This window comes from Lactuca sativa, chromosome 7, assembly GCF_002870075.4.
Source record: "Lactuca sativa cultivar Salinas chromosome 7, Lsat_Salinas_v11, whole genome shotgun sequence".
Taxonomy (NCBI): domain Eukaryota; kingdom Viridiplantae; phylum Streptophyta; class Magnoliopsida; order Asterales; family Asteraceae; genus Lactuca; species Lactuca sativa.
The window spans coordinates 109,006,865-109,078,953 of NC_056629.2; the positions used below are offsets into that span (position 1 = coordinate 109,006,865).

General features: G+C 39.9%; 2 protein-coding genes, 1 non-coding gene and 1 pseudogene across 3 annotated transcripts; 1 reads left to right on the plus strand and 3 right to left on the minus strand.

Moving 5' to 3' along the window:
• Positions 1–22,981: 22,981 nt before the first annotated feature.
• Positions 22,982–23,088, minus strand: LOC111893945 (small nucleolar RNA R71). The gene has a single exon (XR_002851048.1). It is a non-coding gene; the product is annotated as a small nucleolar RNA R71 (small nucleolar RNA).
• Positions 23,089–34,495: 11,407 nt separating this feature from the next.
• Positions 34,496–36,562, minus strand: LOC128127305 (protein kinase domain-containing protein ppk9-like). Its single transcript, XM_052765764.1, has 5 exons — positions 36,344–36,562; positions 35,406–35,489; positions 34,980–35,153; positions 34,719–34,896; positions 34,496–34,614 (listed from the first exon to the last, which is right to left on the minus strand). The coding sequence occupies exons 1-5, from the start codon at positions 36,560–36,562 to the stop codon at positions 34,496–34,498; spliced, it is 774 nt and encodes a 257-aa protein (XP_052621724.1).
• Positions 36,563–50,162: 13,600 nt separating this feature from the next.
• LOC111893941 (probable aspartic proteinase GIP2) lies at positions 50,163–51,638 on the plus strand. The gene has a single exon (XM_023890018.2). The coding sequence runs from the start codon at positions 50,205–50,207 to the stop codon at positions 51,528–51,530; it is 1,326 nt and encodes a 441-aa protein (XP_023745786.1). The 5' UTR covers positions 50,163–50,204; the 3' UTR covers positions 51,531–51,638.
• Positions 51,639–66,565: 14,927 nt separating this feature from the next.
• LOC111893944 (U2 spliceosomal RNA) lies at positions 66,566–66,670 on the minus strand (annotated as a pseudogene).
• Between the last annotated feature and the right edge of the window lie 5,419 nt (positions 66,671–72,089).

Sequence of the window (72,089 nt, forward strand, 5' to 3'; positions counted from 1 at the left end):
TATTGTGTAGAAGCTTCGCGGTTCTTGACGTTGACTTGGGGAATACAAGATTTTAATGAAGAAATTGTCGAGTTGGTGTCCAAACTCATCGACTTGACGCTAAAAACTATAAATAGAGTCGTAAATTAGCTATAAAGTGAGATCTTACACCCTAGCTTGATTCATGCGATTATAAACCCCCCAATAAGTCGTTTTGAGGGTCTATAAGCCGGATGAAAGGTCGTTCAGCTGACATCAATGAAGATCTGACTGATTGGAGAGCGGATTCATGCCATATATCATTTGGTTCGTTATTCTTACCACGATTAACATTCCAATGTGGTTTTTTATGCATTTACTTTCTGATTTGGGTGTTAAAACCCTTTGCTTTGTGTTTATGATTAGATGAACCCTTGATTTTGTGGATTAACTGATATTTGGATTGTTTTATTTGTGTTTAATTAATCTTGTTAAGATTGTTAAAAGCTTCTAATGACAATTATTTTCTATTGGTGACTGAGTATATTGAGTTGTATGAACATCTGCTTGATTACTTGAACCTTATAGTTTTGTGAAAACACGATTGTAAGCCTAGTGTTGTGAACATAACCTAGAGTTAACTAGAAAATAAGTAAATTAATGTGTGAGCATGTGTGATGACCAACCACATATGAGTTAATTGAACAAACCAATTTGATTAACAATTATTACAAGTATTTCTTGATTTGAACTAAACACTAGGAAACCTGTTAGTTTAATCAACTGACAACTGCTTGAATTGACTTGTTTGCTAAAGGATTAGTACTAGTTGTGACATCCCAAAAATCACGGCCAGAAAAGACCGAATTCATTTATGTTTTTTAAAATAATTTCAGAGTAAATCCTTTTGATTTAAAAGTGTTGCAGAATTTGTTCCCAAAACAAAACATGATAAAATAATATTTATCAGAGCATTTCATCAAGAGATGCATTTTCATTATATAGTCAAAACTCGGGATGTCATGTTCCGATACAAACCATAAAGCATAAACGATAACATTACAAGTCATTCAACAAATATATATATATATATACAGACTTGTAAACAAAACAACTCGATGATTCATCCATCTTACGCCCTTGCGCCACTTCCTGTAATACAAATAAAACTGAGTGGGTCAGGCTTGGGAGCCTGGTGAGCATATAGGGTTTTCAACCCACAATAAATAAATTATATTTAATTTCACCAACCAATCACTATCCCGATTACCCATTCCCGTTATCCTCACTTTACGTCCCTAAAATAACATCTATCTCAAGGGACCTAATCTACGATTTTCATCGGGATGGACATTACTGTTAAGGGGTTTCCTCAACAATAGATATCCTAAAGACAACCATGAGGGGGATAGAGTACACCGGTGAACACATCGTTCACAACACCTACAGGTTATGAACCTGCTAGTGTTCCACTGTACTGTCTAGAAAGAGTCCGTGGTCGTTATCCATACTCCGCTGAATAACTAGATCAACAACAACAACAACATCGAGGCCTCTCATCTGTTTATTACACACCAACTATCTACCCATGTTCTACCCAACATATTAGTAGATAAAATATATATTTTCATACATAGTTTAAAACCTGTATATCATTTTCATTCAATATATATTCCACATAACAGATGAGGCGCACCCACATAACACGTATTTCATAGAAAGTAAACCAGATCTATGAGATGTAAATCAGATCTATGAGATAGAAGAGAATGAATATACATTCACACTTATAACAACAAAATTATACACATAAACAACAATATACTTAATACACTCAAACCATACTTGTATTATTATCTTGTTTATGAAAGGTAGTATACACTCACTTGATCAGAAGACGATCAGACAGCACTACGGCTTGTAGAAGTAGTATCTCTCCGCAGATCTGGAAGATCTTCACAAAAATCGAACTTCTCGCGGGCAGAGCTTCGGCTCGGGAATCACACTCTTCGGGATTCTCGGGGCTACGGATCTTGCTTCGGGACTCAGGAATGATACCGAGGCTTCGGGGTACTTCTGGCACGCAAATCGATGCAAAACGGGAGAGAGAAGAGAGAAAAATAGCAAAGGAGTCGGCTGCTCTCGCATCCTATTTATAGGAGGCTGGAGCCTCGGAGTACACGGGGCGTACTGCCTCAGAATCGTCATTGCTTACGTATCCGAAGAACTCGAGTGCGAGGTGTGTCATGCTTTGCTGTACGCGGGGCGTACGCTAGTACGCTAGGCGTACTTCGGATGAGTCCGATGACTCCTCTTCGGATAATGTCGGATTTAATAATTAAATTTAATTATTAATTATTTAATAAACTTCGAAAATTCATATCTTCTTCATACGAACTTCGTTTTCGACGTTCTTTATATCCACGCGTAGGTGAGACTACGCTCTACAACTTTCATTTAGACTCCGTCGGCTAATTTTGACTTTATTTTTATTATTTATTTTTAATAAGTCGGGACAGAAAAACTTCGTTATAAATTCATAACTTCTTCGTTTGACGTTCGTTCTCACCTAACTTTTCATCGCTTCGATACCAACAACGAGATCTTCGATTCTCATTTAGATTGTTTCGGCTAAAAACCGCTCGATCTCAAATCGAGTATTTCAGGCTGCATACCGCTAAGTCGAAACTTCAGAAAATCGTAACTTCCTCATACGAAGTCAGATTTGGGCGTTCTTTATATATTCGGAAACCTCGTTTCAACTACTACAACATTATCCAAAGATATCAAGTTTATTTTACACTTAAATTTTGACGCTTATTTTTATTCTTAATTAATCCAACCACATAATTAAGCAATTAAGCACAAAACACATAATACTCAAATAATACACTTCTATTATTTCAAAACGGGTTACAAAGGTTAACCTAGACTATTATATCAACATTAATGACAGGCCCAGAAACACAGGCATTACAATTGTCTCCACCTTAGATTGATTACGTCTCCGGAATCACACATCAACAAACAACTGTGGATAGCGACCCATCATGTCACTCTCCGTCTCCCAGGTGAGATTCGGCCCATTCGTGTGTTTCCATTGGACAAGCACTAACTCGACCATCTTGCGTCGCAACTTCTTAGTCTTTCGGTCAACGATTGCCTCTGGTTCTTCAATCAACCTTTTTTTCTCATCGATTCTCAACTCCAAAAGTGGAATCATGTCGGGAACTTCCCCCGTGAACTTCCTCAAATAACACACATGAAAAGTGTTATGAATTCCATTCAATTCTTCTGGTAGTTCGAGCATGTAAGCTTGGTTCCCAATCCTCTGAAGAACTTTAAACGGTCCAATAAACCTTGGACTCAACCTTCCCCTTTTACCAAATCTTATAAGTCCCTTCCACGGCGAGACTTTAAGCAAAACCGAATCTCCAATTTCAAAAGTCATCGGTCTTCGCTTTTTGTCAGCATAGCTCTTTTGACGATCCTGAGCTGCTAACATTCTTTCCCTAATTATTTTCAACTTTTCAGCAGTTTGATGAACCATCTCCGGTCCCATAAACTGCTTTTCCCCAGCCTCAAGCCAACAAGACGGCGTACGACATTTCTGTCCATACAAAGCTTGGTAAGGTGCCATCTTAATGCTCGAGTGAAAACTATTATTATAGGAAAATTCTACCAAAGGTAAATGTTCATCCCAGTTACCTAGGAATTCCAAGGTACATGCTCTCAGCATATCTTCAAGCGTTTGTATCGTCCGTTCGCTTTGACCATCAGTCTGCGGATGGTAAGCTGTACTTAAACAAAACTTGGTACCCAATTCCTCTTGTAGACTTTTCCAAAATCGCGAGGTGAAACGGCTATCACGATCGGACACAATCGTTAACGGAACACCGTGAAGCCTCACAATTTCCTTCACATAAGAATTTTCAAGCTTCTCCATAGACCATTCCTCCTTGGCTGCTATGAAATGCGCACTCTTAGTGAATCGATCAACGACCACCCAAATCATGTCGTGACCATTCATTGTTCTGGGCAGTTTAGTGACAAAATCCATAGCAATGTCTTCCCACTTACCCATAGGCACAGATAATGGTTCTAAACTCCCGTATAGTTTCTGATGTTGTGTCTTTACTCTCACACAAGTCACACACTCAGCCACATACTTTGCAACATCAAGCTTCATCGTCGGCCACCAGTAGTAGGGTTTCAGGTCCCTATACATTTTAGTGCTACCGGGATGAATCGAGTACATGGTCTTGTGAGCTTCTTCCATCAGAAGATCTCTGACTCCTCCTATCTTATGTATCCAAATCCGATCTTGGAACACCTTCAGTCCATGACTGTTTACACTGAATACCAACGTTTTGCCCAAACGTTCCTCCTTTCGGTCATTCTTTTCAGAAGCTTCCTCTTGAGCTTTCTTTATACTTTCCACAATGGTCGAGACAACTTAAATTCTCAATGCTCTTGGCCTTTTCCTTCCAAGATTGACTTTCCGACTGAGAGGATCAGCAACAACATTAGCCTTACCGGGGTGGTAAAGTATCTCGCAGTCGTAGTCCTTGAGCAATTCTAGCCAGCGTCGTTGCCTCATATTCAATTCTTTCTGATTAAATAGATATTGGAGACTCTTATGATCAGTAAAAAGTTTGCACTTCGTGCCATAGAGGTAATGCCTCCATATCTTCAGAGCGAAAACTACTGCTGCCAACTCCAAATCATGAGTCGGGTAGTTCTTTTCATGCTCCTTCAGCTGTCGAGACGCATATGCTATCACCTTTTCTCTTTGGGTCAAAAAACAACCCAATCCAACCCCAGACGCATCGCTATAAACAGCGAAGTCTTCAACCCCATAGGGTAGAGAAAGTATCGGTGCCTCGCAGAGCTTCTTCTTTAGCTTCTCGAATGCTTCTTTATGCTTATCACTCCAAGCATAAGTAGCTCCTTTGTGGGTCAAAGCTGTTAATGGAGTAGCGATCGAAGAAAAGTCTTGGATAAACCTTCGGTAATATCCGGCTAATCCCAAAAAGCTTCGGATCTCCGTGGGACTTTTCGGTTGTTCCCATTTCATCACAGCTTCGATCTTCGCTGGATCAACCATTATCCCTTCTTGGTTGACCACATGACCCAAGAATTGGACTTCACGAATCCAAAAATCACATTTGGAGAACTTTGCATACAGCTTCTCCTTCTTCAAGACTTCTAACACTTCTCGCATGTGTCTGCTATGCTCCTCTTGGCTTTTCGAATAAATCAGAATGTCATCTATGAATACTATCACAGATTTATCTAGGAACAGATTACAAACTCTGTTCATTAAATCCATGAATGTTGTTGGAGCATTGGTTAGTCCAAACGACATAACCAAAACCTCGTAGTGTCCATATCGGGTTCTGAATGCAGTCTTCTCTATATCCTGCTCTCTTACTTTAAGCTGATGATATCCTGACCTTAGGTCGATCATCGAGAAATAGCTCAAACCTTGCAATTGATCAAATAGGTCATCAATCCTTGGCAACGGATACCTATTCTTTATTGTTGCCTTATTCAGCTCTCGGTAATCAATGCACATTCTCATACTTCCATCTTTCTTCTTCACAAATAACACCGGAGCTCCCCAGGGCGATGAACTAGGTCTAATGAAACCTTTGTCCAATAACTCCTGAAGTTGCATCATCAGCTCCTTCATCTCCGTCGGTGCTAATCGATAAGGTGCTTTTGCTATTGGCGTTGTCCCTGGCAACAAGTTTATTCTAGACTCCACTTGTCTATCAGGCGGTAATCCAGGAAGATCTTCGGGAAATACTTCCGGATAATCACACACAACAGAAATATTCTGCATCACCTTCTTTTCCTTCTTAGCATCGATCACGAATGCTAAATATGATGTACATCCCTTGGTCAAACATTTTTTGGCTTTCATTAGGGAAATGATTCCAGAATTCACTCTGCGTTTGTCCCCATACACCATAAACGAATCTTTCCCAGGCGGGTTTACTTTAACTATCTTCTTCTTGCATAAAATTTCGGCATCATTGGCGCTAAGCCAATCCATTCCAAGCACGATGTCGAAACCATTAAGTTCGATATGCAATAATTCCTCGTGGAACTTATTCCCATTCAGATCAATTAAGATGTTTTTCATACGATGGCTAACAAGTACAAACTTGCCACTAGCAACTTCGACTAATAAGGCATTATCTAGTCTATCAACAGACAAAGCTAGTTTTCTACCAAATTCATGCGATATAAAGGAGTAGTTGGCTCCAGAATCAAATAAAATTTGGGCAGGCAATTCGTTAATGAGAAAGGTACCTGAAGCGACATCAGCTTCATCTTTCGCAGCTTCCAGTGTCATCTGGAATGCTCTCGCCTTCGGCTTTGGCGGAATGTTGGGTCTTGCTGCTTCTTTCTTCTTAGGGCAGTCCCTCGACATGTGACCCTCCTCACCACAACCATAGCAAACTTTCTTGGTAAGTGTGCATTCGTTGGCATAGTGCCCTGGCTTTCCACATTTGTAGCATGTGCCCACCACTTCACACTTCCCATGATGCTTCTTCTTACATTTGTCGCACCATTTCGCTTCGCCTCCACTTCCCCTCGAACCAGACTTCGAGAACTTGTTTTTCTTGTTGGACCCTGAAGTTCCATCGAACTTCCTCTTTTCACCAACATCTATCCTTTCCAGACGCTTTTCCTTCTGCTGGGTGCACGAACAGCCGTTTTCAGAGTAGTTGCCATCTTGACTGTCAGACCAAAGTCGGCAGGCAGTCCATTAGCAAACCTCTCAATCTTGGAGAGTTCCGTTGGCACCAGGTACGGAAATAACTTCATTTTCTCAGTAAATGCAGTAGCATAGTCTTCTATGCTCATCCTCCCCTTCTTCAAGTTTTGGAACTCATTGTTCAGATCAATCAGATCTATCTCTAAACAATACTGCACCCTTAGTTGTTCCAAGAACTCCTCCCATGACATTTTCAGGGCTTATCCTCGTGGCATAGTATCTGCCAACAACTTCCACCAACTCAATACTCCAGTCTTCAGTTGTCTAACTGCAAATACGGTCTTCTATTTGTTGCTACAGTCACAACTTTCAAATACCATCTCCATTTCGGAGATCCAATCCATTATCTCAACAGTCTTTGGGCTTCCAGAAAGACTTGGCGGCTTGGCGCCCAAGAAGTTCTTGTACATTCGCCCATCCTTGTTGTTTCTCCTTTTCGGATCGTTCCTTCGTTCTCCTTGAGTCCCAACTTGACTCAAAATGCGACTATTGTTCCCTTCCTCCGATTGCTCGGGAATTAATTCGGGTTCCTCAATAGGTATGATAGGTTCGTCCCTATTATCATGCAACATCTGTCGCATCTCATCCCTTTGTTCGGCTAGCATAGCCCGAATCATGGCTTGCACCCCAGCCATTGTTATTGGTTCTGGTGCTGCTGCTACAACATGTATTTGCTCAATCACTGGCGGTTGATTCCTATTTTCATCTGCGTTTCCAACGTCACTCCTTGTTCTCACCATTTTTGATCTACACACCGAATAATGTCAAATTAGATCCTCATTCACGATAGATATTCAAATCATCCTTATTACTCCGAAACGTTTACATGCTAGTTCTAATAACGTAGGCATACGCTTAGAATCCTACACACATAAGGTTTCCAGATCCGGTCGGCAACAGACCGTAGATCCGAACAATTAATATCATATATGGCAACATATAACATTTAGCACACAAAAGCATTTTAGACAACTTTCCTAAAATAAACTAGTGCTCGTGTCCATAATATATCAGACACACTTCTCACAATCTCCACTTAGCATTCTAAGTTTAAGTCTAGAAATCCTACAAATTCCTAGTTCGCTTAAACTAATGCTCTAATACCAACTGTGACATCCCCATAATCACGGCCAGAAAAGACCGATTTCATTTATGCTTTTTAAAATAATTTCAGAGTAAATCCTTTTGATTTAAAAGTGTTGCAGAATTTGTTCCCAAAACAAAACATGATAAAATAATATTTATCAGAGCATTTCATCAAGAGATGCATTTTCATTATATAGTCAAAACTCGGGATGTCATGTTCCGATACAAACCATAAAGCATAAACGATAACATTACAAGTCATTCAACAAATATATATATATATACAGACTTGTAAACAAAACAACTCGATGATTCATCCATCTTACGCCCTTGCGCCACTTCCTGTAATACAAATAAAACTGAGTGGGTCAGGCTTGGGAGCCTGGTGAGCATATAGGGTTTTCAACCCACAATAAATAAATTATATTTAATTTCACCAACCAATCACTATCCCGATTACCCATTCCCGTTATCCTCACTTTACGTCCCTAAAATAACATCTATCTCAAGGGACCTAATCTACGATTTTCATCGGGATGGACATTACTGTTAAGGGGTTTCCTCAACAATAGATATCCTAAAGACAACCATGAGGGGGATAGAGTACACCGGTGAACACATCGTTCACAACACCTACAGGTTATGAACCTGCTAGTGTTCCACTGTACTGTCTAGAAAGAGTCCGTGGTCGTTATCCATACTCCGCTGAATAACTAGATCAACAACAACAACAACATCGAGGCCTCTCATCTGTTTATTACACACCAACTATCTACCCATGTTCTACCCAACATATTAGTAGATAAAATATATATTTTCATACATAGTTTAAAACCTGTATATCATTTTCATTCAATATATATTCCACATAACAGATGAGGCGCACCCACATAACACGTATTTCATAGAAAGTAAACCAGATCTATGAGATGTAAATCAGATCTATGAGATAGAAGAGAATGAATATACATTCACACTTATAACAACAAAATTATACACATAAACAACAATATACTTAATACACTCAAACCATACTTGTATTATTATCTTGTTTATGAAAGGTAGTATACACTCACTTGATCAGAAGACGATCAGACAGCACTACGGCTTGTAGAAGTAGTATCTCTCCGCAGATCTGGAAGATCTTCACAAAAATCGAACTTCTCGCGGGCAGAGCTTCGGCTCGGGAATCACACTCTTCGGGATTCTCGGGGCTACGGATCTTGCTTCGGGACTCAGGAATGATACCGAGGCTTCGGGGTACTTCTGGCACGCAAATCGATGCAAAACGGGAGAGAGAAGAGAGAAAAATAGCAAAGGAGTCGGCTGCTCTCGCATCCTATTTATAGGAGGCTGGAGCCTCGGAGTACACGGGGCGTACTGCCTCAGAATCGTCATTGCTTACGTATCCGAAGAACTCGAGTGCGAGGTGTGTCATGCTTTGCTGTACGCGGGGCGTACGCTAGTACGCTAGGCGTACTTCGGATGAGTCCGATGACTCCTCTTCGGATAATGTCGGATTTAATAATTAAATTTAATTATTAATTATTTAATAAACTTCGAAAATTCATATCTTCTTCATACGAACTTCGTTTTCGACGTTCTTTATATCCACGCGTAGGTGAGACTACGCTCTACAACTTTCATTTAGACTCCGTCGGCTAATTTTGACTTTATTTTTATTATTTATTTTTAATAAGTCGGGACAGAAAAACTTCGTTATAAATTCATAACTTCTTAGTTTGACGTTCGTTCTCACCTAACTTTTCATCGCTTCGATACCAACAACGAGATCTTCGATTCTCATTTAGATTGTTTCGGCTAAAAACTGCTCGATCTCAAATCGAGTATTTCAGGCTGCATACCGCTAAGTCGAAACTTCAGAAAATCGTAACTTCCTCATACGAAGTCAGATTTGGGCGTTCTTTATATATTCGGAAACCGCGTTTCAACTACTACAACATTATCCAAAGATATCAAGTTTATTTTACACTTAAATTTTGACGCTTATTTTTATTCTTAATTAATCCAACCACATAATTAAGCAATTAAGCACAAAACACATAATACTCAAATAATACACTTCTATTATTTCAAAACGGGTTACAAAGGTTAACCTAGACTATTATATCAACATTAATGACAGGCCCAGAAACACAGGCGTTACACTAGTGAACATGAACCTAATCATTTAAGAAATCGGTGAACATGAATACATAAATCTGTGTGTGCAATTATCTATGATTTTAAGATGTAATTTGTCTAAACCAAAGTACCTGTAGATATTTGTCTTCAGTCAGTTTATCGAGATTTATTGTTTAATTAATTGTTTGAGATGTAATTCCATAAAATATTTCTTTACTACTTTTGTGTGTTTTGTGTAACCTATAATCAAACATTCTAAATTAATTCACTACCATTCCCCTTGTGTTCGACACCCTTGCTTATCAAAGCTACACTATACTCGATCGGGTTCACTACCTATAAGGTGTGGTTTATATGTGATAAACTAGGAATTATAAATAAAAAACTAGTGCATTAAATATTCACATCAGTATATGAGACAATCAGTTTAGAAAGGATCTTTATGGAAAGAGCTACATAAGATGTTAATTTCCAAACAGATATAAATAATTATGAATCATAATTGGATTTTGACATCATTATGGAATGAATGGTAAGTTTTATTGGAATAAGGTCTAAGCAAAACATAATGACACAATCTACTATAAGATAAGAATACACTACTTTAGAAGTTGAATTCAAATATGAGTAGATGAATGGGATCATTGAAAAACTATGTTGATTTCTGCCATTCAAGGATTACATAAAAATCTTTGTGACTTCGAGAGTATACTTAATCTAGCTAAGAGACTCTATATAGACGATAGTATTCACATAATTCACACAAATTAAATTTTGCCAGATCCATTGATAAAGTCATTCTTTTCAGCTAAGTATGAGTGGTCACAGTTCAGCTACAAGACCTTATTATTCTAGAAACGGGTTTTTGATTTGGATTTAGTATTTTGATATTGGAACATTATAACAACAACTATTAGATAATGTTATGATATATTGGGATATAGTCATCACATTAATACTTGTGTTTTATAGTAACATGTTTAATCCATGAATAATGTTATTATTCTAAAAGTTCATAGTTGGTTATGATTGTGGGAGCAATTATAATGTAAGACTAATATGAATTGGATTGGTTGACTCTCACTAGATGAAAGTAGACAAGTGGTTGTAACCATGTTTTATAGGTACTTGTTATAGAACTAGTATTGAACTGACCCGCATCAAGATCATCTTATGGATCGCTATCATCAATGATACTTGATTAAAAGGTACTATCTTTATATCCTTAACACCTGAGATATATAGTGGGACTTGAGTGTAAGGAGTACTATGCTTTGATATGGTCAAATGTTGTTTCTTAACCGGGCAGTTAAAAAAGCCATTTATAGGTATGGTGTGAACTATGCAAGAGGCTTATGTAGTCAAGATGGGATTTGTTCCTTTTATGTGTTGAGAGTAAGACATATAAGGCGCCTTACCAAAAGTTGAACAACTAATGAGATTGATCGCGATTTGTATCTCATATTCAACATGATATCTGTAGCAAAGGGATAACTGATAAACTTACCTTACACACCAATTGTAGCTTTGAGCTTTTTGGAATTGGGCGTTGATAGAATGGCACAAAGTCGTATGTTGTTGGGGGTAGTGAAATGTTGCTAGACGTTCACCACTATCTATATTCGTCTAATATGAGTCTTGCGCAAGTGGGATATTGAAAGCTTTATTATGCTCAAGAATCATATTAAAGTGATATTGCTAATTAACATATGATACTAATGGGTCACACTAACAACAACTTGCTACAATGGATTATTTATTAGAAATTGATTTTAATAAATATTCAATAAACTCTTATAATTAAATTAATATTACATAATTCATATTGTATGAATTAACAAGTCATGCACAACTTTTTGGACTAGTTGAAACCCTTTTGTCTTTTACTCTGAAACTAAAGTTTACATTTTATAAACCTTGAGTTTATAAAATTTAAACTAACTTTCCTCTTTTTTATATAATTTTAGGAAATTGATGAAAATAAAGAAATGTATGGGGTTTCCAATAATTTATTCAAAAGAAATGAAGTATGGGAGACATGTTTATGACATGGGGACATATGTGCTTAAAGTGTTAAGACCTAATGGTTAATACTTTCACATTATGCATACAAATAAGGCACTTGCACTTGGCTAATTGATTCATTCTTTTGTTTGATGCAAATGGACGAATCCTCCTTCTCTTCTCCCTTTCTCTCTAGTTTTGGTTAGAAAACTTGCATATTCATGCCCTCTTTAAGTGAATATTGGTTATGAACTTAAAGCTTAAGGGTTTAAGAGTTTTTGACTAGCATCTACATCAATTTGAGTTATTGTTGGTGTCTCAACCTTCCACATTCTTCATCAACTTCGAAGCCTCCCAAGAGGACCCAAAGAACTATAAAGGTTGTTATTTCTTCACCTCTTCTTTGGTTGGTATTTTAATCTTTCTATAACTTGCAAGAAGATCCTTGGTGGGTAGAAATGTTTATGTTATTTCAAAAATTAAAGTCTTCTATTGTTATATTTTTCTAGTTTATGCATTAGTTTTAAAAATAAAACCCAACAAGAATGCTAGGAGAGATACCTTTATATGCCTATTGTATGAGTGTGTAGACTTCCATGTTAGTACTAGTTCAGTCAATGCAAGGATGGCTTGTTTAGGTAATGATTTGATTTAGATTACTCATTTCTCGAACACTGCTTGCTTTGTGCTTTTAGGATTTCCCATTAACATCAGCTAACTAGTAAGCGAATATGCTAAGTTAAATATCACTGAGATTAGATAATTTTAAAAGTTTCGGTTTAACCCTATTGGACAGCTCTTGTTTGATTCCAATTGTTGTAGGGTGAGACCCTTCATTCAAATAATTATCTAGTGTCAGTGATATGTAATTGTGTTCGTAAGCTAGTTAGAGGGTGTTAGAGGAATTTTCTTTTCCAGCTGATGGTTGGGAGTAGTGTGCTGGTAGCCCTAGGAAAACCTATAAGGTGATATAGTGCCGAGAGCTTTGCTTTTCTGGAGGATGTTTGGATTGATAGGGAGGTAAGTTGGGGGATTCAAGGCAATCTATGAGGAAAGTACAAATATATTTGGAAGGTAGTATGGGCCCGTACTACTTGAAGCAGAGGATCTGTACTCGAGTCAAGGAAAGTCACGATGATACCAGGAATCTTGTAGAATGTGGGATTCTTCAAGTATATATTATGATGGTTTAAATGGTTTATTTTAAGTATGGTGGTCACTCGAGGAGGTTTTGGTAGTGGTTCTGTTGCTGATGATGGTTCGGGTTCAGGCTCTGGGGCTAGGTTTATGGATAATCAGATGCGGGAGTTCATTTCATCTGAGATTACCCGCAACTCCTGTAATCTTTGATACAATCAAAGAGTGTATTATGGAGATTCTGGATGAGCATTTGGGCGCTTTTCTTTCTGAGATGGTGGCGATGATGGGAGCCCGCTCTTTGAATTTTTGAGAGTCTCGGGCATGCGGGGGCTCCGGAGTTCTTCGGGAAGAAGGACACGATTGCGAGCAATTGTTGGTTAGCGGATGTAACAAATACCTTCCATACCAGCTGTTGCCCTAAGGGGGCAAAGGGCAGACTAACATCCTGTCTTCTGAAAGATAGAGTTCAACATTGGTGGGAGGAGGTTGGACACGCCTTGGGAGGCGAGGTGGTTGAGTCGATGATTTAGTAGGATTTCATGATGAGGTTTCGGGCTGAGTTTTCACCTGTGATTGATGTACAGTAGTTGGCGAGGGAGTTTCATGACCTTCTCAAGACTATTGAAATGGTGGTGGAGATCATCGCTATGTTCCGTGAGAGTCCGATATTGGTTCTGCAGTATGTAACGGACGAGGAGATGAAGAAGGTAAGATACCATGACATATTGAGGAGCGATATTAGGTAGTTTGTGATTAGATCCAGTTGCAAGGCATTGGATAATATTATGGCACAAGCTAGACAGGGATATTGATCTAGAGATGGAGAAGAAGAGGAAGTCGTCTCAAGTTCCGGGCTTTGAGGGTTCAGGAAAGAAGCCCAAGGTTTTTTATTCGAGATCGAGAGGCCAACATGGTAGGGTCCGTTGTGGCAAGTGCAACAAGATGCATGATGGAGCTTGCATGGGGGTGGTTCAGGCTGCTACAAGTGCGGAAAGACTTGGCACTTTAGACGGGATTACACATCCACCACCCAAGGGTCGAGTCTGATTTGCTTTCATTGCAATCATAGGAGCCATAAAAAGGCCGATTGTACAAGTTTAGTAGTGGCATGAACAGTTGTAGCACCCGCTCCGGCGAGCTTTCAGATCATAGATCGTTGTCAGGGAAAGGTGGAGGTGCTTGTTATGAGGAGCAGGGAATTCAGATGACAGCCGAGGAGGCTCGTGCAACACCAGATATGGTGATGAGTATGTATCTTCGCCTTATCTCTTTATTTATGTTGATTTTACTTCTTATATCTGTGTTTTTCTTTTAGGGTTGTTCCTCGTGAACGTTATCTGTGCTTTGGTTTTGTTTGATTCGGGGGCCACCCAATGCTTTGTATTTATCGCGCTCAGCAAGAGGTTTCTCGATGCTCCGGGGGAGCTGGATTATGCATTAGAGGTTAAGAGTGCTAATGATCGTCCTGTGCGGGTATCAAGGGTTCATCGAGGATGTATATTGGAGTTGTTTAGTGAGCGGTACCCAACTGATTTGGTTCCTATTCCTCTGTATGAGAGCAAAGCTATTATGGGGATGGATTCGTTTAGCCCCAATGGGGCAATCATTGATTGTGAGCATCAGATGGTACGTATTTGGACCCCTAGTGGGGGAAAGTTAGTGACTCAATGAGAGGAAGTTTAGCGTGGGTCGGTTCTCTGTTCAACAGCTAGGGTTAGGCGTTATCCTTATGTAACACCTGTTATGATAAGGTTCATTTCTAACCCCTAACTCTTTAAGTTTTTCACTCATGTTTCGTATGTCATGCGTATTCGAGGTGTACACATGGCACACTCATGCATGAAGAACGTAGGTTTGCGACCGTATGCCGGACGTACTCAGCATGTACGCGAGGCGTACGCTATTCAGACCAAAACCCTAGTTTTGAGGGTTTACACCCTATATAACCCCTTTATGGCCCCAAGACCTTCGCCTTCATCAGCCTCCATCTAAAAATCGTCCCTCTAGCTAACCCTAATCGTGGAGAATGCACCTTGGGCTCATTTGTGTGTTTTAGGTGGTATTCTTGAAGAAGAAGAAAAAGAAGGTGGTGGAAGGACTTTGGAGCTTGGAAGAAGTTTGGATATGGGATTCTCACCTTGCTAGCAACCTTCAAGAGGAAAAAAGTTCCTAGCTTGATCATCTTTTCTTATATAACTAGTTATTCCTTCATTTAGGGCATTTTTGGTCCCAACCTTGGTGATTCTTGAGCATGGCATGCTCTTAACCAAATAAGCTATCCTTTCAGACCCATTGAGGGGTCTTGAGTCATAAACATTAGATCTTGATTCTTAGTTCTTCCCATGCATGATTTAGAATGTCTTTAGGGATTAAGAAGTTACGATTGTTGGTATTAAGCACTTAATGGGCATGGAAAGTCATAAAGTTGGAACCTTTATGACTCTCAGCGGTATGTGGAGAGGTGCTTGACTTGCAAGAAAGTCAATCCTGAGCATCTTTGGACCACAAACCGAAGGCGGTAAACTCCTTGGCGGTAAACCTTGGTCTTATCCACTCAGTCTGTGAACCAATGAAGGTGTCCCATCTGTTTTGACCTTATATGGGGTCTGGACTGTAAACCCTCATCACTTCTTCACTTCTGGCTGCAAACACTACTTTCACGCTCAAGAACATCCAACCGAAAACACCTATTTGCTCTCAACTATCATCGAGATTTCTTTGTATCTCCTTCGGACCTTGCCAAGATTATCAAGTGTTTTTCATTTCATCCAACCGTAACACTCTTCGGACCGCAAATCGAAGGCGGTAAACTCCTTGGTGGTAAACCTTGGTCTTATCCACTCAATGTGGAAACCAACGATGGTGTCCCATCTGTTTTGACCTTATATGGGGTCTGGACCGTAAACCCCTCGCCACCTTCTCACTTCTGGCCGAAAACACTACTTTCACACTAAAGAACATCCAACCGTAAACACCTATTCTCTCTCAACTATCATCGATATTTCTTTGTATCTCCTTCGTAACTTGCTAAGATCATCAAGTGTTCTTCCTTTCCTCAAGAGCACCAAGATCCACTTTGGGCATGAACTCTTAGGGATGGCCGTGAACTCATAGCAACCTTCCAAATTTGCTTCTAACACTCTTATTTGAATCGGTTTTGCACATCCTATGTCGAACATTAAATCGAATCATTCACTTACATGTGAGTTCATGCCCCTACAATTTACCTTTTTCAATGTTTTTAAGGGGAGAATACAAGTAGAACACAATAGAATTGTGTTAACTCTTACATATGAAAACAAACAAACAAAGGATTTCTTATGCTTACAAATATTGTTAAAAATAATTTTCAAATTGTTTTAAATAAATTTAGATTGTTGTTTATTATCAAAATCGTATTCATTTATATATTTATGTATAAGTATGCTTTAACGGACTTAGGACTATTGCTAAATACCATGAATCGTGTTCCTTGTTTGGTTGTGGGCTTAGGGTAGGATCACTAGTCCGACTGTCGGTTAAATCATAATTATACATGCTAAATATATACATGAATATTAAATCTCCTTTTCAAAGACATACTTAACTCATTTGTATATGCTGATCAATTGAGTCTTTTCTCCAAATCATTTACAGTTCAAACAACCATACTAGTAAACTATATTAGGTATACTTTAGAGGATCAATACACACTAATTTCTAGAACAGTGGAACAATACATGAATCAATACATACATACTACTTCTATTCATTACAAAGTACACTAGTCATTTACAAGAACATGAACGAACTTACATACTATACGTAAACAAGTTAACTAGAATGTGAAACACTATTTCATGGCATATCAATATTCTTGCTAAGTCATGTTTTGTAACCAGAGTCTCCTTGAGGGAGAGTGTGAGTTTGTGTATAGATCAATACGGGATTGATCATCCCACACCTTGTTGCTAGCTACAGTGGGACCTGCAGGTCTATGGGTGACAAATGTCATATCATTTTCGACGCTTGAAGAGCGTCGTGTTTTATACTACTCAAACAAGCATGGTTATAACCTAATCACATTTAAACCTTAATTAACCAATTTGGTTACAAGGCAGTTAAGTCATCAGTAGTGTATTTTAATCAATACTACTGTAAATCTTCAATTTCCATTACACACATACAGTGATTTTCTCATATGAGCAATGCATGCTATTATTTTTAGTAAAGATAGCTTACAATTATGGAAACATACATTTTATACTATTTCAAGTACAAACATACATTTTACACTATTACAAGAGAACAAACATACAAAACAGTCGGGTCTTGGGTAGAAGACTACTTTTCATTTTAAGAAGAAAATATAGGATTTTATGGGAAGTATACTAACATTTTCATGAAACAACTACAAACATTTAACACTAAATACTTGTGAATTCACCAACTTAAATGTTGATACTCTCTTTCAAAATAACTTTTATTCTTAGGGAACCAGTAGACAGGTATAATGGATGTTGTTGCTTGTTTTACTATTGTGCATTATTATGATACTTCTTGTTTACAGGTTCATAATAATTTTCACACCCCCAAACCAGGATGGTTGAAACATCAAGGGGCAGGTGACTATCGTGTAGTGTATCATAACAGTTGACTATAAATGCTCAAAGCAAACACAACCAACATATATATAATTAAAAAAGTTACATCATTTGTGTGTATTACATATTTCAAAATATCAATTACAATATGTCGTCAAAAGATTTGTTAGATGCCTAAGCGTCCCCTCCTCAAAGCTAGTTGTTACTTGATTTACTAATTTCCTGATAATACAAGTTATTTGAAAAGAGAGTATCAACATTTAAGTTGGTGAGTTCATAAGCATTTGTATGTACATTTGTAAACCTTTTCTATGAAATGTAGTAATGTTTGTTTTTTGGAAAATCCTATATTTTCCCTAAAATGAGATGTGGCCTTAAATGAACCAAGACCGAAGCGTATAAGTAATTATCCTACTTAAAATGATGTTATGCAGTTTTGTTTGTATATAAAATTATTTGAAGATTGTCTTTGCATAAACTAAAAGTGTCGTTGTTGTTTTATGTGAGTTTTCGTTTTTATCTTATAACCATGCTTGATTGACCTAGACTGCCTTGTTCGCAACGATCTTTGGGTGTCAATTTCGTTATGACATTGGTCACCCCCAAACTTGTCGGTCCAGTTGTTGCAAGAAACTAAGATGCGAGATTGTCAGTCCTAGTATAGATCTATACACAACTATCATGCTCTCCCTACAAGAGACTCTGGTTATATTTAACAGGACTTTCGTGTGTACTTTATAAGGTACCATGAAGACAAAACTCACTAAATTTGATCAACGAGTTTACGTGTTTTTGTGCTAAAAATGTTTGTATAAATGATCATCCCCTAAGATTAGGATAGCTATGAAAAATGACGTGAAATCATTGGATATGCATTTGATAATATTTTACCCTTTGCTCAGGATACAAATGGGGTAAAGTTTCGTAAAATATATTTGTATATTTTTGATCCAGAAGACAAGTTTTTAAACAAAACATACATATATATATATATATATATATATATATATATATATATATATATATATATATATACACACACACACATATATATTAAAAGATGATTTGGTATGTTTCGTAATTGTTGTTCATATTCTTACGTTTTTTATTAGAAACTTTGCATGAAATAATCCTTAAGTTTGACCGTAAAGACCTTTTTGTACTTATCATTTTTGTTAAAATAGTAATTAAACGTATTTAAATGATTGTGTTTGAACTTCCTTAATGTATAAACCTTGCTCAAAAATGTTACAAAGTGTTAATAAATCTATAAACCACTTTTGACAGTTTTAGCCTTTACTGTCACTGTTTTTAGAAAACTTATAGAAAAATCATCGTAGTCGAAAACTGAATCTGTAACCTCTGAGAGTTTAGAAAATGAGTCTACTTTGTTCCTAATTTTTTTTATGATTTTCAGTGGTCTCAAACTAGTGTGAAAATGGTCATCTTCACAGACTGGTCCGAAATCACTTCTGAAATGATAGACAGTTTTACAAAAATCACCATAAATTATATAACAATCGTATGAACGCATGCGAGTAGACCTTAGAAAGGTATAAACCTGAGCTATTTTCATATTGTACAGTTTTGAGGGATATGAAGTTTACGATGGTGAAAATAGTTCGTGAACAGAACTCAACTTTTCTGTAGAAAGTTGTTTTTTAAATTTAAGTTATGTTTAGTGTTCTAACTTGTATCCCCCCCCCCCTTAAAACTTGAAGAAAACATGAAAATGTAGGGGTATGAACTCAACTTATGTGATTTCTTGTAGAGTGGAAGGTTGAGGATGAAGAACTTTTGGGTGCTGGTTTGATGCTCCAAAACAACCACTATTTTGGCTATGTTGGTGTCACGAAAACTTCACAGCAAAGAGTAAGAAAAAGGTAGTTTACTCACTGTTTTGAATTTCAAATTTTGAGTACCATAGAACTAATTTCCAAGGGGTATTTAGTACTTAAAATATAAAGAAAAAATGAAGGTATATATAGGTGAAATGGTGGACGTAACACAAAAGGGACAACAGCCCTTTAGTTGACGGTTTTGATGGCTTTAGAAGGGAGTTCTTGTGGCTGAAAATGAGATGGAGGTTGAGAGCTTTTTCCCTGGAAATATTAGCTAGAGAAAGGAGAGTAAAAAGAAGAAGAAATCTCAAAATTATGAAGGAGGAAAGAGTGGAAGAGGATAAGGAGACAAACCTAGACTAGCTTGTGATGAGATGTGAGTTTAAGTGATGTGATCTTGTCTAGCCACTTGCTTGGTTGGTTTGTTAAAGATAGAATTAGTTAGCTAACTAACTACTAGTTAGTTAGAAGTTCTAGTTATGGAGAGAGAATGTGTTAATCTCGGAAATTAGAAGAGGAATTAAGAAGTATTCTTAGTAAAATGTTATAAGTGATTAAGCACTTATTAGATAAATTGGCACTTATCTCAACAAATTCTCTTATCTTAATTGATTTAAAAACCATATTCCTTACATGAAATCACTTTAATTTATGACCCATAACTAGTCATCCACTAGATAATAATATATATGTACAAATACATACATGTATAATTAGTATAAAATAATAATATATATCAAGAAAGTGAAGAATTCCAAAAAAAAAAGCTCTTTATTGGCATCGAAAATTGTAATTTTCTAGATTATGTATGATTGGGTTGCTCAACCAAAAATACATTGAGGTTAAGGCAGTTTTCTGAGGATGGATTCGGAGGGATGCAAAAAATGAGCGTTCTTCGAAACAAGTGGGTAAGTGTTTATGAGGATTGTGAGTATTTAGGATGAGGGGGTCATTTAGGAAAAATTTAGACACAAATGCATGCGTTGCGGTCTTGTAATAATGGTTGGTTTTGATTGGGATTGTCTCATGTGATTCTAGTGTGCTAAAATTCAGTTTTGCTTGGGGGCAAGCAAAAGTCAAGTGTGGGGTATTTTGATATTTGCATATTTACCCATATATTTAGTATAGACTTTTATCAATTATTAGTAATTATTTGCATATTATGGAGAAAAGGTACCTAAAAATGTTTAAATTATATTTTCAGTCCAGAAGTCATGCTTGGGAACAAAAAGGAGGAAGGAGAAGCAATTGGAAGCTGGAGAATGAAGAAAGAAGTACAAACCTGAAGCTACTCGGCGAGTCCAATCGTCTACTCGACGAGTTTCCACGAATGTTCGCGAAGCAATACGTAGAGTCCTTGTCGTACACGAATTTTACAAAGAACTCGGCAAGTTAGGTATCTACTCGACGAGTTGCCCTGTTTTGAGGATCTTATAAATAGAAGTCAAATTCCGAATCCACTAGCTTTTCTGGAGGATACTTTGTGACTAAGAAGACCCTTGGAGACCTGAAGAATGTGAGAAGAACCCTAATCTCTCATTCTTTGAAGATTCAAGGCAACTTAGGTTTAATTTTCCACTTTATCTTTGAATTGAACAATGTTTGAGTTGATTACTTTCGTTTTTAGCTTTTTGACTACTGTAATCATGAGCTAAATTTACTTGTTTATGTTTAGGGAAGACAATTTTACTCCTATGGATTAATTTTATGGTTTGATTAAATGTTTATTAGTGATTTTGTTAAACTAAGCTTGTTAAAGATCTTTATGCATTAACCACAACTATTCTCTGTTAATAGGAAGGCAATTAGGCTGCATGAACATCTCTTAATTATTTACCTCATATGATTTATGTGAACACTTTGTTATGTGCCTAGGATTAGTGAATATGAAACTATGATTAATTAGAGAGTGGGTAAATTAATGTGTGAGCTTATTGATAAACCAACAACAAGAGGCTAATTGAATTAGTAATTTGATTAACCAATTACAAGTCTTATTTAATCTGAATAATTGAACTAGGGAATTAATTAGCTTAAACACTTTATCACTGCTTAAATTAATTGATCTTCTATGGATTGGTAATAGCGAATGCAAATCTAATCACTTTAGTCTGTAACCAATAATAATTAATCTATTGCTTTGCCATAAAATTAACCATAGGAGTGAATGAGTTGAACCTAAACGGAAACCTTTTCTTAAATTTGGTGAATTTTTACTTAGTTTTAGTTGATTACTTAATTGTGTGTTAGTTAGTGTGCCCAAGTTTCTAGTCTTGTAAAACTAGAGAAAACCCTTTTACTTTTATTACTTGTTGGTTAAAATTAGTTATTAGCTTAATTTCCGTTCCTCGAGTTCGACACCCTACTTATTAAACTATACCACTAAAAGACAGATTCACTACCTTTGTGTGTTTAAATTATATTTTTAGAGTAGGAATAAATCGAGTTGGTTTTACACACATCAAGTTTTTGGCGCCGTTGCCGGGGAATGGTTCAAAAATTAATTCTAATTTCTATGTTTTATCGATCCTTTGTGTGAGTTTATCTTGCACAAAGTTCTTTTTTATAGTGATTTAGTAATTAGGTTAAGTTTTAGTATTTATTTGTTTTTAATTGTTTTTAGGCTTTTAGGCAGTGTACTCGCCGAGTGCAGTCGAACCTACTCGGCAAGTTCAGTGCTGATTTCCACTTTCATTTTTATTTTCTTCCTGTTTATTTTTTGTTCTTTTTACATGTTTTTCTTGTTTTTATTGCATAGTGTTTATGACCAGAGGAGGCAATACACCTTTAATTCCACCACTTGAAGACCCGAAAGCTACTTTAAGGAAGAACAAAGGCAAAACCATTGGAGAATCCGCATCTTCAAAGAACTCACCTTTAAAGAATCTAAAAGGTGTATTTAGTAAGAAAAAGGGCAAGAAAGTAGGAGAATCCAACTTCTCTTCAGTGGCGGACGAAGACCTGAAAAAGGAGGACACCGGTATGAAACCGAAAGGGAAGAATCCGAAACCAAGGAAGAAAGCGACTTTGAAGGTGAATTATCTAACCCCATGGCTAACATCGATGAAGTCCCCATGGGAGAATGGAAGAAGAGGATGTGTGATGATACCGGCCCAGGACTAGTGCAACCCGTGATTCCCATGACAGCCACTTTCGAACTTAAAGGAAACATACTTGCCCAACTTATAGAAATTTCGTTCTATGGAAAAGATCACGAAGACGCGTACAATCACCTAGAAGAAGTCAATGACATAACCGATTACTTTAACTATCCTAGTGTGGCCCGCGACACCGTTTTGCTTCGTATGTTACTGGTCACGTTTAAAGGCGCTACAAAAGATTGGCTAAAATCACTCCCTCCAGGATCCATCACCACATGGGCTAAAATGAAAGAAGAGTTTATTGATCAATTTTGCCCGCCATCAAAGATATACACGTTGAAGAAAGCTATAGCTAATTTTGAGCAACAAGCCGGAGAATTACTTTATGAGGCGTGGGAGAGGTACAAAGGCTTACTAAGGAATTGCCCACAACATGATCTTAATAGTCAGCAAGAAGTCTCCATTTTTTATGATGGAGTAAATGTAACAACAAGGCAATTACTTGACTGTGACATCCCCGAAATCACGGCTAGAAAAGACCGATTTTGTTTATGCTTTGATTGAAAATCAGAGTAACATTTTAAATAAAAGTGTTGTGGAATTCGTCCCAAAACAAAATATGATAAAGATTTATCAAAAGCATTTCCATAGAAATGTATTTCATTAAAAGACTTGGGATGTCATGTTCGTACAGATCAAAAGCATAAACCGTACAATATAAGCCTTACTACATTATTTCATATCTACAGGCCTATATCCGTAATCCCTCGTCCAAACATCATATCTATGCTCAAGCGCCACTACCTGTAATACATAAAACTGAGTGGGTCAGGCTTGGGAGTCTGTTGAGCACATAGGGTTTTCAACCCACAATAAATAAGTTTATTAATTTCATCAATGAACAATAACCCGATTACCCATTCCCGTTATCCTCACTTTACGTCCCTAAACACCTATCATAAGGGACCTAGCCTAAGGATCATCATCGGGATGGACACTATTGCTAAGGGGATTCCTCAGCAATAAATGTCCCAAAGGCAACCATGTGGGGGATGGAGTACACCGGTGAACACATCGTTCACAAACACCTATAGGTTGCGAGCCTGCTAGTGTTCCACTGGACTGTCTAGAAGAGTCCGTGGTCGTCATCCATACTCCGCTAGATGACAGAATCAACAACATCAACATCGAGGCCTCTCATCATTTTATCACACATCACTTATTACATCTACCCATGTTTTATCCCAACATTTTCGTAGATATAAAATACATATACAGTTTAAATCATTGAAAACATGTATAACAATGTTCATACAACATAAATTGCAAGTATTCAGATGATATGCACACATAGCACGTAAAGTCACTCACCCTAATTAGGGTTTAGGTTGTTGAACAAATAAAGCTCCTGAGTCATACTTGGTATTAAGATAGAGAGTTGTACATTAGTTAACATAGATTAAGCCCTAATATACATGTACTAGTTGAGTTGACCGGTTTGACTCGTTGACTTAGTTTGACTTTGACTTGACCAGAAATTGACGGTTGTCACAATAATGATAATGAGCTTAAATATAAGTTACACTTGAATTATGGTAAATACATCTTAAATTACAAAAATTTAATCGAAAACTGGGAAATTGCATGGGCAGAACTCTGACCCAAATACTCCTTCTCGTCAGACTCCTAGGTATGCTACGGCCCCACTAAAATACTAAGAAACTCCGAAAAATAGGATCAAAAGGGTGGAAGGTCTCTAGAAAATTCCAGAGTGATTTGAGGAGAATGAATGAATTTCGAAGGGCTTTTATGGGTTAAACAAGTGTGTGCCGCAACCGTCGAGTGTATCGGCCCCTCTTAGCTGATGTCGCGTGTCTAATTCACCTTAGGCCAACTCAACACCTTATAGGACTTTCCACATGTCCTTTTTGTGGCACCACATGTCTCATTCTCATGGTGCCATGCCATTTGTCTCTCGGAGGAGTCGGCTGTCTGACATGCCACGTGGCGCACTCTAGTGTTGCCACGTTTCCCTCAACAAGTATTTTCTCGACTCTTCGAACGTCCATAACTTCCGCATATGAGCTTCACTTTTTACTTTCATTATATCTACGAAATCCTCCCAATGAGCTCTATAACTTTCCTTTAGATTTAAATAGCTATGTCTTACTATAACTAAACTTCATATTTAGACCGGTTTAGACTACTAAAGTCCATGCAAAATTCATAGTTTCTTCATAAGAACTCTGTTCTTGACTGCCTTTATATCGACGGGTTCATATTCATAAGATCTTCAACTCTCGTTTAAATTCTTTCGGCTAACAATAAACCAATTTGAATTTGGATTTTTGTGTCGACACCGTTGCGCTGAAACTTTGAAAAATCGTAACTTCCTCGTATGAAGTCAAATTTAGACATCCTTTATATGCACAGTCTCACTTTTACGATTATGACTTCCATTTAGATTACAAAGGCTAATAAGAGACCTATCTACGATTCACACTTTATGCCACAAATGGCTTAGTTAGTTTGATAACGGACATTCGAAGAAGCATAACTTCTTCATACAAAGTTGGATTTAAGTGCTCCTTATATCTATGATATAGTCATTACGACTACCACATCATTAGCTAAGATTATCTTTTATATCTTAAATGTCAAGCCCAAATCTACAGGCGTTACATGATACCTCATCTCAAGAGCTTACACCTCTCTACAAATAAATGCAAAGTTGTATTATAGGAGGCTATTTATTCAAACCATGGATTGCTTCTTGTTAGTAGCAGCAACATTGAAGATGTTTGGTTAAAAAGATATATAAGGATTGTATGAGTCTACATGGACTGAGTCGTTCGTGTCACCACTCTGATGGTCTAGTTACATTTAATGATGGGGATGATGATATGAGCGGACATATTGTTGGTATTCAAAAGCAGCCACCCAATGAGCCAAAGGTTAACCTAAATGAGGGGTTGGTATTGGATGCTCAGCTCCTTGGTCGTGTTTTTAAACTACTTGTCACCATATTCTAAAAAATCCACCTAAATTGACATATGGATTTGTCTCAGACTTTAAAGGCAGCCCTTTCTAAGGCCGTTTCTCATCTCAGGACCATTAAATCATGGTTAACATTGTTTATTCTTCCTAGGTGTACTCTTCGGTTATTTAGGCCCTAGAATAGGCAAAAAGGTAGGTCTGGGAACAGGAAGTCCTTGTAGCATTATAATAAGCACATAGCTACTTAGGGGACAAAAGAGGGTATAGCCAAGATTGTTAAAAACTTGGTTAACAATGCAAGACTGAAGCAACAAAGCAATAAAGAAGAGTACATTTAAGAGGAAATAACATTAAGTAACACCAATGTCAGGTAATGTCTCCATAAGGTTGCATACGGACATTTTACAACAACAGTGAAAGTTTGATGTTCCTTGGGGGTTTCTATATGTGGGAGTTATACCATGAAGGTATTGGAGGATAATCATCCATACAAGCCACCACCATACATGTCGAGTACTATATTTTCCGAACCTCCCCTTCTAGTGGATATTGACAATGTTCTTGGGGGCATTTAATCGATCCTTAAATGAAGCTCGTGTGGGATAGATGGGTTGAGAGCTTAACACATTTTTTATGCACATTGTGGATAAGGTTCAATTATGATAATACACATCGAGTGCAGTAGGCACTATATGGAGACGTCTAGTGCAGTAGGCACATCAAGTTTAGCAAAATTTGTCACCTTTGCTCCTCTTACGCCGCTCTTATAACTCGACAATAGTAAACGACCTAGTACAGTAGGCACTAAATGGAGACGTCTAGTTTCCAAGTTGGCTATGAAAGGTGAGGGTAAAGAAATAGCCAACTATATCAATGATTTTTAGTTCGGGGTCTAAGTGTCGTTACACACCGAGGTTGTATTACATAGCGTCAATAGGGTGTTGAGTGAGCGCTACGACGACGACTCTCTTTCCGTGCTACTGTGGACTTCTCTAATTCCTTTAACCTTGTGGATAGATTTGTATTACTTCATGACATCAGATTGAGGTACCCTTATATAACCTTGTGGGTAGAATTCTTATATGGTCAAGCAGCAAGGTTGTATATAGGAGACACATATTTGGTCCACCACTCAGGCTCAAAAAGGAGATCCCTTGGGACTACCTATCTTTGCTCATGTTTTGCACCCTCTCATACATAATACTAGAGATAATTGTAAGCTTTTTCTCCATGCATGGTACCTTCATGATGGAACGCTTATTGGACATTCGGAGGAGGTGGCCAAATCATTATACATCATTAAGGTGATTGGTCCAGAATTAGGCTAAGTTAAATATCAAGAAAACAAAGAATTTTTGGCCCTCGTGTGATGGTAGGAAGATTTGTGAGAGGCTATTCCTGGTTGGCATTAGGAGGCCACCATTGGGGGTGAAATTTCTTTGGGGAGTTGTTAGTACGGACGCTAGTTTCATTAGCAGCTTAGCCATAATGAGAGCTGAAAATGTTGTGAATTTGATGCACCTTCTACCACAACCGTCTAACCATCAAAATGATATCCATTTGATTCAGTCTTGTATGAGTATTACTAAAATTTTCTTTTCAATGAGGGTGAGCCAATCCATTCACATGGAGGAGGCGACAACGTTTTTTTGACAAAGAATTGCGCAGGGTGATTGGGGACATCGTGGTTTGTGGTGGACTTTTCTTTATCGACAATAGTGACGAATTGCTTCCATACCCATTAGGTTTGGTGGTTCGGGTTTGTACTCGGAAGTAGAGGCTACGTCATATGGTTTTGTTTCCTTAAGGTCCCAATCTTGGGTGTCACATGACCACACCTTATGGGATAGCGACATATAAGGTATGGATTCTGATTATGCTTGTGCCTTGGCTTCTCTTCGTAATAAGATTTCAGACATTAACTATAGCAGTTTCACTAATAAGGACACCGCCCTCCCTGAATCCTAACATACACTACTAAGTGCCCTTTTTAGTAAAATTGCCCTAGATATGGAAATACATCTAAACATGACGGTTCGGTAGAAACAGTTTTTCAGTGTTTACGAGCACTACATGTTCAAGATTTTCTTCAATCTATCCCTATAAACGGGCTTGACGAACATATGTTGTGACATCCCCATTTTCACGGCCAGAAAAGACTGATTTTGTTTATGCTTTGTAAAAATCAGAGTACTTCTTTTCATAAAAATGTTGCGAAATTTGTTCCCAGAAAAACACGATAAATACGTTATTAAAACATTTTCGAAGAAACGTATTTTTTATTCATCTTAAAACGTTAGGGATGTCATCATTAATACAGAAACATAAGCATAAACAGAACTTACAATTATTTACACTAGTGATCTACATCTCTTTAAATCTCTCAGTGTAATGTCACTTCATATCGTCACCTGTGATATAAATAAACTGAGTGGGTCAGTTTGGGAAACCTGGTGAGTACATAGGGTTTTCAACCCACAATAATATACTTATTATGTTCAATCATCAAACAATTAACCCAAATACCCATCCCCATTATCTTCTTTATTCCTAAGTACCTTCCCTAAGGATTCATCCTAAGGGTTGTCTCCTACATCATATTTTACCTCTCATCTCCTTTTATGTTTGTTCCTAAGGAATTTCCCTAAGGATCATCACCTACATCGCCTAGACGGTATTGATTCAGGGATTACTCCCTCAATACGTGCCCACCAAGGGTTAGGGTATCATCTCATGAATACGTAGTTACAACATCGCCTGAACTCGTAATTCATAATAAGGGGGTTAGAGTATCATCGCATGAATACGTAGTTACAACATCGCCTGAACTCGTAATTCATCACCTACAGGTTATGAGTCTGCTGGTGTTTCCACGGGGTTGTCTATAATAGTTTGTGGTCGCCATCTATACTCTGGTAGATGACTACATCTCCAAATTGTTGGACAAGGTTGTAGTATCCTATATCACCGATTCATCATCACCTATCTATCCTCACCTAATTATCATCACCTTCCTATCATCACCTATCTCTCATTATTTTATTTCATCACACACCAACTATTTCATCTACCCATGTTTTATCCCAAAATATTTGTAGATATAAAATAAATATATAGTTTAAATCATTTAAAACATGTATAAAATCATTCATCCAGCATAGACAACAAGTATCCAGATAATATGCACACATAGCACGTAATTTATGTAAAATACTTCATATCTATGTGTAAGATGAAAGGGACCATGCACTCACCTGAAAGGTGATGACTCAGCACTCGGACAGCGCTTCGAAACTCTCAAAACGATTTTCCTTCGATAAAACCTAGTACCAATACCACTAGGGTTTAGTCTAACGATAACCGCGAGAAATTAATTAGTCTGACTATTATTAAGCGTTAATAACACTCAATATAACTCATAATAATAGCTAAATAATTATTTTAAGGACCTAATAACATTCCTATAATTATTTGAAAGCTATATTAAAAATTGCGTAAGTGTAGCACACTTACAACGAATTTTATCGAAAACCGGAACTTAATTGGAGCAGCGTTTCGAAACCGAAAGTCTCTTTTTCTCGGGACTCCGGGAGCCTCGGGGCTTCCCTCGAGAGCTAAGGGGTTTAACTAGGGCTTAGGGGGGTTTAGATGAGCTAGAGAGAGAAACTAGTGAGAGAAAGAAGTGGATTTGGAGTGAAGAACAATGGCAGCCTCGCACATCTATTTATAGGGCCAGGCTTCGGTCATTACGCTGGGCGTACTCCTCGGATAAGACCACCAGCTCGGACCCAGCTGTCTTGCACTCCATCGGATGGATCAGATCGGACCTACGCAGGGCGTAACCTCTTCGGACGCGGGGCATACTGCGAAGCGACGTGTCGTAAATCCGAAGCGAATCGTGATCAGCAAGCGACGACCCTGATTGAGCCACGTCATCACCCTCGCAACAGATTTCGCAAATTCACTTTCCGACTTCTAAAAATGATAACTTTCGCATACGAGCTCCGTTTTCGACGTTCTTTATATCCACGCGAAGGTGGGAACGTACTCTACAATTTTCGTTTAGACTCCGTCGGCTAATTTTGACTCAATTTAAATTTTATATTATTAACAGGCCGGGACAGGATTGGTCCGTTAAATCCTCATAACTTCTTCATCCGACGTCCGTTTTCGCCCATCTTTTTCTCGTTACGCTACTCTTCACGAGATCTTCGATTCTCGTTCAGGTCATGTCGGCTAATAACCGCTCGATCTAATATTCGAATTTTGGGTTGTACACTACTAGTCCGAAACTTCGAAAAATCATAACTTCTTCATACGAAGTCAGATTTGGGCGTTCTTTTTATCGATGTTCTTAGTTTAACATATTCTACGACTTTTGTTTAGAGCGCTAAGGCTAAATCTCTCTCTATCATAAATTTACTATTTACGCTACCCGGTGTCGTGTCGGTTCCGTCGCGAAACTTCGACGTGTCATAACTTCTTCGTTATAACTCGGATTTCGGCGTTCTTTATATGTACGGAAACCTTGTGACATATTCTACAACTTGGTTAAGATTATTTATTCTAAATAATCTTTTGTCGAAAAGTCGTTTTCGACTCCTATTGCCTCTAATTGACTAGCCCGGATCTACGGGCGTTGCATATGTCTCTTGTAGAATATTATACTATCCTCAAATATCGGCTCATGAACCCAATATTTACAACTGAGAAGATATGTCTGGTGTTCCGCAATGCATGTTTGGAATCCTTTGGAGAGCATCCAGTTCATTGTTAAGAACTCCCGAGGTTCAAATACGGACACGACATGGTTATGAATGTTTTGTTCGAGCTATTTAAGCGTGCTAGGGTTTTTGCCAAGAAAGAGACGCTTGTGAATTTCTTGACTGATCCGAAAGAAGGAAGTTCAACCTGTAGAACGACTGGCATATTGGTTTTTTGATGGGTTGGAGGGAGCACGCTTGTGTGGACCTTACACGGGTATCCCATCTCGTGGGCTTGAGGGCTGGAGGTTTCAAGGAGAGACAAACTGCTTTAAAAGATGCTACATGCAAAGTTACAAAACATGATAAATCGTGCATGTAAAATCAACATGTGTGTTCATACCATATGTGTGTGACACATTTGATTTCCTTGCATTGGATGTAGTGAGGCTTTTTAATAGCAGATAGTGGATCATGCATAACAATATTATGTCTCATAGAACTATAGATGTAGTTTTCAAAAGAATTATCTTTATCATACAAAAAGGTTTAGAGGTACATCTTATTGTCTGTTTTTGTTTCACTAATTGTTTTGTAATCATTAATTAGTTATGAATAATAATATTATTTAAGTGGAGAAAAAAAACAGGAGTTAATATTCGGGTTCAACTGCAACCATTCAAATACAAGTTGATGCTCGTCACAAGTAACCTACACCACATCATAAAATCCATTTCTTAGTTTTGGTGTGCTATAGGGGTGAGCATGGTGCGGTTCAGTGCGGTTTTTGACCAAAACCGAACCGAAAACCGCAACTTCGGTTTTTTGAAATTTAGAAACCGCACCGTTCGGTTTTTATGCGGTTCGGTTTTTGCGGTTTTTTGCGGTTCGGTTTTGCTTTGCGGTTTTTTGTTAGTTCTTTTTTTTTTTTGGTTTTCATTTCACATTTTTACTAAAACTCAAGTAACTCGGCGAGTTACTTTGACTCAGATGAGGAGTGTTAATCATTTTTTGGAGATGAACCGATACCACCACCTCTTGGTTTGAAATCAAATTACATAACAACTCATTTAACATATTTCTAATGTTTGGACATAATACAAATTTAATATAATATTTGTTTCACATGTAAATGCAATAATATTAATGTATTCATAAAAATGATACTATCATCAATAGTACTCGTCACATTTAAATGTTAAAAAATGTCATAAACATTATTTGTTATTGTAAATATCACTGAATGTATGCTTAAAAATATACAATCATCATCCGATAGATAAGATCGATATTTATATTTATAGAAATTTTAATTGTCATAAGTTCTTGGTTCTTACAAATATCAACACTTAATATATATATATATATATATATATATATATATATATATATATATATATATATATATATATATATATATATATATATATATATATATATATATATATGGTGCGGTTCGGTTTTTTGCGATTTTTGCAAGAGTAGAAACCGCACCGCACCGAGTATTTTTGGTTTTTGCAAAACTAAAAACCGCACCATCGGTTTTCATTTCGGTTTCGGTTTTTCGGTTTCGGTTTATGCGGTTTTTTCGGTTTTTTTTGTTTGCGGTTCGGTTTTTGCTCACCCCTAGTACTGTGCTAGATAGTATCTTCTAAAAACCAGAGATATTTTATTTAAGCTTAAAAAATCGACAAAATATTATTTGGTTGTGCAGCGCCAACATTGAAAATTTCATTTGAGCAACGTTTGATGAGCTTTTTATCCGTATTAATTTATTTTGTTTGCAAAGTCATACACGCTGTTGGTTTTTGGCCAAGATGTCAACTTTGAAACGTACATAAGTTATCTTTGATTATATCCTTTCTAAATAGTTGTCTAATAGATTTCTAAGTGGAAAATGAAACGGGGATAAAGACACAAAAGTGATTTTATATCTCAAATAAGGTTCAACCCATTGAGTGGTCTTCCGGTTAAAATTAGAATATTATTTTAAGGAAATCCTGCCCAATTCTAGAAGCAATAAAAATAAAAACTAATGCATTATTAGTTGAATGACAAGAATGACATTAAATGGTCTAATCCATGTATTAGTTATAACAAGACATGGTGCGTGTATGGAGGGATTGATTTCAATAATTTACAATGCAACGGAATATTTAAGATTAAAGACAAGAACACGACATTATAAAATAACTTGCGCAACAAGAAAGCAAGAAAATATAGAAGTGATAAACAATCCAGACCTATAGGTTGAGTATCGATGAAAACAAATCAATACCCATTGATTTGAGTTCGTATTAACCTAAAAACGGAATTTAGAATCGACAATGACGACTAAGAAACTCAAAAGAAACCAAGTTATTTATTTTGAAATCATCAAAACAATCATATCTCCAAAAGGGTTCGACTTGTTTGTTCGGGATAGTCGAGGTCTCCTGACACAGTGTTGTCGGGTTTGGGTACCACTAACTGGAGGAGTGAGACAGAAGATATTGGAGGAGGCACTCAAGTCTAAGTTCTCTATACATCCAGGGGCTACAAAAATATATAGAGACTTAAGACTGAGTTGCTGGTAGCCTTGCATGAAGTGGGAGATCGCTTGGTTTGTGGAGCGGTGCTTGACCTGCCGGAAGGTCAAGGCCGAGCATCAGCGGCCTCATGACAAGGTTCAGCCGCTACCCATCCCCATGTGGAAGTGGGAAGAGATCACTACACTACTAGAAAAACAGCCTTTTACGACGCTCATTGCGCGTCGTAAAACGCTCAGACGACGCGCAAATGCGCGTCAAGGAAGGCTCTGTCATAAAGAGAGACGACGCGCATTTACGACGCTCATTTACGACGCGCGTTTACAACACTCAATGCGTATCAAGGAAGGCCCTGTCATAAAGGAAGACGACACGCATTCGCGTGTCGTAACCTTACGACGCGCGTGTTAATGACACACAATGCGTATCAAGAAAGCCCCTGTCAAGAAAGGCCATGTCATAAATGAAGATGACACACATTTTTGCGTATCATAATTTTATATGTTTAAAAAAAATATTATTTATAGATTTATTAATTTTCAAATTAAATTTTTATTTAATGTCTCTTAATAAATAAAATGTCATATACAAAAATACAATCCATTGCACAAAATATAATGTCATACAAATAATCGCTCCATGGAAAGATAAAACAAATCAATAAAAGTTGTAACGGAAATTTACAAACTAATTAGATACAAGAAATATGAAAAACTTGAAATCTCTAAGATTAATAATTCTAACAGAAGCTTCACGTGAGATACATACAGTTGGACCAGTAAGCAACGATGTTCCCGAATCCACAATAGCAGCAGAAGAACACGTACACGATATCTTTTGCAAGAAAGCGCCGGTCCAAAACTACTGTTGAAGGTTGCCATGATAGCTGTTAAGATTTAAGCATAACAAGAAACCAATCAGTGACTATAATAAGCTAGAAAACAAGCAACTAATAAACAAAATAAGCAACTAATTAAGTCAAACTATGACTATGTATTGTTCATACAAGAAAAAGAAGGAAAAAAATGTTGATTTATTGTTGTTCATACAACACTCTCCAGACAACACTTAATTGAAGAAAAGAATAAGGCTAAACTTACAAAGAAAAAGAATTCAGGAAGAAGACAAGTTTGAAAGCATACAGAATAACGTTTAGCCAAGCAAGTGTGATCTACCTGTAAAGTTGAAAACGCAAAATTCTGAGTAAATGACCTAAATACCCTCAAAATCATAAATCATAATAACCTTGTAGGAGGCAATGCAGAGGTCTGGCCAGATGGGTTTACCTGGCAAAAATGTTGGAGCACCAGGGAAATTCTGATCACATGGATCCCAATGACCACCATCTTATCATTCAACCAAGCTAAGAGAAAGCTATCAACCACTACCATATATATATATATATATATATATATATATATATATATATATATATATATATATATATATATATTTAAAATTTAATTGAAAAACTTGTAGTGTTTCTATTTCATCATGTATTAAAATAGCATGAATGGTTGTACCTCTCCATCAGGTGAGAAGCTCAAAACAGAAATTGTTGTATTCCCATGCATATAATATTAACCAACAACTATAACACATGCATATAGTATTACAAATTACAACATTACCCCTTTCAAAAGCGAATGTGCTTCACTTGACAAGAATCCTGGAAGCTTTATCTTGTCCTTCACTATTTTCTCCTGAATCTTCTGTCTGTTTCCACCTCTAGCAAAGGCTGCAAAGATACAATGTCGAACAAAATTACATTATTACCCTCACGCTAAAAGTAATGGGAATTTAATAGTGATTTATTAAAAGTAATTAAGGGTGACAGCACACCAACCTTTCCAAAAAGCTTTTCATACATTAAAATTCCAACACTCCACCAATCAGCGGCCTTATCATGGCCCCTCCCTTGTATAATTTCAGGTGTCATATATTCTAATGTCCCACACATGGAATTTAACCTTGTGCTTTCATCAAATTGATTTGCTACCCCAAAGTCAGTCAACATAACCTGAATAATAATAATTCAGTAAAGTTAAACCAAAACATTTTACCATAATAATAAACATCATCTTTTTAGTGACAACTGCCAACCTGGATGGTTAATACAAGTGCAGGGTCAACAGCCATTGCTTCATGGTCAATGTTGTTTAATGTCTCACCCGATGCCTCCCATGTTGAGGAGTTTGCTTTCACTTGACGGCTAGGAACAACGGGGGGAAGAACACGAATAATCTTCAACATAATACAATCCTTGGTTGTACCATGCTAAACAGTAGCAAAACAGTAACTTGTAGAAGACAATGTAAAAGAAGAAATTGCAGAAAAAACATTGATATGATAGTGTGTAATTAGATTAAAGATTATGAGAAGATAATAAAGTAAACCTTCAGTTACTGGATTTGGGATCTTAGTTGACTTCTTTCAATGCTGGTCAACGAACATGAAAGCACCGGTTTTTTAACTCCACATGCTCTCCCCAACTCTTCTTTTGAAGGAACAAAAATATTAGAAACATACCTTATATTTAGTAAGGAATGGAATATGGGAAATCATTTCAAAATCTTCAGTGTCTGCAGCCATCACTACAAATTCAGAAAACCCCTATTCAGGTCCCTTGTAACTGTTTAAAAAAAAAAGAAAAAAAATAGAAGTTAGAACCAACATTAAGAACAAAATATCAAAAATAAATATCAAAACAAGTCATAATAATATTCACAAAGTTGATAAACTTTGGTTAAGAAAAAGAACAAGAAACATAGCCAATTTAGTTAGGCATTGATGTGGTGAACAAAACCAAAGGAAATAATGGACTTTTTTTTTTCAAAAGAAGCTACAGGGGGGAAAACAGTTTTCGAGTCAGGGGCATCAAGGGAATTTCTCGAAAAATGAAGGTTCAGGGGTTTTTGCTGGAAACCGCAAGTAGGGGCAAAAAGGGAATTATCCGAAAATTGGAAATTCTGGGGCTTCTGCTGGAATTCGCTATCAGGGGTATAATGGGAATAATCAGGAAAATTTGGAATTTAGTTTTGATAGAGGTGGGAAAGTCTAATGATTCAAAGATTGAACAGGGGCAAAGTTGGAAAAGTAACAAGGTTATAGGAAAGAACAAGCATGGGGGTGATGTTTCGGAAGTCAAAGGGTTTGTGGGGAATAATTCTATGAGTCGGCCTGACTAGGAAGCTAAAAAATCAGAAGCAGGGGTGATCTGGAACATCGAATTGGAAGGATTGGGACAAAATTAGCGATCAATACGAACTGAAAAACAAATTTAGCGAATCACTTTGTTCTTCCATTTCTGTCGAGGCGATGCTTAGGGTAACAACAAATTTAGCTCCTGTTTCATGATCACGTCTATTTTCAAATGTACGAAAAGGGTAACAACACGTATTACGGAATGATCTACAAAGAAATTTATCCAAAACTAAACTCACAAATTACACTGAGAAGAGTTGTACCTGAACGAAATTGGACATCAAAGTGGTAGCTGCAGCGACGATGAGCAATGGTCTGCGAGGATCTGTAAGGCGGAAAGGAGAAGAAAGCGTAGCGGCGAGCACTGGAGGAGATGAGGTTATACACAAACGGTGGAAGAAGGCGGTGGCAGGGACGGAAGTGGTTGTAGAACATAGTAGGGAAGAAGATAGAGGATCGATAAGCGGAGGAATTGAAGCCATCTTCGGTGGTGTTTGTCGGTGTGTTGTTAGATAACAAGTGTCGATCGATCCCCAGTGGAGATTTCACGGAAGCGGTAGGAAAAAACGAAACCCTAATACACGCCTGGATCGCACAGTCGATAAAATCGCTCAACATCTGCACAATAAATGAAAATCGTTAGAATTCGAAAACATGTGCACAATAAATGAAAATCGTTAGAATTCGTCGGTTGTAAATCACCCAAAAAAACTGTAAAATAACATGCAGTTTAAGAAGCAATTAGCGTTAATTTTGAATTGGGGAAACAAACCTTAGTTATTTTTTCTTCGCCATGGAAAAGCACACAAACGGAGGATAAAAAAGAAGCGGGTTTTCAAAATTTTGGGGATTTCATTTTCCCCAGTATCTACTAAAACCCTGGCCTAGCACGTGCTAGAGAGAAGGGAGGTGGCGATGGCTTAGGGTTTACAGAGAGACGGGAGGTAGAGAATGAAGGGAGATCTAGAGGAGAGAGTATCAGAGAGAGGAGAGTGGATTGCAAGGATGAAAGATAGATAGAAGATAGAAAAAAAAGGCGGGTTTTCAAAATTTTGGGGATTTCGTTTCCCCCTTGTCTACTAAAAGCGCGTTTCATTAAAATTATAAAGCGACGGGTAAAGACGACGCGTGTTAAGATAAAGCGCCCTCCGTGTTTTTAATTTTTTTTCTTGAGACACTAAATTAAGGGCACGCAGTAATGTGTGACATAAATCCTAAACTTTTTTGAAGAGATGACACTATTTTAAGGGCACGTTTTTTTGCGTATCATTAATCAGCGCGTGTCATAAAAAGCGTGTCATTAAAGGTCTATTTTCTAGTAGTGCTACGGATTTAATCACGAAGTTACCGAAGATAGTCAGGGGTGTGGACGCCATATGGATGATTGTGGACACGTTGACGAAAAGTGTCCACTTTATTCCGATCTCTGAGAGTATCTCCGTTGAGAAGTTAGCGGATATTTACGTGCGAGAGGTGGTGGCTAGACACGGGGTTCCAGTTTCAGTAGTCTCTGACAGAGATATTCGATTTACATCTAGATTCGAAAGAAGTTCCACGAGGAACTGGACACTCAGTTGCATTTTAGCACGACATACCACCCCCAGACATATGGCCAAAGTGAGAGGACGATCAAAACACTCAAGGATATGCTTCGGGCATGCATATTGGATTTTGGAGGTAGTTGGGATACATACCTCCCATTGACAGAGTTTTCATACAACAATAGTTACCATGTCAGTATTAACCGACCTCCGTTTGAGATGATGTATGGTTGTAGATGTAGGACCCCGGTTTGTTGGGGCGAGTTTGGACACCGAGTCATAGGGAGCACCGAGGTAGTGGTCAAGATTATCGGGTTGATTCAACATGTGCGTGACCGGCTGCGAGTCGCACAGAGCCGTCAAAAAACTTATGTTGACCGACGTCAATCAGATATGGAGTTCCAAGTGGGGGACTTTGTGTTACTAAAGGTGTCGCCATGGAAGGGAGTCATCAATTTTCAGAAGAGAGGCAAGTTGGGGCTGCGATATATTGGCACGTTCGGGATTTTGGCTAGAGTGGGAAAGGTGGCTTACCGTTTGGATCTGTCGGACGAACTTAGCCATATACACAACACCTTCCTTGTGCCTCGGTTTCGAAAGTGTGTCACAAATAGGGCCACGGTCGTTTCTCTGGACGACATTCAGGTGGACGAGAGCCTAAACTACATTTAGAGGCCCGTTGCAATTTTGGATAGGAAGACCAAGGTTCTTCGAAACAAGAAAGTGAAGCTTGTAAAGGTGCAATGGCAGCACCGAAGGGGCTCCGAATGGACATGGGAGCTGGAGGATAAGATGCGGGAGCATTACCCCAATATATTTGCGTCTACGGACTTCGAGGACGAAGTCTAGTCCAAGTGGGGGAGAGTTGTAACACTCCAATTCAGGTGTTACTCTTGAAACCCTTAAAAAGGAAATGATGGCGTAAAAGGTCCCTTAGTATGTGAGGCGTACTCCAGGAGTACGCTTATCGTACTAAGGATGCATGATCACAGAAGGTGGCCGTGTACACAGGGCGTACGTATAGGTACGAAGGGCGTAAGCGACAGAGGGCAAAAACCCTAATTCTCACTTGACACCTATTTAAATACCCTTAAGCCTCTTGGACTAAACCCTAGTCAGCCTCTCCAGTCTTATTTCTCCCTTCTACACCAGAGATACCTTGTAAGAGTGTTTTTGAGCTTAAAGAGTGTATTTGTGGCCATTTTAGTGTCCATTCATGAAGAAGGAGTTGCTAAGCAAGCTTGGAGTGGCATTGGGCTTCAAGAATCTGCATCTAGTTCACCTTGAAGAGCTTCTGGAGGTATAAAGCTTTGATCTTGCCATCTTATTCATTAGATCTAGCTAGGGTTTTCTATTTTGTCCTTTTAGTTGGTTTTAGACCTTCTCTTAAGAGTCAAGCAACTCTAGAGGCTGAAATGGTTAGATCTGAACTTTGTGAGCATGTTAGATGCATAAAGGTGCTAGCTTGAAGATTATCTGGACTCCATGCATGAGTTTGAAGCTTTCCATGGAGTCTTAAATATGAAGAATGAAGTTTTTAAGTCCTATATAAAAGAAAGTGCCCTAGGACATCTTAATGAGCGTCTTAATGAGCTCATATTTGATATTGGACGTTAGAACATCAAGTAGCAAGCACTTAATAAAAGAAAGTGCTTAATCCATTTGTACGTTGGGCGTAAGTTAGAGTACGCCGCACGTGCAACTCAGGGACTCAGTACATTGTGCGTACCAGGGTGGTATGCAAGGGCGTACACACAACAGATGGACACAGACTTGTTTTGTGCTTTTAAGCTTTTGGGCCTTAACTTGGGTCTATTCATGTTTTGGTGTTAGTGGGCCAGCTTATCTGTTTTGGGCCATGGATGCTATGGTTGGGCTTTATTGGGCCATGAGGCCCATTAATGATTTTGGACATGGACCTTGGGCCCATTAGCAAAGGAATACTTTTTGGGCCATTGTGAAAGGACTTAGGATTTGGGTTTTTCAATTGGATTGTGTTCAGTGCTAACCTTGGGTAATGTTATTATTGTTTAGCACGGGTGGTTACAGACTGTTAGTAGAGCAACTCTCAGATTCAGCAGACAGAGGTGAGTCTCCTCACCATACCAATGGGTCTAAGGCACCAATGTCGGACCATTTTATGATATGTGGTACACTAGCTGAAGTTATATTTGAGGAATCATAGTTGGTTATGTGCTAGGAAGTATGCTAGTTGTATATGTAGTATGCTTGTATGGAAGACCATGGGAGAGCCCATGACACTTGGATGTAAGATGATGTGGAGAGCCCATGGCTTTCCTACTAAAGATCATGGGAGAGCCCATGGCAACCGGATGTAAGACCATGTGAAGAGCCCATGGATTTCCCATTAAAGACCATGGGAGAGCCCATGACACTTAGGTATAAGACCATGTGGGGAGTCCATGGCACGCTGGAGTAAGACCATGGGGACGAGCCCACAGCATCCCTATATGTTGTATGCATGGCTTATGTGATATGCATAGCTTTTATAGTTAATATGATATGTGTTATGTGGATTGTGTGTGGGGTATGCTCTAGGGAACTCAATAAGCATTAGCTTATAGTTTGTTGATTTGTTTCAGGTACATCTGATCCTAAGGGAAAATGCAAGACTTGATGGTGCGACATGCACTCTCCAACATTTGTTTGATGGGACACTCTTATGTTTTGAATAAAATGTTAATGTTATGAATTATGAAAATAGTGGTTAATATTACTTCACATGTTATGGGAATGTTTGACTAATTTAAAATAAAAATTATAACAGCCCGGATTTCCAGGTATCTTTATTGTTTTGGCTTTTTTTTTTGTGTTTTGAGAGGGGACTCGGCGAGTTGGAGCTCAGACTCGCCGAGTAGGGTCGCGATTCTGGGCGCGGGATTCGTTTGGACTCGGCGAGTCCAGGATATGGACTCGGCGAGTCCGCGCTGTTTAATGAAACCCTAATTTCTCGGGTTTGGGACCTATTTAAAGGGCCTTATGGCCGTCATTTGCACCCACCAGTCCATAGAGAGAAACCCTAGAGTGCTTTAGCGATTTGAGAGAGAAGGGAAGCATTTCTTGACCTTTGTGTATTGTTTAGCAAAGAAGAGGAAGGTTCTAGCCAAGAGGAGGCAAAGGAGATTGCTATTCTGTGGATTTGAAGCTTAGATCTTCGATCTAGAGGTATGATTTCGGCTCATCTTCTGTTTTGGTGAAGTATAATTGATTTTTAGGGTTTCTTGTGACCTTGTTGAGTTGATTGGTTGGTCAAATTGTCCCTTGCTAGTGATGAGGCTTTGGATCTGGATCCATAGAGGTCCAGAGAGCCTCATTCATCAAGCTTTATAGAGAACCATGGAGGTTATGACCTTGAGTAGTGATAATTGTTGATAATTCTTCATATATGGTCATATAGAGGTTGTTTATGCACCAAGTCTGGGGCTTTACATGTTGAATCAGTCTAGGAAGGCCAGATCTATAAATTTCTGGAATAGATCTGACCTTAGAAGCAAGTTTGAGTGACTGCATGGCATGGACTTGCCGAGTCCGATGAGCAGACTCGGCGAGTAGCTTGAAGATTGCCTTGGACCGGCCAGTGAGTGGTCCAGTCGAGTCATGGGTTGACTAAGTGAGTTAGGGCGAGTTAGAGAGGGTTGTCAAGTGGACCGAGTCGAGCTGGGACTCGCCGAGTCGTTCTTGAGACTCGGCGAGTTGAGTCGGGGTGGCCCCGCGATTCTGCCAGGTGAAACTCGTCGAGTCAGGGGGAGTACTCGACGTGTAGAAAGGGAATCCTAGAGAGTTGGTGGAGAACGTCTAGACTCGCCGAGTTGCCTTGTGCACTCGCCGAGTCCGGTCAAAGTTGACCGTTGACCGTTGACCGTTGACTTGTGTTGACTTCTTAGGGATAGTCAACCTTAGAGATATAAAGTGTTAATTAGAGTCATGTGATGTTATAGGAGGATTAGAGCTCGGAGGATCGAGCACGAGGGATTTCCAGGATTCGTGAGATACCGAGATACGCGAGGTGAGTCTTCTCACTATACTTTACCTTGAGTAGGTAATCAGAGCTATGTGCTAGTGTATGTATGTTATGTGTATGCTATGTGTTGTGCTGCATTATTTCTATGTGATTTATGTTGTGCATGTTTACAGAGTTGGAACCGAAAGGTTCCTAGAGTTAGAACCTGAGGGTTCGCAGAGTTTGGGTGCACGGACCCATAGAGTTATAGCCTCGAGTGGCTAATATGTGTTTTATGTGTGGTATTTTGGGGAAACTCACTAAGCTTCGTGCTTACAGTGTTAGTGTTGTTGTTTCAGGTACTAGTGATGACCGTGGGAAGGCGCCGGCTTGATCCGTACACACTCAGGGGAATTTTGATATATATATATATATATATATATATATATATATATATATATATATATATATATATATATATGTGATCTTGGGATTTGTATGATATGAATTGGAATTTTAAACTTAACGTTTTGTGAAATCAAATGAGAAATGTTTTTTTTTTATATTTGCGAAAAAAATTATTTTGAAAATTCTCGGTGTTACAAGTTGGTATCAGAGCCTTGGTTTGAGGGATTCGAGTACACCTTCGGGCGTATTTGAACTCAAACTGAGGATTTGAGATGTATTTTCAAAAAGAGTAAAAGATTTTTGAAAAACGCAGAGCAAGAGATGTGTGTACGATTAGTCAGCGCCCGAACGGTGGTTTCCCAAAATACCTTTATATTATGTGATATTGATATTGATATGATGTACCCGCATGCTAGAGTAGGCTAGGTATTGCTATTAGGACTAGAGTGGCCTGATTTGTGATGCCTTATCCTAGGGAGAGGTGAGCTGCTATGAGATGCTTGAGAGTGAGTAGGTAGCAGCGAGGGGTTTATGAGAGATCTATTAGAGAGTGGTCTACGCATGATAGAGTACTTGAGACTTGGGATCCAAAGAGGAGGACTTGGAGTGTATTCTGGTGTGGTGCGGACAGTAGTATTGGGCCCGTACTACTGAAAGCACCGGAGCGGTGTGCAGCCCAAGTAAGAATCTTTGGAATGCCAAGAACCAAGGAGGAAAGAGTTGATGAGTGTGAGCATACTCGTGTGGATTCTAATTTATCGTATGTTGTATTTCAGAGGTAGATCATGGTGAGGACACGTTTGATGCCCGAGAGCAGTGGTACCAGTGAGGAGGAGATCCGCCGGATCATTCAGGAGGAGGTGGCTGCGGCCATCAGGGCAGAGATACCGGAGATGTTTGGGTCTATAAAGACCACATTGATTGAGACGTTTGATGAGCGTTATGCCGCTCTTTCTGAGGCTGCTGCCGCAGCGGCTACCGCAGCGATTGCTGCTGCGAGGCCGCAGGGTGGGGATGCGTTGTTGTTCCGTGAGTTCAGCAACACAAAACCACCAGAGTTTGATGGTACTCAGGATCCGGTGGCAGCTATGAGGTGGATATCTGATATTGAGGGGTGTTTCTTCACTTGCTCGTCTCCTGAGCATTTGAAGGTCCGGTTCGCGCTGAACCAGCTTCGCTTGGGAGCGAAGGACTGGTGGAAGTTTGTGACGGCGCATTATACGCCTGCTGAGCTTTCTGCGGTGACCTGGGAGAGGTTCACCACCATGCTTCGGGATGAGTACGTTCCCTAGGTGGAGAGGGAGCGTTTAGCACAGGAGTTTCTGACCCTCAAGCAGGGTACTGAGTCGGTTACAGCGATCACGAGGATGTTCCACGAGAGGGCGATGTTCTGCCCTGAGCACGTGTCCACTGAGCAGGCACGTATGAGCCGTTACTTGAGCATCTTGAGGCGGGATATTCGGGAGTTCGCTGCGAACTCCTCGTACCGGACATTTGCCGAGCTTCAGGCAAATGCCCGGAAGAGGGAGATTGAGCTTGAGACTCAGGCCAGAGAGGAGGCGGAGTCTCAGGGGAGGGATCGGCGACCGGTACAGTCGCAGCCGGCCGCCAAGCAGGCCAAGCCTGCTGATTCCAGACCAGGGAGCCAGAAGGGCTGCACTTGCGGAAAGTGCGGCAAGGGTCATGACGGAGTTTGCCGAGCGGGGTCTTGCTACAAATATGGCAAGGAGGGGCACATGGCCAAGGACTGCCCCAAGGGGTTTGCAGTGTGTTTTCACTGCAACCAGACCGGACACCGGAAGGCCGAGTGTCCGCAGTTGCGCGGAGCATCTCAGGGGTCTGCTCCTGCCGCCATCAGGGCTACAGAGAGTCGGCCTGTAAAGGCCGAGGCGCCGAGAGCTCGAGGGACAGCTTTCCAGCTGACTGCGGAGGAGGTCCGCGCTGTGCCCGATGTTGTGGCTGGTATGTTTCCTTTCATGTATTTATTTTTGATGTTGAGATATTATGCTTATATTATATTATGCGTAGGTACCTTTCTTGTGAACTCTGTACCTGCTTTAGTGTTATTTGACTCGGGTGCGAGTCGGTCTTTTGTGTCTTCGGCCTTTAGTCAGCATATCAGTGTTAGTCGTGAGGCATTGAGTCGGCATCTGAGAGTTTCCATAGCTGACGATAGAGTGATCTGTGCCACGGAGGTTTTCCGGGGATGTGTGTTAGAGATTTTCAGGGTTGAGTTTTCGATTGATCTGATTCCTATTGCGATGGGTGATGTCTGTGTCATTGTAGGCATGGACTGGTTGAGCCGATTCGGCGCGGTTATCGACTGTGAGCATCAGCTGGTGACCATACGAGACCCTAGTGGGGGAGTTCTTTCAGTGTACGGTGAGGGTACACGTTCAGGATCAGCTTTTTGTTCGGCCGCCAGGGCGAGACAGTGTCTACAGCAGGGCTGTAAGGGTTTTGTGGCGTATGTGATGGATACGCGAGCGACTTCCGAGAGACCAAGTTCAGTTGAGGAGGTACCGGTGGTGCGTGAGTTTCCAGATGTTTTTCCCGAGGAGTTACCGGGTGTACCTCCTGTGAGACAAGTGGAGTTTGGCATTGATTTGGTTCCGGGGGCCGCGCCTATCGCTAAGGTACCTTATCGTCTTGCACCTCCAGAGATGCAGGAGTTATCCTCACAGCTTCAGGAGTTGCTGGGGAAGGGATTTATTCGGCCGAGCAGCTCGCCGTGGGGAGCACCTATTCTGTTCGTCAAGAAGAAGGATGGTTCACACCAGATGTGCATTGACTACCGGGAGTTGAACAAGCTGATAGTCAAGAACCGTTACCCGTTGCCGAGGATCGACGATTTATTTGATCAGTTGCAGGGAGCATCTTGGTTCTCCAAGATCGATTTGAGGTCGGGATACCATCAGGTGAGAGTGCGGGATGAGGATGTCCAGAAGACAGCATTCAGGACGCGTTATGGGCATTATGAGTTTGTGGTGATGCCTTTTGGGCTCACCAATGCCCCGGCTGTGTTCATGGATCTCATGAACAGGGTATGCAGGCCGATGTTGGATCGGTCGGTGATTGTATTTATCGATGATATTCTGGTATATTCGAGATCTACAGAGCAGCATGAGGAGCATTTGAGGGAGGTCCTTGGGGTATTGAGATCGGAGAAGCTTTATGCAAAGTTCTCCAAGTGTGATTTCTGGTTGCGGGAGGTCCAGTTCCTAGGACATCTCGTTAACCAGGAAGGGATTCTGGTCGATCCGGCCAAGGTTGAGGCGGTGATGAGTTGGGAGGTGCCGAAGTCACCATCTGAGATCAGGAGCTTCCTTGGGTTGGCAGGGTATTATCGGAGATTTATCAAGGATTTCTCCAAGATCGCAGTGCCGCTCACCAGATTGACCCGAAAGGGTGTCGCATTCTCATGGGGTCCCGAGCAGCAGACCTCCTTTGAGACACTTCGCCAAAGGTTGTGCGAAGCCCCGGTATTAGCTCTCCCGGAAGGGATGGAGGATTTTGTAGTATATTGTGATGCATCGATTTTGGGGCTGGGTGCGGTGTTGATGCAGAGGGGACATGTGATAGCATATGCATCGAGGCAGCTGAAGCCTCATGAGATGAGATATCCCACGCATGATCTAGAGTTGGGGGCAGTAGTGTTCGCCCTCAAGATTTGGCGTCACTACTTATATGGGGTTCGGTGTACTATATACACGGACTATAAGAGTTTGAAGTACTTGATGGATCAGCCCAACCTAAATATGCGACAGAGGAGGTGGTTAGATGTGGTCAAGGATTATGATTGTAAGATCCTGTACCACCCGGGCAAGGCCAATGTGGTGGCCGATGCGTTGAGCCGCAGGGCGGAGAGCATTCCATTGCGAGATGTATGTTTGAGATTGACCATGATAGCTCCGGTATTGGATGCCATTCGTGGGGCACAGGCCGAGGCTGTGCAGCCGGAGATGCAGAAGAGGGAACGGGTCGTTGGTTTGGTTTCAGAGTTCGTTACGGATGGTCGAGGGCTTATGACTTTTCAGGGTCGGATTTGGGTACCGTTTGTGGGTGGTACGCGCACTTCTTTGATGGAGGAGGCTCATCGGTCGAAATTTTCGATCCATCCGGGGGCTACGAAGAAGTATTTGGATTTGAGGAAAGAGTATTGGTGGCCCTGTATGAAGAGGGACGTCGCCTGGTTTGTTGAGAGGTGCTTGACCTGCCGCAGGGTTAAGGCCGAGCACTAGAGACCGCATGGCAAGTTGCATCCATTGGAGGTTCCCGAGTGGAAGTGGGAACAGATCACTATGGATTTCATCACCAAATTGTCGAGCACTGCCAGAGGAGTTGATGCAATTTGGGTGATTGTGGATAGGTTGACGAAGAGCGCTCACTTTCTTGCCATCAGTGAGAGTTTTTCAGCGGAGAAGTTGGCGGAGTTATATGTGAGAGAAGTGGTATCTCGGCATGGGGTGCCGATCTCGATTGTTTCGGACCGTGATGTGCGTTTCACTTCCAGATTCTGGAAGAAATTTCATGAGGAGTTGGGTACTAGATTGCATTTTAGTACCGCATATCATCCCCAGACAGACGGTCAGAGTGAGCGGACGATTCAGACGCTTGAGGACATGCTTCGAGCATGTGTATTGGATTTCGGGGGTAGCTGGGATGCGTATTTACCCTTGGCAGAGTTTTCCTACAACAACAGCCATCATTCGAGCATTGGTATGCCACCCTTTGAGCTGTTGTATGGTAGGAGGTGTCGGACCCCCATTTGTTGGGGAGAGGTTGGGCAGAGAGTGATGGGCAGTACAGAGATCGTGCTTCAGACGACAGAGCAGATTCAGCAGGTCAGACAGAGGTTATTGACCGCCCAGAGCCGACAGAAGAGTTATGCAGACAGACGCCGGTCAGAGCTGGAGTTTCAGGTCGGCGACTTCGTTCTCCTGAAGGTCTCTCCTTGGAAATGAGTGATTCGATTCAGGAAGAGGGGCAAGTTGGGGCCCCGGTATATTGGGCCATTTCGTGTGATTGCGAGGGTAGGCCGGGTAGCCTATCGTTTAGAATTGCCAACAGAGTTAGGGGCAAATCCACGACACTTTTCATGTGTCGCAATTGAGGAAGTGTATAGCCGATGAGTCGGCAGTGGTTCCATTAGAGGATATTCAGGTGGATGCGAGCCTGAATTATGCCGAGAGACCAGTAGCCATCAGAGATCGGAAGATCAAGGTTCTGAGGAACAAGAAGGTACCTTTGGTGTTGGTCCAGTGGCAACACCGGAAGGGAACGGAGATGACCTGGGAGCCGGAGCGCGAGATGTGGGAGCAACATCCGGAGCTATTTTTAGAGCGAGACTTCGAGGGCGAAGTCTAGTTCTAGTGGGGGAGAATTGTAACAGCCCGGATTTCCAGGTATCTTTATTGTTTTGTTTTTTTTTGTGTTTTGAGAGGGGACTCGGCGAGTTGGAGCTTAGACTCGCCGAGTAGGGTCGCGATTCTGGGCGCGGGATTCGTTTGGACTCGGCGAGTCCACGCTGTTTAATGAAACCCTAATTTCTCGGGTTTGGGACCTATTTAAAGGGCCTTATGGCCGTCATTTGCACCCATCAGTCCATAGAGAGAAACCTTAGAGTGCTTTAGCGATTTGAGAGAGAAGGGAAGCATTTCTTGACCTTTGTGTATTGTTTAGCAAAGAAGAGGAAGGTTCTAGCCAAGAGGAGGCAAAGGAGATTGCTATTCTGTGGATTTGAAGCTTAGATCTTCGATCTAGAGGTATGATTTTGGCTCATCTTCTATTTTGGTGAAGTATAATTGATTTTTAGGGTTTCTTGTGACCTTGTTGAGTTGATTGGTTGGTCAAATTGTCCCTTGCTAGTGATGAGGCTTTGGATCTGGATCCATAGAGGTCCAGAGAGCCTCATTCATCAAGCTTTATAGAGAACCATGGAGGTTATGACCTTGAGTAGTGATAATTGTTAATAATTCTTCATATATGGTCATATAGAGGTTGTTTATGCACCAAGTCTGGGGCTTTACGTGGTGAATCAGTCTAGGAAGGCCAGATCTATAAATTTCTGGAATAGATCTGACCTTAGAAGCAAGTTTGAGTGACTGCATGGCATGGACTCGCCGAGTCCGATGAGCAGACTCGGCGAGTAGCTTGAAGATTGCCTTGGACCGGCCAGTGAGTGGTCCAGTCGAGTCATGGGTTGACTAAGTGAGTTAGGGCGAGTTAGAGAGGGTTGTCAAGTGGACCGAGTCGAGCTGGGACTCGCCGAGTCATTCTTGAGACTCGGCGAGTTGAGTCGGGGTGGCCCCGCGATTCTGCCAGGTGAAACTCGTCGAGTTAGGGGGAGTACTCGACGTGTAGAAAGGGAATCCTAGAGAGTTGGTGGAGAACGTCTAGACTCGCCGAGTTGCCTTGTGCACTCGCCGAGTCCGGTCAAAGTTGACCGTTGACCGTTGACCGTTGACTTGTGTTGACTTCTTAGGGATAGTCAACCTTAGAGATATAAAGTGTTAATTAGAGTCATGTGATGTTATAGGAGGATTAGAGCTTGGAGGATCGAGCACGAGGGATTTCCAGGATTCGTGAGATACCGAGATACGCGAGGTGAGTCTTCTCACTATACTTTACCTTGAGTAGGTAATCAGAGCTATGTGCTAGTGTATGTATGTTATGTGTATGCTATGTGTTGTGCTGCATTATTTCTATGTGATTTATGTTGTGCATGTTTACAGAGTTGGAACCGGAAGGTTCCTAGAGTTAGAACCTGAGGGTTCGCAGAGTTTGAGTGCACGGACCCATAGAGTTATAGCCTCGAGTGGTTAATATGTGTTTTATGTGTGGTATTTTGGGGAAACTCACTAAGCTTCGTGCTTACAGTGTTAGTGTTGTTGTTTCAGGTACTAGCGATGACCGTGGGAAGACGCCGGCTTGATCCGTACACACTCAGGGGACTTTTGATATATATATATATATATATATATATATATATATATATATATATATATATATATATATATATATATGATCTTGGGATTTGTATGATATGAATTGGAATTTTAAACTTAACGTTTTGTGAAATCAAATGAGAATTGCTTTTTTTTTATATTTGCGAAAAAAATTATTTTGAAAATTCTCGGTGTTACAAAAATTTTATATGAAAATTTTGGGTCGTTACAGATAGAGTTTTCGGTTATAAACATTTATAGATAGAAATTATGATGTATCATTTTTTAATAGAACTGACGATGGTGCGACCCCCATTAAAAGACCAATTGCTGGAATTGCCTTTGATCGTCGCGAGAGAGAGAGAGAGAGAGAGAGAGAGAGAGAGAGAGAGAGAGAGAGAGAAAGAGAGAGAGATTTGTGTGATATAATAGTTGCTCAGTGATTTTGTGTTGCTATGCATTTATATGCCTAAATAAACAATGTTGAGGTTACACCACATGGCTTAACTTTTTTAGAGGGTGTTCGAGATTTCATCTAAAAACTCATTTTTAACTTATTGACTTCTTGAAAAGTGAATAAGTTAAAAAAAGTAATAATGACTTTTAAAACAATTTTTGAGTTAGCCTTAGAAAATGAGTTTTGAAGAAGTTATAATTACGACTTATTAGAATAAAAAAAACAAACAAAAATCAATAAGTTAGCAAACACTTTTTAATTTTATTGATTTATTGACTTTTTGTGAATAAAAAGTTATTCCAAATATTTTTTTTAAATCTCATTTTCGCACGATCATAAAAGTCAATGTGTCCTTTCGGATAAAAGTCATTTTTAATTCAAAATGAAATTCAAAAAATTCCAAAAACCCTCTTAATCAAATTAGGTTGTTGGGTGGATGAACAATAATATAATAGAGCGTATCCGCACACTTTTACTAATTTGTTATTGACTTGAAAACAGGAAACAAATAATGTGTATACATGTGAAAGATATATTTGTTTAATTAATCTAACAAGATCGTGTTGTCGGTCATTTCTATCTAATATACTCGGTATATGTTCTATCTAATATACTCCGTATATGCGACCGCAAGGCTTGACCAAATACATCTGAGTCATTGGCCGCCAAAATATAAAAATACAAATCATATTTGATCAAGTTGATGAGATTGCGTGTAATAAAACACGAATTGCGACGTCATTTTTCCCAATAAATACCCACCTTATCCGTCCTCCATTATCCACATCGCACCAACAATCCCTTCAATTAATGGCTTCTTCTTCTTTTTCTTCACTTTCACTCACTCTGCTTTGCTTTCTCTTGATTTTAATTGTGTCTTCATCAGTAGCCCAAACCTCATCACGCCCGAAGGCACTTCTTCTGAAGGTAACCAAAGATGCCAAAACACTTCAATATGTCACTCAAGTTTCCCAAAGAACACCTCTGATACCTGTCAAATTGACCCTCGATCTTGGTGGCGACTACATGTGGGTCAACTGTGAGCGAGGCTACACCTCCTCCACCTACCGGCCGGCACCTTGTGGCTCCGCCGCATGCCAACTTCTGAACACCACTTCATGCACAACCGAATGTTATTCTGCACCAGCTCCCGACTGCTACAATAACACTTGTGGGCATGGACCTACCAACTCCGTCGCTAATACCGGCACCAGTGGTCAGCTTGGTGCAGATGTATTCGCCATACAGTCAACCGACGGAAAGAACGTTTTGGAAGTCGTTACCGACCCTCGTCTTTATTTCGTCTGTGGAAATAACTTCATTGAAGCTGGTCTTGCTAGTGGGGTTACTGGCATGGCTGGTCTTGGAAGAACCGGAGCTTCACTTCCTGCACAGTTATCTTCATATTTTAGATTCGATCCAAAATTTGCTCTCTGTTTGAGTTCCTCAACCAGATCAAGTGGGGTTGTGTTCTTTGGGAATGGACCATATACGTTGCTTCCAAATGTTGATGCTTCCTCATCTCTTACCTACACCCCTCTCATCATAAACCCTGTTACTGAAAATGGGTTTTTGGGTGACGCTTCTCCTAAATACTTCATAGGAGTTACATCAATCAAGATCAATGACAAACGTGTGCCAATCAACGAATCCTTGCTGTCCATCGATGCTGAAGGTTATGGTGGGACAACTATTAGTACTGCCGATCCTTACACCGTCTTGGAAACTTCAATCTACAGTGCTGTTGTCGCTGCATTTGTAAAAGCAATGCCCAAGAATGTCCAAAGGGTTCCTTCAGTTGCACCCTTCGGAGCTTGTTTTAGCTCCAACAACATCAGTAGCACTCGTCTGGGTCCTGGTGTGCCTTCCATTGACCTTGTTTTGCAAAGCAAGAGTGTGTATTGGAGGATAGTTGGTGCCAACTCCATGGTTGAGGTGAAAAAGAATGTTTTGTGCCTTGGATTTGTTGAAGCACGTACGGATTTCCGACCTAGATTTGCAGTGGTTATTGGAGGGCATCAAATTGAAGACAATCTGTTACAGTTTGATCTTTCGACATCAAGGCTAGGATTCAGTTCCTCGCTTCTTGGTCGATCAACAACTTGTGCTAATTTCAACTTCACATCAACTGCTTGAAAGTCAAATAATTTATTAATAAATGGCCTTGCCATGTATGTTTAAAAAATAATTGGTTTTCAGTGTTTAGGTTATTATCAAGTAATTAAACATTTGTTCTTCTACTTATTATGGAACTTTATCGATTACTATCAATTTCATCATTCATCTGTTAAGTCTTCGAATTGACGCAAAATTAAGGAATTGAAGATTTGTTAGAGCAACGACTATGGCTAGTTCACACATGATTTACAGGGGTCCAAACTCCACAATTCGTGTATGTATAGTCGATCATTGGGTCCATTTCTTTAAATCCTTAAATGGTTTTAACCAATTTCAAGACTAGGATCGGCTCGGACAAAAAAAAAAAACCTGGTCTTTGTCGAAGTCGGTCCCACACTGGATTTAAAAGGCCCATAGCATTCTTTAGATACTGAAACCCACCGGTAAGAACGAGCAGGCTTAAGCCTGGCCTATTTCATATCTAAAAAGCCCGTTCCATATCTAAGAAGCCCAAGCATTTTTCAGTCTTTCAAATTTAACATTTTCTTAGTATTTTAGTATTGCACAACCAATTAGCCTAATAAAATCATTTGATTATTAAGTAAATTCAGCCAAGAATAAAGAAAATATCATAACATAAATGAATTCATGGATGGTTGCTCACTTAATTTTTACATTTACAAGTGCATATCAAATACTGCATCTGTCCTATAATTATTGTCTACTTTAATTTTTAAAGTTTTTATTCTTGGATTTTGATCTAAAATATTTTTGTTTTTTTGATATATAATACTTGATACAAATTATATAACTGAATTTTGTTTTAAATGTCTTTTCATTGTTATAATTTTTATCAAATAATACATAATACAAACAAAAATGTTTAAAGTTAAAGTTGATGAATAAAGACTTTAAAAATCAAAAGTGGATAATAATTATGGGACAGAAGCAGCATATATACTAGCTAAATTTGGCCTCAAGTTTCCGGTTGCAGCTATACTTTTGTATAACTCATTTTTCATTTTTCACAAGAAAGGCCCCAATTTAGCTTTAAATTAAATTATATTGCTTTATGTAACCCACGACTACTAGTTATGTTCAAAATTGTCCAACTTGGGCCAGCTCGAAAGCCTAGTCCAGGACCATGCTCGGTCCGCTGATTGAAGAATAGTCCAAATTAAAAGCGCTGAAAGGCGAAGACCAACCTCGTCTTCTCGAAAAAAAACTAGGCAGAGCCTGGGGCCAAAAGCCCGATCTGAATGAGTAGCGTTAACCAATGAAGGTTGCACCAATTTTGTAAAACTAAAATTTTTATTCAGTCTTAGGACAGTTTCGGTCTAGTTCCGGTCTATATATGTAGATTACATAAAGGATTTATATCAATGCTATAAATCGAAATGTTTGTTTTTCAAAGTTTATTTTATATTATTGTTACATTATTATATTACTTTTATATGGTTGAGAAGCATTAAAAAAATATATGCATTTGTTTCACAAATTATACAATATGTTGTTCATTAAAACAGACAAATATGGACATTAAGAATAAGCATTTTCTCTGATATTTAAGATATTTTAAAACTCCTTATATTTGTTATTTGTTGACATATTTTGTTTGGTACAAAGTTATCTATGTATGACTTTGTAAATGGTTTGACTTTTATAGACCCACTTGCATGTGGTAAAGTAGACTTATGACATCGGAGATAAATAGAGAGAGAGAGAGAGAGAGAGAGAGAGAGAGAGAGATGTGAACACCTCTATATAAGGTGGGTTCATACCACTTATAGAGGTGTGCTTGAGAGATGAAACATTGAGAGTGTTAGTGTGTGTTAATTATGGAGATTTAGATCTAGATCCCTTTTTGTAACACCTTTCATAATCGAATGCATCTCTTAAACACCCAAATCACCATGTTCTTTGTATGTTCTTTAATTCCGCATGCCAAATCAATGCTCATAATTTACATTAATTAGTATTAGAGCGGGTCTTCGAAGATTGAAGGAATTTTTGAAGAAACGATTCTCGATTTGGCAACAATCATCTGTAACGCCGTGAAAATTTAAAATAATTTTTCATTTTTCAAACAACATAAAACTCATATAATATTCTCAAATCTCATGTTCATCAAATGTCATCATAAAAAACATATCCCAAGCTCACAAAATACAATCCTCTGTCAGTGTGTATGGATCATGCCGACGCCTTCCCGCGATCCTCGCTAGTACCTGAAACACATAACACATAACACATAACACTGTAAGCATAAGTGCTTAGTGAGTTCCCCAAAATACCACATACAACACATATTAGCCACTTGAGGCTATAACTCTGTATGACCCTCTGGTCAGTGTGTCTCAGTGGGACCCTCCAGTCCCATAACTCTGTGGACACTCTGGTCCTAACTCTGTGAACTCTAAATCATACATAGCACAAATCACATAAAATAATGCAGTGCATCACATCATATAAATAGAATACAAGATACTATGTCACGTAACTCTAATTACCACTCTTGGTATAGTATAGTGAGAAGACTCACCTCGGGTAACTCGGATAAATCTCAAACTCAGTATACAGATCTAGACTCCGCCTAATCACCTAAAATAAATACTCATAATCAATACGGCTCTCAAAGGCTAGGCTAACCCTTCTCTAAATTCTCTCAGAAGGGTAAAAGACCATTTTACCCCTCTAATGGTTCAACCACTCAAATATTGACTAAACCCTAAAAGTCAACAAAACTCAACTCTCCGGAGTACGTGGCGCGTAACTACTCTGTACACTGGGCGTACTCCGATGCTTCACAGAATCGGGGAGCTCCACCCCCTACGCTGCGCATACTGGGATTACGCCCAGCGTAAGTCCCAGTCATGTACTCTTTTTGATTTTTGGTCTTAAACGGTTAAGACATAAGCTTAAATTCCAGATCTGACTATTCTAAGGCCACTTAATCCATAAAGTCGAAACCTTTAAGCCTTTGCATGGCTGTAAAGGTCACCAATCACTCCAAACACCTTTCCTCTTTCCTCATTAAGCCCTCATCTTATGCATCACTTAATGTCAACGTCCAAGATTGGATTTTTATGAACTTACAACACATATTACATGTAAATAGGGCAAATCTAATCTTCTGCAGACCATTTGCTCATAAAGTATCCTCCTTAGGACCGAAAACCCTAAAAATGGGTCCATAAAGCACAAATCAAAGATGAAAAGGAATGATTTGAGCTTTTTACCTCCAAGTGAAGCTCCAACCTCTGTAGAACTCAGATCTAAACTTGTACTCCAACTTCTAGCCTCCTTAATGACCTCCTCTTCTTCTTCTCAATCACACAAGGACAATATCAAGATCAAAAACACACCCACAAGATCAAAAACACCCACAAGCTTAGAACGATGGTATTGCTCTCTTAGGGTTTCACTCTCTACAAAATGGTGGCTGGGGTAAGGACCATATCATTCCTTTTATAGTCCTCAAGTCTCATTTAGGGTTTTGCATCTGTGCTAGTTACGCCTAGCGTACCTAATTGAGTCCGAGTCCGTAATAAGCGCCTGAGTACGCGCACCGTACTCTTCAGTTCGCCCAGCGTACTCGTTTGCAACATTTTTCACTTAGGGGCTAAACATGACAATTGAGAAGGATTAATGATGGAAGGTTTTTATGATGGGATTTTCGTTTATTGGTTTGTATCGACTGGGACGTGATATTGATTTTGAAGGTTTCACAGTTGAAATAGATATCAATGATTTTGTTTTTGAACAGGGACGTGATATCCAAGATTTTGAGTCGATGGTTGAAAGGGTTTCCCTTACTGGCGAATGTTTTTTGGGGTGCCTACTCGACAATTGACATCATTCAACGAGGTTTGAGAATCGGGTATCGACTATCTATCGAAGATTTTAATGGCTCAATTTAGAAAGTTGATAGCAAGTTTCGAAAGGTTAATGACGAGTAGTTAATGCGTCTTCATTATCTAGTAACACGAATTGGGATGAAGGAGATAATGGAAAATTTCGAAATTGGTCCTTAATGTTTCTAGAAAATGTTAGTATATACCCAAATTTGAAATGGTGACAAAAACTTTCAAGGATGCAGAAGTTTCGTTTTGAGTCCCTACTGTTTCAAAATGTTGACAGAATATACCCAACTTCGACATTGGGCTGAAAATTCCGAGAAATGGGATAATTTTCGAAACATGCCCCTATAGTTAATGCGAATTGACGCTTTTTTCCATGGTTTCGCAAAAAGGGGAGTGTTTCACATTTTTGGTTGTTTTGGGCACACCAGGTCACTGCATAATTTTGAAATTGACAATTTCTACCCAAATTTGTGAATTTTACCAAAGGCGGTCCATGAACGAAGCTGAAAATTGAAAATTTTTTGGATTTTCCAGATTGAAGAAAAATGTTTATGCCATGTGTTAAGGAGAGTTTTGGATACAAAAATTTCGAATTGAGCGCTTTCTCATTCCCTTTTTGGTTTAATAATGATTTTTCAATAATAAAAAGGGGGAGATATGGAAATTCGAAAATTGAATTTTTTTCATATTATGTGGACTTGAAGACCGAAGTGACCTCGAGTATTTGAAGTTTATGAAATGATTCGATTGGACATTCAGAAGTGATTTCGGTTCATGATAGGTTTGGACTTATTGAAGATTTTTGGGGTGTGCTTTTATGCTCAACTTTAGGGTGATTATTTGGTCATTGAAGAATTGAAGATTTGAAGTTCATCTCTACATGTGTCATGCTTGAGGCTCGGCTCACGAAGTTGCTCGATTTGGAAGATTTGAAGCGGGTCATCCATTCCCAAATTTGAGGGGGAGAATGTTTGGTACAAAGTTATCCATGTATGACTTTGTAAATGGTTTGATTTTTGTAGACCCACTTGCGTGTGGTAAAGTAGCCTTGTGACATGAGAAAGACAGAGAGACATGTAAACATCTCTATATAAGGTGGGTTCATACCACTTATAAATGTATGCTTGAGAGATGTAACATTGAGAGTGTTAGTGTGTGTTAATTATGTAGATTTAGATCTAGATCCATTTTGTAACACCTTTCATAATCGAATGCATCTCTTAAACACCCAAATAACCATGTTCTTTGCGTGTTCTTTAATTCCGCATGTCAAATCAATGCTCATAATTCACATCATATTTATCCAAATTGACAAAAAAACAAAATATCTACAAAAACGGTTCCTTAAAGTTACAAAATGGTCCATTTTATAATATGAAATTACAAGAATGATCCCTACATATAAAAAAATTATGAAAACAGTCTATAATTTGTAGAATATGTCCATTATAGAATTATTTTAGGTGGAATAATTCGTATGTTTAAAAAATTACATAAATTATTCCATCCTAATAACAATTTTATAGAAATGGCTCATATATTTTAGAAAAGTATAGATATTGCACCTGCTTATTAGCAAATTTACATAAATTGTCCCCTTGTTTCACAAAATTATAGAAATGTTTCCTGTTTTTCACAAAATCTTAGTAAAAGAACCTAGAAAAATTTTGTGAAAAATATAAGATTAATAAACCCTACGCAACATGCAACTCACCCCACTAGTTTAACCATATTTGTAAAAATAAGTTCGTGACTCGTGAAAGGGTGACTAGAAAAATGTTAAACCACAAAACCGTAAGCACAAAGATTAGTACGTTCCCCAAAATACCACATACCATACATACATTTGTCATGAGACACCCCCATGGTCTTTCCCATGAAGTGTCATGGGCTACCCCATGATCTTACATCCTAGTGCCATGGGCTACCCTATAGGATTTCCTTGCTTTGCCATAGGCTACCCACATGGTCTTTGCTCGCAATACCATGGGCTACCTCCACTGTCTTATATACAGATGCCTCGGGCTACCCCTATGGTATTCCATGTAAGTATTACAAAGACAACTAACATCCATACAAGGTAAACCTTAGTATGCCTTCTAAAAATAGAAATTAGACCAAAAGTCAACCCATGCCAAAATTCAACGGTCAAGGTCAACATTCAACAGTCAACATGACCAACAGCTGCGTGATGAAATCCATAGTAATATCCTCCTATTTCCACACAAGGATATCCAACGGTTGCATCTTGCTGTGAGGTCTCTAGTGCTCGACCTTGACCTTCCTGCAGGTTAGGCATCTCTCGACATACCAGGCTACATCCCACTTCATGCAGGGCCAGTAGTAATCCGGACGAAGATCTTTATACATCTTCGTTTCCCCGGGATGGACGGAAAATATAGCCTTGTGTGCCTCCTCCATTAGGAACTGGCACACACCGCCTGCGTACGGAACCCACGCTATGCGGTGAAGTGTCAACAGCCCGTGGCTATCGTAGTTGAAGGAGCAAATCTGGCCCACTATACGCTCACTCTTCTGGTGTTCCTCCTTTATAGCCTCATGTTGGGCCTCTCAAATCTTCTCCAGAAGCAGAGTCACTACTGTCTTCCTCAGACAGATGTCTCTAATTGGGGCTGTGAATGCCTTGCGGCTAAGTGCATCGACCACTACATTGGCCTGCCTCGGGTGGTAGAGGATCTCATAATTGTAATCCTTCACCACATCTAACCACCAACGCCGCCTCATGTTCAGATTCGGCTGATCCATGAGGTACCTCAAGCTCTTCTAGTAAGTGTAAATGGTACAATGGAACCCATAAAGGTAGTGTGCCCAAATCTTGAGGGAAAAAACAACCGACCCCAACTCTAGGTCATGAATCGGGTAGTTTGCCTTGTGAGGCTTCAGCTACCTTGAGGCGTAGGCGATGACGTGCCTTTTCTACATCAACATTGCGCCCAAACCTGAGATGGACACATCGCAATATACTACAAAATCCTCAATGCCCTATGGCAGGGCTAATATCGGTGCCTCGCACAACCTTTGCCTCAAAGTCTTGAATGGTCCCTGCTGTTTAGGCCCCCAACGAAATACGACGACCTTTTTCGCCAGCCGGGTTAGGGGTACTACTATCTTAGATAAATGCTTAATGAATCTACGATAATAGCCAACTAACCCGAGGAAACCTCGAACTCACTTGGAGACTTCGGAACCTCTCATCTCATCACGACCACAACTTTGGCCGGGTCGACCAAAATACCATTCTGGTTGACAAGGTGCTCCAGAAAATGCACCTCGCACAACCAGAACTTGCACTTGGAGAACTTGGCGTACAAGTTCTCCCTCCTCAGGATATCCAACACCTCCCGCAAATGTTCCTCGTGTTGTTCCTTCCTATTGGAGTAAACCAAGATGTCATCAATAAAGACTATCACAAACCGATCCAGCATCGGTCTGCACGCACGGTTCATGAGGTCCATGAACGCGTCAGGGGCATTGGTGAGCCCAAAGAGCATCAATAGAAACTCGTAGTGGCCATAGTGAGTCCGGAAAGCAGTCTTCTATACATCCTCATCTCTGACTCACATCTGGTGTTACCCTGAACGCAAATCTATCTTGGAAAACCAAGATGCCCCCTGTAGCCAGTCGAAGAGGTCATAAATCCTCGGGAGTGGGTAACAGTTCTTCACCGTTACCTTGTTCAGCTCCCGGTAATCTATACACATCCGATGTGACAAATCCTTCTTCTTCACAAATAGGATCGGGGCTCGCCAAGGTGAACTGATCGGCCTAATTAATCCCTGTCTAACAGCTCCTGCACCTGTGTAGAAAACTCCTGCATCTCGGGAGGAGCGAACCGATATGGTGCCTTAGCTATCGGAGCCGCACCAGGGATTGGTTCGATCTTGAACTCCACCTGTCTCTCCGGAGGTATCCCAGGAAACTCCTCCGGGAACACATCTGGATACTCCTTCACAATTGGCACGTCACTTGCAGTCGCCTTACCCGCCTCCAGGTATCCATGATGTAGGTGACATAATCTGCACAACGCTACTGAAGGTAGCACCTAACCCTCATTGCTGAACACAAAGCTAGCCCACATTGCGGCCTCTCACTCTGAATCACCAACTCTCCCCCACTTGGGGTCCTGACACGCACCAACTGCTGCTCACAGTTGATCACCGCCCCATTAGGGCTCAACCAATCCATGCCTATAATAAACCTTGTTCCCACGCAAAGGTATGGGAACTAAATCCATAAGGTAACGCTCTTCATACAACCTCAAAATGCAATCTCTGAAAACCTCTGATGCTCGGATGGAACGGTCATCAGCAATCTCGACCTCTAAAGAACAATCCAACATGTCGGAAGACTCAGGAAACCTCTTGCTAAGTGCAAGAGAGACAAATACTCGGGTAGTCCCTGAGTCAAATAACACCTGTATTGGGATATCGTTCACATGGAACAATCATAAACAAAACACATAAAACATAAAACATAAATATGATAACCGACATGTAATAAGAGTTAGGGAGAAGAAAACATACCTGTCACCACATCCAGCATGACGAGCGCCTCCTCGACAGTCAACTGGAAGGCTCGGCCCCACACTACTGGAGAATCTGTCTTGCCATGTCGGCCATCCGTGATCTGCAGGGTCACTAGAGCTGGCGCTGTCACTGGCGCTCCTGATGTCAATCTCGGGCAGTTGTCCTTTTTATGGTCCTTCTGATTGCAATGAAAGCAAATCAGGTCTGATGTCTGAAAGGTGGGGGTAGGGGCAATTCAATCCATGCCAAAGTACCCCGTCTTGTTGCACTTATAGCAACTCCATCTCCTAGCTCTGCAAACTCCCTCATGCGACTTGCCGCATTTCCCACAGCGGCCCTGGCCCTGCTGGCCCTTCGACCTAGAGTTGAATCCCTTGGGTTTCTTCCTCGAAACCCTAATAGTCTGCCTAGTCTCCGCCTTCCTCTTCCCGATGTGCTCTATATCAATCTTCTTCTCCCCCGCCCTTGCTTTCATGTCATCCAAAGTCGGGCATGCCGAGTAGCTGACATGTTTCTGAATGTTAGCTCTCAGCATGCCATGGTATCGCGTCTGCTTCATTTTCTCATCACCCGCATATTGAGGCACCAGTAACGCCCTATCCCTGAACTTGGTGGTAGTCTTCGCCACTGACTCAATAGTTTGCCTCATATCCAGAAACTCCATGGCCAGCTGCTGAAGCTCCACAGCTAGTGCAAACTCAACCCTAAACTTGGTCACAAAGTCCGACTAGGTCATAGCCTCAATGGCTTGGGCTCCCAATGAATCATTGACTGCCTTCCACTAGTCTCTACCTCTGTCTCTAAAACATCCCGCAGCATACTAGACCTTCGACCCCTCAGAGCAGAAGCTCGTCAACTATGCAGACTCGATGTTTGTAATCCATCTTCTGGCCACAATGGGGTACTTTGCCCCGTGAAAGTCTAGCGCACCACATCCCCTAAAGTCCTTGAAAGAGAGTGTGAGCATCCCTGACTAGCTAGATGCCATGTCACTCCGGAATGCCCTGAGGCGATCCTCCATCAGCTCAATTATCCATTGCTTGATTGACCCAAAAATCACCAGGGTCGCCTCAAGGATGCCTCTCGTAATCTTAGACGTGATGAATTTGCGTAATCCATCAGCACCATTATGAAACAAACACATATAATACATAATCTCGAGATGTCTCACACACTCTACAAGTTCCATGGTTCTATCTCAGCCCTCATTGACTCGAGTATGGATCCTCTGCTTTCAGTAGTATGGGCCGATACTACCTTCCGCATCTATCTGTACTTTCCTCAAGGGTTTCCTTGTTAGATAACCCTAATAGCCTCACTATTTAAGGACCCCAGGGGCACCAAAAACGTAGCAAACTGATTCCTTAGGGTTCCTAGATGGTTTTTGGGTGCCTCTCCTCTTCTCCTTCTTCATCCTCTTGCTCTTGGTGCTTGTGAGCCATTAGAGGAGTGACACTTGTGACTCTAAGCTTTCAGAAGCCAATTACAAGGAGGATTTGAGATTGTTATTGCAACATAACAATCAAGGTAAGATCTAAAACCTGTTTTTATGTTAATATCGATTATCACATACTAGATCTAGGGTTTAAAGTCTTGGATGAATGCATGTACAATAGAGAAACTCAGATCCAAGCATTAGGGTTTGCATGAGCACAAATGATGCTCTTATGGACAAATCCCATCAGTGGTATCGGAGCCTTGATTGGTTTCAATGGTATTGATGCCTCGTATATTTATTCTTACTGTAAAATCGATTTTTGGGCTCTCTGTCTAATGAACTCGACGAGTTCCCATGTGAACTCGATGACTTTTGCTATCAGATAGAGGGATTTTTGGGATTTCTTGCTGTTTTGCTTAAGGATAATTACCTAAATCGTTTTTTATTGATAAAATCCGAATTTTATTACTGTTAAATGATTATCATTTCCAAATGAAAAGATAATTTCAAATTAATCAAATGTTTACTTCCTTATATGATAAATGTTAATTTTTTTGATTATTTGATCATTATCTTGCATGAAAATGAATTAGGTCATAATTAGATAATCACCAATTAGTTGTTTAATTGCCTTATTTGTATTTTGATCTAATAGTCTTGAATTTCAAAACTTGCCCTCAAGTTTTGGAATTTAATTTTTTAATTAAAAGTTTAATTTTAAAATGTTAAATTCTAAATCCCTAATTTTTGAAAAAGTTCAAATTGCACCCTTATGGTTTTATTAAATTAAATAAGTGTATAATTAAAAGAGAATTAATATATCCATAGTGATATGGTTTACATTTAATTAAATTAAAAGTATAATTTATTAAATTAGACCACCTAGTATTTTAAAAGTGTAAAATACACCCTTATACTATATATAACATTAAAAGTCTAATATTATATATGTATAACTTAAACTGCTAGTCTTACCGTTAGTAGGCCTCATTCACGAAGCCGAAAAGGAGGGGGGATAAGGTCATGGCCTATAAAATGGCCGTTTAATGGGTGTCCACTCCCACCCACCGCTTCCTTGATTGGTGGAGGGTGGTTAGCCGAACGGGTAGGATAGGGCAAACCCTTTCCATTAAAAGTATAATGAAATATAAAGTAACTAAATGTTTTTACAAAAAATTCCCAATCTTAGTTACTTTAGGCAAAAGTTAATTTGATGTAATTCCATGAAATTACACTTTGTACCCCTGCGAAGATGTTTGTGGAGTGTGTGTGGTTAACCGGTACACTAAATGGGTTCTAAGCAAATGTTGCAAAGGGTGACTCAATGTTTGTCATAGTTCGGTAGAGCATGTGTGGTTAACATGCACATAGAATAGGTGACTGTAACATTGGGGGCATCATGTAAGTTTGCATGGTTATTCACACCCTGTTTTGTGATCCTCGGCATCCCAGTCACAAATCGAGGGGCATATCGAGATTTAAACATGTCATTGAAGAGTTCAATGAATCTCAAAGGATCTAGGAGTTTTTCAATACATTTAAAACCTAATCTATTTTTCATTTATCATGGTGGAAAATTAGTGAATCATCATTCACTTACCTTCAAATGTTCTGCAATTTGTGTTACGACATCCCTCTCCCAAGTTGTGGAATATTGTGCTAGGTCCTAGCCTTAATATCTTATTTGTGTGATTTATTAAGGACTCAATCAATCAACTAACTTGATTTTCTCCTGTTTTGTAGATGTATGAATCTAACTGTGGTCTTCCCGAATCCCATGGAAAAGGTTTTCCTGCTCAAAGAGAAAGTCTGTTACACCATGAAAGTGAACGATCGATCCCTGCATTGTGGTCTAGCTTGGTTTCACTTCCTCCACCTCCTCCTGTTGTTCTCCCAAACCCACAAGATCGAAGAATTGAAAAGTTCTAAATCACTCAAGCCTTGTTGGCAATGAAACGTGAAGATGGAAAATCCGTGTACGCTCACGTCCTAGGGATGAAATCACACATCGATAGGTTGACAATGTTGGGTGGATATTTTCCAAAGAAGTTGGCTGTAGACTGGGATCTTCAGTCACTCCCTAAATCATATGATAACTTCATAAGAGAGTATTATATGATGGATCTTGACGCGACCCTTATTGACCAAACTTACATGCTTATTGCTGCTGAATTAGAAATGAATTGGCAAAGTAATGGAGCATATTTGTCTGGTTATTCAACCAAACATACTTCCATGGTCGCTCCAGAAGAAGCTACTGTTTCTGCTGTCAAGAGAAGGGGCGTTGGATATGAAGCTGCCCAGAGAACTTGAAGAATCTAAGAGATGGGAGAGTCAAGACGTTTGGCTCTACTTCAGGTAAAATCCACTATCTAACTCCATTAAGTTCCTATTCATTGATTCTTAATACATAATGTGATAATATTGCATTTGAATGTTTTGTAGGATCAGAGAAAAGAGAGGAAGCTTGATGGAAAAGCAAGATGAATCTGATCACGAAGAAATGGATCACGATCGCATGGATTCGAAGATCAGATTTTGAGCTTAGAAAGTTATGATAGATTTGCTAGAAATATTTGCTTACATAGTTTTTCAGTTGATTTTGCATTATAAGGACATGTTTTCCGTTGCATTTATGAAGAAAATAAAATTTTGATTTGTCTTATTTATATATATCCTTGCAATGAAAATCATTATGAAAAAAAATTGATGTTTGTGTATTTCTATAAATGGATGTGATTCGTAGTCATGTCATTTATGGTAGTGTCAAAATTTTCTAAGTAAGGAAAGATTCCCATCACCCAAGTTTCAATTGGACAGAAACTTGGAATCATATGATTTGAATCATGTGTTGTATGGAAATCTTGGTACTTAGGAAATTAAGACTAATTCCTTGATCACACAAGTATGTGAGTCAAGTGAAGGACTAAAGGACTAGAACACAATGTTGTGCACTAGTCAAGTCCACCACAAATAACAATAAGACTATTCGTCATAATTTACCAAAAGGTCTAGTAAATGTTGTTATACCTACAAGATTAAGTGTGATTCTGAATCATTGAAAAGTTTCAATGAATGGCAGAATGAATAAGAAGAATCAATTTGGCAGAAAGATAAAAGTTTCTCCAATCAAAGAAAAAGGGAAAGTACTTTTGTATCGGATTTTATGATCATCTTAATGATAAAGAACCATATCACAATTGATCCTCTAAGGACATCTTAGTGCACTAGTATGGCTAAGAAGAGGATTCGGAAATTGTTGAAATGGTTAAATCAAAAGGATGAGTCATACTTCGTTCCAAAATCAAGTCTTTGAATCGTATTCCAAGATTGTAAATTAAGTGACACACACTAATCAAATGTGAATTAGAAAATTGTTTTTCTTACTCTTGTACGTTTGAAATTAGTAAGTTGTGATGTCTTGGAGAAGACAAGGACCAACTAAGACCAAATGTGTGTAATGTTTTGTCTTGATATAAACACACACTAACTCTTGGATATTTGTTTATCAAGAAATGTTTCTTGATAAGATAATCTAATTTGTCAAGAGGTCAGTGGGAGTCTGAAAATCTTGAAAAGATTCAAGAACTAATCAAGAGTAAACCTATCAAACACTAGCACACGACTTGAGGTTTGTAAACTATCGTGTTGACAATTTTTTTTTTCTGTGCCAATCCTGTTGAGTGATTATGCATATGAGTTCTACAAGTTCTGAATAGAATGCATAAGGAAAGTACCTTATTCAATGAAAGTACATTGACTGGAATAGGTGAGCTACTAGATAACTTGGAAGCAATGGTGGGACCCTTGATGGCAAGAAATTAAGAACGAACAAGTTCTGTCCATAAGAGTTTGAATTTGTCACAAACATTATCGTATGATTATGGTTATGAAAAATTCACATGGATAGGAACACATGCACCATAAAATCTAAGTGTCATAAAATTTCTCTCCTTCATGAAAAATGATTGTGAGGAAACGCTTTCACTAAGAGAGATTTTAAGATGATAGCGATTATGTAAATTGCATTCTCAAATTCGATTATGATTACGACATCCCTCTTCGTAGTTCAAATTGTGAGATTTGGCAATTGGTCTGAACGTTTGGGACTTAGTAATATAAGTTCTGAATTAGTTTAGACACACATGTGATCTATCTGAGGAAATATGTATGAGTTTGAGAAGCTTAGATAAAGGCTTATCGAAGCACATCGTATTGGAAATATGAACTTTGGAAGTCGATAAGTATTGTCTTCTAGAAGTCCAACTGTTTTCTGAATACGTGTCAAGGCTGGTGGGAGCATAAGTGTTATGTTGTAATGGATATAATCATCATGTTAGTGGGAGCATGATTATTATTTTATGTATTGCAAGATTGGCAATATTATTTAAAGAAAAACAAAAGTTTCACTTTGCAAAGTTGTAGGGGTTGAAATGATGTTTTTGCTATAATTAAGGGAGAAAATGTTATACTTTGTTTCCAATCTAAAAGCTTAGATCGAGAAATTTTAATTGAGTTTAGTCAAGGATATATTTATTATTTGCATTCTCAAAGTTCGATTATGATTTCGGTATCCCTCTTCATAGTTCGGAATTTGAGAACACGGCAAATAGAAATATTATGATAATATTATAGCAAGAAACTGGTAAAGTATCACGTTTTTGCTACGAATCGTATCCCATACACTTCGGGTATAGGATCGATTGCATATGTTGTAATATTCGACCGTTCTAAAAATTTTCCAAATGCCTAGGGCATTTAGAGGAAAAAAGGGAATAGAACCGGATTTGACTAAAATAATTAAACAACTATCAAGGACAATTAAAGGTTCGCCAAGGATTGGTCGCTTGTGGACAGTTGGAAGTATAGTCATGGATGGACCATATTGAGATTATTATGAATAGATAAGATTCTGTTTAGAATGAGTTGTCATATGGAAAATATGGAAATGTTTCCATATTGGCAGTTGGATATCGAGAATCAATGTCTAGATTAGAAACTTTTATGCAAGAAGGATGTTCAAAGGAATGTACTTTGAATATGAGTACTTTGTAATTTCATTGGAAAAGTCTTAGTGACTTTGGCGCTGTGATATTACGAAAGGACCATTGCATAAAATGTTAGAATCTAACATATTCTAGTAGTGGCGATAATTTTGTATTCTTACACTAATGGATTAGGATTTGTGAAATGAGCATCATTGGAAATGTGTTCATTTGATCTATTTCGCAAAGTAAGGACCATAGTTAAACATAGTGTGCATGCTATAGATACTACACTTGATCTTAGCCAAAAGGCCGAGAAAGGTATGCACATAGTGTGCATGCTAAGAGCATAGGACAGCTGTTATTATAATTCAAGTAAGAAGTTGATTACCCGAAACAACAAATAATGAGTAATCAATATGGTGATTAAATAAAATGTTTTATTTATTCTCAAAGGTTTGGGACCATATAGGATTAGTATTATTCTTGTGTTTCACTTTGCATGTTTTGACTTCCCGAATAATAAGATTATTCAAACCCTCCACAGTCGCTCATACTTTGGAAGTAGGTATGAAAGAAGACTGTCATGAATCTGACTGTAGGTTATCTAAAGTGTTTTTGGCATAGCAAAAGTTTGCTTCAGGGTTCATGAGTGCTACTATAATATTAGAATATTGGATTAAACCCACGCTCACTTAGATCGCTTCATGGATTTTATCACGAGTGATTGGTGAGACGATAATATCTTATATTCTTGAAACCAAGATGTGTGAGTTGTATCTTATGAGTCGGTTACACATTGATAATATGTAAACGCACCAATCACTTGGTGTTATAAAACTTATTGTTGTGTGTGATTTGGTGAGTGAGTGCATGTAACAGCCCAAAATCTCAAGTATTGTTAAGTTGCATTTTGGGGGTGTTTTAAAGGGGAGACTCGACGAGTTGGAGCCAGACTCGCCGAGTAGGGTCGCAGGTTTGGTCGCGGGTTCACGACTGGACTCGACGAGTCCAGATATGGACTCGGCGAGTCGACGCTGTTCAGCGGAAACCCTAGCCGTTCAGTATTGGGTCGTATATAAGGGTTATTATGCCGTCATTTCACGACTTTGGATCGATTGGGAAGAACCCTAGGCGACTGGGGCGGCTAGAGCAAGTTTGAAGGCCATTGGTGACCTTGAAGGAATTGTTGTGCAAGGAGGAGAAGGGTTTTAGCTAAAGGAACTGCAGGGAGTTCGAGTTCTGAAGTTTGGGGACATGGAAGGTACATCATTCAGGTAATAATTCGGATTACATTCTCCTGTGATTGATGTGTATATAGATTTAGGGTTTATGGAACCCATTTGGAGTCTAGATGGATTGTTGTGTTGTTATTCAACGTTTATAACCTTGTATTAGGACCCTTAGAGGTCCAGAAGGTCCCATGTTTGTATATTCGAGAATATATGTATCTCAGGAAGCAGTTCGATCGACTGCATGGCGTAGACTCGCCGAGTCGGATGATCAGACTCGGCGAGTAGCTTGAAGATTTACTGGGACTCGCCGAGTTTGTTCTTCAGGCTCGGCGAGTAGAGTCGGGGTGGCCCCGCGATTCTTCCACGAGGACCTCGTCGAGTCAAGAGGGATACTCGACGAGTAGAAAGGGATCATGCAGGAATTGGTGAGGACGACTAGACTCGCCGAGTCGCCAGGGTACTCGCCGAGTCCAGTCGAGATGGCCGTTGACCAGAGTTGACCTGTGTGTAACGTTTTAGGGTCAGTTAACGTGGAAGATAGAAGTATTAAAAAGAGATATATGATGCGACAGGGAGCTTGTAGCTCGGAGGATCAAGTGCAAGAGATTTCAGGAGTTGCTATCTTCCAGTGGCCGCGAGGTGAGTCTTCTCACTATACTGTACCCGGAAGGGTTTGACTTTGTGACCGGAAGGTCGGATATGTTATACATGTTATATGTGGTAAGTTATTTGTTATATGTGCTATGTATGTTATGTGGGCCGGAAGGCAATATGTTATGGGCCGGAAGGCGATTATGTTATGGGCCGGAAGGCGTGGTAATGAGGACCAGAAGGTCAGGGCCTGGAAAGGCGTATGTGCGTAAGTGTATATTGGGGAACTCACTAAGCTTCGTGCTTACAGTATGTATGTTATGTTGTTTCAGGTTCTTTCAGTAACGCGGAATGGCATCGGCTCGATTGTACACACCGAGGAAAGAGTTGTATTTTGGAGGATCCTGGTTGTCTATTCAAATGAAAATGGAACTATGTTTTGTAATTCAAATATGAATAAGATTTTAAACAAGCGTTTTAATATTAAATTGATTATTTAAATGAGAAATTTTGCTTTGAAAATCCACGGTGTTACAATTGGTATCAGAGCCTTGGTTTGAGGGATTCGGACGCGCCTACGGGTGAGTCTGGACTCAAACTGAGGAATTAAGAAAAGGTTTTCAAATAAATAGTTTTCTAAAAGTGAATAAGAGTTCAAAGAGAAAGCAAGAAAGAGCAGTGTGTACAATCAGCCAGAGCCAAACGGTGATTTCCCAAAATACCCTTACTTTTGTATTATGAAATATCTATTATGCACTTTATGAGACATTATTGCATGCTAGAGACAGGCTAGGTATTTCACATCTTAGGACTAGAGTGGCCTGATTTGTGATGCCTTAGTCTAGGGTTTGCTGTTATATGTGCGATATGCTTTTGTGTGTATGTGATGAGTGAGAGTATCTAGTTAGAACGCACAAGGGGTAAAGCTACGGGGTACAGAGGTACTTCCGAGGATGAGCCGAGAAGGTGGAGCTACCACAGATGGGGAGTCCTATGTATGCTTCAATGCTCGAATGTTGCTTGCTTTGTGCTTTGTGGAGTTATCGATGATGGGAGTCAGCTACTAAGTGAGTATGACGATACTCAGGAGGTAGAGGGCTGGCATCATTGGGAACTCTTTAGCAGCTGATAGCAAAGAAGTGGGAGGACAGCGGAAGGGACTAGGGAGTAAACCTAGCCAGATGAGTGCGCTGGTAGAGTAGAGGATTTCGCTGGAAAGCGAGCACGCGCGATGAGATGGGTGAAAGAGCAGGTTTATCAGCTACTTAGGAACTCTGGGATGGTCCGTGTGGAAAGTATGGGTAGATGTGGCAGGTAGTATGGGCCCGTACTACTGAAAGCAGAGGACCCATACTTGATACAGGGGGCATCCTAAAGGTCCTAAGGAACAGATTGAGGGGTGATGTTATGGTTCGGATACCATACATCGGAGCGGATACAGAGTGATGTTATGGTCCGGGCACCATACATCGGAACAGATTGAGATAGATGTTGTGGTCCGAGTGCTATACATTGGAGCAGATTGAGGAGTGGTGCTATGGTTCAGGTACCATACACTGAAGCATGTTGAGGAGGGATGTCATGGGATGAGTACCATGGTTCGTAGTGGATGATGCTTGTGGCTATCTTGTTATCCGGTTATGACCGATGAGGTAGAGATTGGACGCTATGGGTTTCAGGCCTGTAGACCATGATTGAGTACGGAGAGGCGTTCCTCGAGGGGAAAGACAAGTGCCTATCAGAGTATTTTGGTAAGAGTCAAAGACAGGGGAGAATTTCAGTTGAGTCGAGCAATCAGACGACAGAGGAGAGGTCACCTTTTGGGTGGGTAGTGTCATTTATGCTCGTGTGCAAGACGCGAGAGGTCTGGTGTTTCAGTTCTGGATTTGGGAGTACACCCTGCAGGTAGTTATCGATAATGACTTCCCTCAGAGCATCAGGTAGCGGGTGTACCGCGAGACAGAGATTTACCGTGAACAGACAGTCAGTTGGGGCTGAGGTAGTCGAGAACCACACCACACCTAATTGAGAATAACAGGTTGGGTTATAGTGGTAGCAGTGAAGAGTCCAGACGAGTTTTGCAGTGCGGAGAGTTGTCGTCTATGTTGAGAGTAAGTCCCTGTTCTTGGGACAAATCCGGCGTTGGATACGGGTTGATGAGCTGAGATGAGAGGAACGATGATGCTGCGGTGCAGTCTGCGAGCCAGATATGTTATCGAGCAGTGCAGGTGCTTAGTATTAGATCAGTATGGGATTTGGAACGATTAGAGGCAGCCGTGATGAGAAGTTCTTGGAGAGTTAGCTAGAGGTTCATAGTATAGGGGATTGATTGACTTCATAAGGGGAGGGACTATCGGGTGTTGCACAGCACTTTACTGGGGCAGGTACGATTTCGCTGGTGAAAGATAGTCGTGGATTGTTTGTATACTAATTGGTGTTGGTTCGAACCCTAGTGGGGGAGAACCGGGTGCAGTATGTAAGAAAGCAAGAATTGTCAAGAGTAGTAATAAGTGGAGTATAGAGATGCAGTAGGAAATCATGAGACCATAGGTGTCGATGATCGAGTAAAAAGGGGTTACATCGGGGCTTGCGGGCTCGGTGGTGCATGCCGCAAGTGCGGAAAGGAGGGGCACTGTGCACGGGATTGTTGGCAGTCAGTGCCAATTCGGGATTTGAGGAGGACAGGATGGAGCGGAGCCCCAGAGGGCTCAGGGTCGTGTTTATCTGCGTGCGACAGAGGGAGACGGAGCAGTGCCGGAGGCAGCTGCGGGTATGATGCTTTCATGATGTCTTAATTGTCGGGCATTGATTTGGCGTATTGTTTGTGCTGGTATCTTGTATGGAATTCGGTGCGGTATTCGTTGTTCGCGGGTCTGGCATGGTTATGGATTGGTGCTTCAGGTTTTCGCTTTGGCATTCGTTGTTCCCTGATGGTTGGGTATGGTTATAATTGGTGTTTTAGTGTCGGTAGTCTTGTGCGGTTTTCGATGTGGTGTTCATCCTTTGGGCAGATTGTGAGTTTGGTTATGGGTTATGGTCGAGGATTCCTTTGGTTATCGTTCGTGGGGGTTGTTAGGGGAGATGCGGCACTGGGTTGATTGTCGGGTAGCACCTACAGTCGTGGAGTGGATGATTGAAGGACTAGATTCTTGTGAGTGGGTTGATCAGGGAGGAGGTGTGTTTTGCTGAGGGTTGCTTGTGCTTGTGGGAAGCAGTCAGTGTGTAATTGTTCTCTTTGTACAGGACTGTTCTGTAAGGTCGTTAATGACGATCGATGGCAGTTAGTCAGTGCTTTAGTGGGGGAGAATTAGAAAATTCTCCGGGAGATCGATGAGTATATGAGGGTGCTTAGCTGCCGGGATTCAGCAGTGTTTGTCAGCGCAGAGTATAGGCCGACGAGAGCAAGTGTCGGGTATGCGGGGCGGGATACAGACCTAGGGCATTCGATTGTGGAGGCCTGAGAGAAGGTCGGGATCAAGCTTGAGTAAGTGACCGGGGTCATGTGATCAGAGTATTGGTATGTTTGAGGTACGTGATGGGTTGTACTGCATTAATCCCACGGGATTATGTTGTGCATGTTTCTAGAGCTGGAACCGGAAGGTTCCAGAGTTAGAACCTGAGGGTTCGCAGAGTTGGGTGTACGGACCCACAGAGATATAGCCTCGAGTGGCTAGTATGTGTTATGAGAGTCGGTCCAGTCATGCTGGAGACTCTGTTGGTATTGCTGGATCAGTTTGAGATTATGGATGGTGTATGTGCAGTGTGATTACATTGGAAGGTCGGGCCCCGTGATTGGCGATCTTGTTTAGCTGAGGCAGTGATTTTGATGAGTGGAGAGAGTGCACGAGATTGAGAGCCCCTGCAATGAGAACCAGAGTATGTGGATAGTGGTTACGCAAAAAGGGTGGTGTCGCTTGG

What these genes read in the sequence shown, in the direction of transcription:
- LOC128127305 (XM_052765764.1), bottom strand. Translation starts at nt 36,562, where the DNA reads ATGGCTTCAATTCCTCCGCTTATCGATCCTCTATCTTCTTCCCTACTA. An exon ending in TGATGTCCAATTTCGTTCAG is followed by an intron (nt 35,490 to 36,343) that starts GTACAACTCTTC and finishes GGACCTGAATAG; the next exon opens with GGGTTTTCTGAATTTGTAGT. An exon ending in CATTCCTTACTAAATATAAG is followed by an intron (nt 35,154 to 35,405) that starts GTATGTTTCTAA and finishes GCTACTGTTTAG; the next exon opens with CATGGTACAACCAAGGATTG.
- LOC111893941 (XM_023890018.2), top strand. Translation starts at nt 50,205, where the DNA reads ATGGCTTCTTCTTCTTTTTCTTCACTTTCACTCACTCTGCTTTGCTTT.